The 72,089-nt window shown below is 35.1% G+C and overlaps 3 protein-coding genes and 4 pseudogenes across 3 annotated transcripts; 4 read left to right on the plus strand and 3 right to left on the minus strand.

Annotated features, from left to right (window-relative positions):
* Window positions 1–4,934: 4,934 nt before the first annotated feature.
* On the minus strand, window positions 4,935–5,602 carry LOC146906501 (uncharacterized). Its single transcript, XM_085728857.1, has 2 exons — window positions 5,054–5,602; window positions 4,935–4,958 (listed from the first exon to the last, which is right to left on the minus strand). The coding sequence occupies exons 1-2, from the start codon at window positions 5,600–5,602 to the stop codon at window positions 4,935–4,937; spliced, it is 573 nt and encodes a 190-aa protein (XP_085584983.1).
* Window positions 5,603–8,163: 2,561 nt separating this feature from the next.
* On the plus strand, window positions 8,164–9,787 carry LOC146906502 (uncharacterized; annotated as a pseudogene).
* Window positions 9,788–20,514: 10,727 nt separating this feature from the next.
* Window positions 20,515–22,140, plus strand: LOC146906503 (histone-lysine N-methyltransferase, H3 lysine-9 specific SUVH5 pseudogene; annotated as a pseudogene).
* Window positions 22,141–28,429: 6,289 nt separating this feature from the next.
* LOC146906504 (F-box/kelch-repeat protein At3g23880-like) lies at window positions 28,430–29,662 on the minus strand. Its single transcript, XM_085728859.1, has one exon. The coding sequence runs from the start codon at window positions 29,660–29,662 to the stop codon at window positions 28,430–28,432; it is 1,233 nt and encodes a 410-aa protein (XP_085584985.1).
* Window positions 29,663–31,054: 1,392 nt separating this feature from the next.
* On the plus strand, window positions 31,055–33,977 carry LOC146906505 (histone-lysine N-methyltransferase, H3 lysine-9 specific SUVH5 pseudogene; annotated as a pseudogene).
* A 752-nt stretch (window positions 33,978–34,729) lies between these two features.
* Window positions 34,730–35,589, plus strand: LOC146906506 (transcription factor MYB54-like; annotated as a pseudogene).
* A 17,769-nt stretch (window positions 35,590–53,358) lies between these two features.
* Window positions 53,359–56,264, minus strand: LOC146906507 (uncharacterized). Its single transcript, XM_085725880.1, has 7 exons — window positions 56,091–56,264; window positions 54,834–54,996; window positions 54,585–54,749; window positions 54,126–54,197; window positions 53,963–54,058; window positions 53,762–53,875; window positions 53,359–53,606 (listed from the first exon to the last, which is right to left on the minus strand). The coding sequence occupies exons 2-6, from the start codon at window positions 54,990–54,992 to the stop codon at window positions 53,777–53,779; spliced, it is 591 nt and encodes a 196-aa protein (XP_085582006.1). The 5' UTR covers window positions 54,993–54,996; window positions 56,091–56,264; the 3' UTR covers window positions 53,359–53,606; window positions 53,762–53,776.
* Window positions 56,265–72,089: the final 15,825 nt, after the last annotated feature.

Here is a 72,089-nt window from a genome sequence, read left to right on the forward strand (position 1 = left end):
TAAGTGTACTGGGATGGATGGACGCCTTAAGGAGGCGCTGAAGGAGAAAGCAATTGCGGAGGCCGCCTTAGAAGAGATGAAGCAGGCAAAGGAAGCTGCGGAGGGCGAACGGGACGAGGTCAAGTCCGCGTTGGAGAAGTCAGAGTCAGCAGTGGATGAGGGGAGGCGATCCTTAGCTGTGTATTTTGAGGATGGTTTCAGGCGAGCTAAGGAGCAAGTCCTTTTGTTTAACCCTGAGGCCAAAGTGGACGAGCTTGATCCTTTTAAGATTATTGTTGATGGCGAGCTGGTAGATGACGAGTAGTTTTTATGTATTTCTTTTTCCTTAGTAATTTCAGCGGCTTTCGGAAGCGCCCTTAAGACAATGTTTATTTTGTTCGAACTTCGTTCTATATGACTCTGGGGTCTTTTTGATAAAGTTTTGCTTATTTGGAATCTTGTTTGTTTCTCTAACTGATAACGTTTCGGATGCTAAGTTTGTGCAATAGTAACCTTGTTAGTTTGATGATCACAAATCTTTCTTCAGCGCTTTTACAACGGGCGATATCAATTCTTGAGTTTTACTCAGTTTTAGCGCACAAGTTTTTTTTTTCGGATGTTTTTAACTGTCGGCGAGTTATCAACCCTCGCCAGAGCCTTGAAAGGGTTGGCACTTTTTAGGGGCTCGCAGGTCCATGGGACCAGATCCTTGGGATCAATTTTCTGCTTTTGGCGAGTTATCGACCCTCGCCAGAGCCCTGGAAGGGTTGGCACTTTTTAGGGGCTCGCAGGTCCATGGGACCAGATCCTTGGGATCAATTTTCTGCTTTTGGCGAGTTATCGACCCTCGCCAGAGCCCTGAAAGGGTTGGCACTTTTTAGGGGCTCGCAGGTCCATGGGACCAGATCCTTGGGATCAATTTTCTGCTTTTGGCGAGTTATCGACCCTCGCCAGAGCCCTGAAAGGGTTGGCACTTTTTAGGGGCTCGCAGGTCCATGGGACCAGATCCTTGGGATCAATTTTCTGCTTTTGGCGAGTTATCGACCCTCGCCAGAGCCCTGAAAGGGTTGGCACTTTTTAGGGGCTCGCAGGTCCATGGGACCAGATCCTTGGGATCAATTTTCTTCTTCTGGTCATGTGTATAATCATCTGATTTCCGATTCTATCTGTTTTAAGATGATAATGCGAAGCTAAGCCAATAAAGAACACCATATAAAAAAGGAGAGGACGCCTCGTTAAAAACCCCTGCCCTTGCAGGGGAAAAGAGTGCTACCCTAACCTTAGTTTATTGATAAAGTAATGAGACAATACTACAACGAAAGTAATGAGACAATACTAAAGTAATGAAAAGAAAAACTAGGGAGTCAACTATAGTAGTGACGTAGATTAGCCACGTTCCAAGTGCGAGGCACAACTTCTCCATTCAGTTCTTCTAATTTGTATGCCCCATGCGAGCATTTTTCACGAACCCTGTATGGACCTTCCCAATTCGGAAAAAGCTTCCCTATCCTTGTTGGGGCGACCACTTGCTTCAGGACCAGATCACCTTCTTTCATTTCTCTGGGCACTACCTTAGAATTGTAACGGCGAGCGGCTCTCTGTTTAGCCACGAATTCCCTGATGTGGGCTTGCTCTCTGACCTCGTCAATGACATCCATGCTTACTGCTAAACCTACCTCGTTTGCTTCGTAAAGAAAATACTTCATGATTTCAAGCTCTTGTGAGTGATAATAAATAAATAAAAAGTTTTCCTGCATTCAAAAATTGTTAGATATATGAAGATAGATACCTTCTTCGGAGAAATTTTCACGTCGCCACGTGGGGGTATCTATTTCTACTGGGAGCATGGCGTCGGCGCCGTAAACCATTGTATATGGTGTTTCCTTTGTGGAAGAGTGGGGGGTGGTGTGATAGGACCATAACACCTGTACTTTCGTTTTACCAAAATGATGTTCATATGCAACGTAGTACTAATCATTGTAAAGTAGTTTGTTTGGAGTAATGAAATTAATTTCAAAAGCGTTTTCGTACCTCGTGAAGCTGTTCTGCCCAGAGACTTTTGGCGGCTTCCAGCTTTTTCTTAATCCCATTGAGGATGACTTTGTTGGCTGACTCTGCTTGTCCGTTGGCCTGCGGATGAATTACGGAGACAAATTGTGTGTGAATCCCCAAGTGTTTGCAGAAGTTTACCACTGTTGAACTTGCAAATTGCGTTCCGTTGTCCGACACTATGAATTTCGGAAGACCGAAACGGCAGATGATCCTTTTCCAGTAAAATTTCTTAACCCTTTCCGCAGTGATTTTGGCGACCGCCTCTGCTTCGATCCATTTGGTGAAATAGTCAACGCCTACTATGAGGAACTTCAGTTGTCCAGGGGCGAGGGGAAAAGGTCCAACGATGTCGACCGCCCATTTGTGGAAAGGCCAGGGGGAGAAGACTGAGGTCAGTTCATGAGCAGGAGCATGCTTTTTATCTGAAAACCTTTGACATTTGTCACATTTTCTCACGAAGTCTGAGCTATCTTGAAGCATGGTGGGCCAATAGTATCCCGCGCGGAGGAGCTTTGCTGCTAAGGCTCGCCCTCCGATGTGGCTTCCACATACTCCCTCGTGCACTTCTAAAAGGACCAATTGGGCTTCCTCTTTGCTTAGACAGCGCAATAGTGGGGTCGTTCGTCCTCGTTTGTATAATTTGCCAGAAACGATTACGAATTTTGAAGCCCGTTTACGTACGGTCTGTTCTTCCTCGCCGTTGGCGGCTGCGAACGATCCAGTCAGATATCTTAGTATTGGTTCCATCCAGTTCTCCTCGCTTTCAGTGACGTGATTAACCTCGTTGATGCTGGTACTGGGTGAGGTGATTACTTCTTGAATGACTGTTCTGTTATTGCCCGGGCGCTTGGTACTGGCGAGCTTTGCTAGTAAATCCGCCCTGGAATTTTGTTCTCGTGGGACGTAGATCACCTCGAAGAAAGTAAATCCTTTTGCCAAGTTTTGTACCTTTGCTAAATATCTGGCGAGCTGATCATCTTTTGTCTGGTATTCGCCCGTGATCTGGCTGGTTACGAGTTGGGAGTCACTTTTTGCCCTTAAATTTTCAGCCCCCATCTCTTGTGCTAAAGTCATACCGGCGATCAGCGCTTCGTATTCCACCTGATTGTTGCTCGCCTTAAACTCGAATCTAATAGACTGTTCTATGAGGATATCGTCTGGCCCTTCTAAGACTACGCCTGCACCGCTGCCTTTCAAATTTGAGGAACCGTCTACTGATAGAAGCCATACGAAGGGAGCTTGCTCCAGGATGGGTGAGGTGAGTTCCACGACGAAATCTGCTAGCACCTGGGATTTGATGCTTCCTCTTGGAACGAATTGAACGTCGTATTCGGAGAGTTCAACAGACCATGCTACCATTCGTCCTGCCAGATCGGGTTTGCCGAGGACTTGCCTGATGGGATAATCTGACTTTACAACGATCTTGTGGCTTTGAAAATACGGTCGCAGCTTTCTTGCCGTTGTTACTACTGCCAGAGCTAGTCGTTCTATCTTTTGGTATCTCAGTTCTGCGCCCTTGAATACTCTGCTAACGAAATAAATTGGTTTTTCACCTGCCGCCGAATCTTCGACTAGGACCGTGCTCATGGTGTTTTCGGAAATGGCCAAATACAAAAATAGAACGGCGTCTTTGCTTGGCCGTTGGAGAACGGGCGGGCTAGATAGAAACTTCTTTATCTGGTGAAAGGCGCTTTCGCATTCCGGCGTCCATTCGAATTTCTCCTTCTTCTTGATGGAGGCAAAGAAAGAAAAGGCTTTGTCGCCTGCACAGGATAGGAAACGAGATAGGGCCGCCAATCTCCCTGTTAACTGTTGCACTTCTTTGATGTTGGAAGGACTCCTCATATCTATGATCGCTCGACATTTATCTGGGTTTGCTTCGATTCCCCGCCTTGTTAGGAGGAAGCCAAGGAACTTGCCCGCCTGTACTCCAAAAGAACACTTCGTCGGATTCAATCGAATTCTGTACTTTCGAACTTGACCCAAAATTTCTTCCAAGTCGCCCGTATGACTATGCCCTTCTTTTGTTTTAGCCACCAAGTCATCTATGTATACTTCCAAATTTCGACCTATCTGTTGAGAGAAGGCTGCGTCCATAGATCTTTGAAAGGTTGCACCCGCGTTCTTGAGGCCAAAGGACATGACTTCGTAGTAGTAATTTTTGGTATTGGTCATGAAGGCTGTTTTCGGGGCGTCCAGGGGATCCATGCGTATCTGATTATACCCAGAGTAGGCATCCATAAAGCTTAAGGTTTGGTATCCCGAGGCACTATCGATCAGGTGATCAATGTTGGGAAGTGGATAAGGATCTTTTGGACAGGCCATGTTTAGATCAGTATAATCCACGCACATTCTCCACTTCCCGTTAGCTTTCTTTACGAGGACCGTGTTGGCCAGCCACGTAGGATATTTTATTTCGCTGATGAATCGGGCGTCTACCAATTTTCTTACTTCATCGTCAACGGCCTTCCTTCTTTCCTCGCCCATCTTTATTTTCCGCTGTACAACTGGCTTGATGCCCGTCTTGACGGATAGGTGGTGGCAGGCTATGTCGGGATCCATTCCTGGCATTTCAGATGGGTGCCAAGCGAAGAGATCTAAATTCTTTCGTAGGAGAGTGATCAGGGCGACTTCCTCTTCAGGGGGCAGGGACGTGCCAATCTTCGTTGTCTGATGGGCCTGTGGGCCGATGGAGATTTCCTTTAAATCTTCTGTGGGTTCGAGTCTTTCTTGCTGAAATTCTTCTCGGGGATCAAGGTCGATCATGTTGACTTCGTGTGTTCCTTTGCCACTGGACTTCTTGGTTTTTTGCAAACGCAGGCTGGCGTGATAGCATTCCCTGGCGACCTTTTGATCGCCTCGAATGGTCCCAATCTTCCCATTATCTAGAGGGTATTTCATAACTAGGAATTTGGTGGATAAGAAGCCTCCTAGGCGAATTTACTACCAGGTACCTTACGCGGACGGTTTTGGAGGAAACTCCGCTGCCAAAAGTCGTCTTGAGGGTGACGTAACCCCTTACGTGCACTTGTTCGCCCGTAAACCCTGCCAATGTTCCTCTGAAAGGCTGCAATTGTTCCGGATCCAAACCCATCCGGTCAAAAGTATCGTAGTAAAGTATATCAGCAGAGCTCCCTGGATCTATTAGGACCCTCTTCACGTCCCACTTGAAAATTTGCAAAGTGATAACCATGGGATCGTCGTCATGTGGTATCACGCCTTGATAGTCTTTGGTCGAGAAAGAAATGTCTGGCTCATGCTCCGAGGTTTTGTCTTCATACTCCTGGCACAACATCACCTGTCGTACATATCTTTTTCGAGACGAACTGGACTCTCCTCCTCCTGAGAAGCCGCCAGAGATAGTATTTAGCGTGTGTCTTTTTTCTTCAGTAACTCCCTCCTTTCGATCGTCGGTTTTTTGCCTGCTCTCGCCCCTTCTATCTTGGGCGTATCCCCTCAGCTTCCCGTTCTGTATTAACTTTTCGATCTCCTGGCGAAGGTGTATGCACGAATCAGTGTCATGGCCTCGTATCTTGTGGTATTTGCACCATTTATCTTTGTCTCCTCCCATAGTGTGATACCGCGTGGGAGGTGGGTCGGGGATTAACTTCGTCTAGTAGACCTCCTTCATGATACGTTCTGGCTTTGTGTTTAGAGGAGTAAAATCTTCAAGGCGCGGCCTCGAGTAACGGGAATCGTAAGGTCGCCTTTCCGGTCTTCTGTAAGGGATACGATCTCTGCCAGCTGTCGGCTGGTACGATCGCCGTTCTGCTCCGCTGGGTGCGCGTTCTTTGGCATCTCTTGCTTTCTTTTCGGCGTTACTCTCTTCACCCTTGATGTAGCATTCTGCTCTGGCAATGATTTCTTCCATGGAGTCAGCAGGTTTCTGGGCCAGGGATTCGTTAAACTGTCCCGCCCTCAAACCATTCTGGAAGGCGCCCACGAACACCTCTTGATTGGGATTGATCACCTTGATGGTTGTGTCGTTAAACCTCGCCAGATAGTCCCGGAGGGATTCGTTTTGTCCCTGGCGTACGTTGAAAAGGCTGGTCGCCTGGACTTTGCGATGGCGACTAGCGGAAAATTGCTGGACTAACTTTCTCGTCATGTCTTGGTAGCTGAGGACGGAGAACCGTGGGAGATTCATGTACCAACGTAAAGCAGCGTCAGAGAGGGTGCCCGCTAATAACTTGCACTTCAGAGAGTCAGGAGCTCCGACCACGGCCATGCGGGTGTTGAAGGCCGTGATGTGCTCCATGGGGTCGCTCTTCCCATCGAAAGTGGACAGGTGGGGAGGTTTGAAGTTTTTTGGAACTGGCGCGTCCCAGATTTCGGCCGACAACGGTTGCGGCTCGGGGTCGTCCATCTCGCCGTGATGCGATTCTTCTTTTTCTTCCAGTTGCTTCTGTTGCATGGTTTCCATTGAAGCCTGAAGGGCGTTGTTGTGATCCCTCAGTTGAGCGAGCTGGGATCGCATGGTTTCTAATTCTTCGGTTGTTGCCATGATGGAAAGCCTTTCTCTAAACCGTACGTGAGGTGCGATTTAGGTTGGTTAGGAAGGTAGGGTTTCCAAATCGCAAAGGGGTTTTTGCGATTTGAAGGTCTAGTTTCTCTGTTAGGGTTCCCGAACCACGGATTGCGATTCAGAAACGTGGTCAAGGTTAGTTTTACCTCTTCCCACAGACGGCGCCAACTGTACTAGCAGAAAAGTACGGTAAGGAATACTAGGATTCTAGGGTTTAGATTGATGATTAGATGCCTTGAGAATGCTCTCAAGAGTAGTATTTATAGCCTGCTATGGGCTTGGGCTCTGGTTGCTTGGTTCCCAAGCAACAGGGGTATTTACGTATTTTGGGCGGTTTCTAGAGGCTTCTAGAAGTTGGATGAGGCGGCGCCCTTTAGGGGGCGCGCAAGGGGTCAGGAACCCTTCCAGAGGGCGCCCAGGCCCTTCCAGAGGACGCCCAGACCTTTTTGGAGGTCTTAGAGCCCTCTTTGTAGGGCTCCCATGTCCTTAGGAATGTGATGACGGTCCAAATACAATCACTTTTTCTTATAGTGTTTGTGTTTATACTTCATTGAGTACATTGAACTGATGTTTTTTGGGTCTTTTTTTTTTTTGCAGAAAGGTTGTGCTTTCTTTTGATTCGGCAAATTGTGAATCCGAATCCGTTGTATTTGTTCCTCTTTTATTTTTGCAATGAATGTTTAATTGGTTATTTGAATTTCACAATATTATATCATTTATAACTATAAGTGACATAAAAATTTCTACCATATACCCTTAGAAGTAAATTACATTTAAAAAATATAAATTGAAATTTATAAAACCATGTTATTATATTTTTAATTTACAAAACTTACATAAAAAATTATCAACATAGTGTGACACAAATGATAGATATTTAAATCCCTTAACTATTATTTGATTTAGGATTCGATTTATGATTGTTGTATATGAAAAAATATTTGTTGAAAGAGGTGAACTATTTAAATGGATCTCATACCTGGAACGGATTTCAATATAAATCACATTAACTCATTATTTGAGGACACATTAATCGCAATATAAATCACATTAATTCTTTTTAAAATGTAATCACATTAAAATGCATTAATGTGAAAAAATTTATTCCGTTTATAATAGTCATCACATTAAAGAGTATCTCTATTTTTATCTTTATATAAGATCATCCACAATTATGGATGCTTCATCTAATTAGCACCATATTAAATAGGCACCCCATTGTTAATCTTATTTGATGCTTTTCATCATCCAATCAAAATGGATAATGGATTATGACTCATTTATTTTTTATCAACCAATCAAAAAATGGATCATAACTCATTTGTTTTTTTATGATCCAATCAAAATGGATCGTTACTCATTTGTTAATTATTATATGATGTTTTTCCTAAATATAGACAATTACTTTTTCATCAGTTTTATATTCCTCTTCCTCCGTGTTCAATGTATTCTTAATAGAATCTCTCATATATGCGATTTTGCGATTACTTGTGGAGGTTGCAATTTTGCGTTTCTTCAAGGCAATTGCGATTTGCGATTCTCCAAAAATTAATTGCACCGCTAAGTAAACTAAACACAAAAACCTTAGGAATAGAAACCCTAGTGCAATGAGCTCTGAGTTTGTCTTCTCCGCTCAAGATGATCCAACCCTGAACCACACCAAAAAGCCACCCGATCCTAAAGCTTTCACCGCCAAAGCCTTCCTTCCACGATAAACTCTTGGGATCCTCTCAAGAAGTCCCAACCCGTGAAAGAGAAAACATGATCGAAAAGAATTTGGTGCGAATTGAACTGGAAGATGGAAACAGACTACTCCCAAAGGTTTACCTGGAACCAACGGTGTTTCAGGAACTCTGCACACCATGGAAAGACGCCCTCGTCGTCAAGCTGTTGGGCAAAACCCTAGGTTACAACACCATGAGAGATCGGCTGCATAGAATTTGGAAACTCCAAGGAGGTTTCGAAATCATGGATAACGACAACGGTTTCTATATGGTGAAGTTTGATCAAGCAGCAGACAAAGAGAAAGTTGTTACTGGAGGCCCTTGGTTAATATATGACCATTGTCTGGTAGTCACACATTGGTCACCTGAATTTGCTTCTCCAAATGCCAAAGTGGAACGCACGATCGTGTGGGTTCGCTTTCCAGGTTTAAATTTAGTCTATTATGATGAGAGTTTTCTTCTAGCCATGGTTTCAGCAATTGGTCGGCCAATCAAAGTGGACACTAACACTCTGAAAGTTGAAAGAGGTAAATTTGCAAGAGTCTGTGTCGAAATTGATCTCACTCTGCCAGTTGTAGGAAAAATTTAGGTGAATGGACATTGGTACAAAATTCAGTACGAGGGCCTCCACCTAATATGCACCAACTGTGGGTGTTACGGCCATCTGGGTAGAAACTGCACCACGCCCCCCAGAATCGCCCCTCCCGAGACACCACAACAACAGACTGCCGGCAACCAACAAGAGGACAGCCAACCGCCGCAACACATCAACCAGACCATCGACCAGTCACAATTAATGCTGGAATCCAGTAACGGTAAGGCAGTTAATTTTGTTCCAAATGATTTATCAGCAATTAAGGGCAATATAATTAGCATTGATGAAGGGAATAAAGAGCTTCATGGAGATTGGCTGCTTGTTACAAGAAAAAAGAAGTCAACCAGTAACCCCACCTTAATTTCCTCAAAACCTGTTACCAACAAAACCAATAGGTTCACTCCGCTGACATCTGTGACCCAAAAAAACAGACCTGCCCCACTAAACCAGAAATTTCCCCCACGTCCCAATCCTAATGACATAACACGTGCAAACAAACCCACCAATGACCCTAAAAGACGTAGGCAAGAAGAAAACAATTCTGACCCCCTCATGGAATACTCTTTTGCTTCCCCAACCATTAATGCAAAACCTAAGCCAGTGAATGATAGTTCAAAAAAGCATGCAATACCAACTTATGTGGTAAAGAGCAACTACAGAACCAATAACAACCTTGAAACATCCATCCCGTCCCCACACAAACTCGACCAATCTGTTACTTTTGAACCAAATTTTGGTAACGTCACCATCCTTACCCCCACACATTTGAACCCCTCAGCCATCACTGACCCTCACACAAGCCCAAGCGCTAGACACAATCACGTTACCAGTGAGGACACAACTGATGATTGCATTGCTTCTATGAAGAATAATGATGACCTTGGTGTACGTGATGAAGACATGGTCACGTAATTATCTATCTCTGTGGACCTTTTTGTTTTCCAGCTTGTTATGGATGCTCTGATAGATATTTCAATCCTCTCTTGGAACATCAGAGGGGCATACAATAACAATGCCAGAAGACAATTGAAAGATATGATAAGAAAGCATAATCCAACTTTCATGGCTATTTATGAAACTCACATACCTTTTACTCGACTCTCCTCCTTCTGGACTAATATTGGCTACACTCCAGTTCACATTGTTGAAGCAAATGGTCATTCTGGAGGCATTTGGCTCCTCAAACATTCTGCACCAACATTTCCTCAACTATTCTTGATTCTAACCAGTACTCCATAACCTTCTCCATTGGCCGAGGTACTGCTAACACTACTTGCACTTGCATCTATGCTAGCCCGAACTACTCCATGCGACCCAACCTCTGGAATTACCTCATGAACATCAACAATACCATGGACGTACCGTGGATGCTCATAGGTGATTTTAATGAGACCCTCCTCCTCAGTGAACAAAGAGGCGGCATCTTCTATCACAATAGAGCTGCCACTTTCTCAAACTTCATGAACAATTGCAACCTCCTCGACCTTACAACAACAGGTGGTCGCTATACTTGGCATAAAAACAACAATGGCATCCGTATTCTCTCTAAAAAGCTTGACAGAGGTTTGGCTAATGTTGACTGGCGTCTTTCCTTCCCTGAAGCTTTTGTTGAAGTCCTCTGTAGATTGCATTCAGATCACAATCCTCTCCTCCTCCGTTTTGGAGGCCTCCCTCTTGCTAGAGGGCCCCGACCCTTTCGTTTTGAAGCAGCCTGGATAGACCACAGTGAGTATATTGATGTGGTCAAAAAATCTTAGACCACTTACAATCATAACACAACCGCATCTCTAATCAAAGTCATGGAGAACTCAATCACTTTCAACCATGATGTCTTTGGAAACATTTTTCAAAGGAAAAAACATGTGGAACGGAGGCTCAAGGGCGTTCAATCCTATTTAGAAAGAGTTGACTCATCTCGACACACACTTCTTGAAAAAGAGCTGCAACAAGAATACAATCATATCCTCTTCCAAGAAGAAATGTTGTGGTACCAAAAGTCAAGAGAAAAATGGGTGAAGTTTGGTGACAAAAACACTTCTTTTTTTCATGCTCAAACTATCATCAAAAGAAAGCGAAACAGAATTCACAGGCTGCAGCTCTCAAACGACATCACAACTTCTGACAGTGCTATTCTCCAAGAAGAAGCCCAAAAATATTTCAAAAATTTCTTTTGCGGCAACCAGCCCCCCCATAACCGAACCTTCAATGAAGGAAGCCACCCCGTCCTTGATGACACCGGTAAAAATTCTCTAACCTTTCCTGTTACCAAAAATGAAGTTTTTGCTGCCCTCAACTCCATGAAACCTTACAAAGCCCTTGGACCCGATGGTTTCCACTGCATTTTCTTCAAACAATACTGGCATATTGTTGGTGATGACATCCACCATCTAGTCGAAGCAGCCTTCCTAACAGGTCATTTTGATTCAGAGATCTCAAACACTCTCATTGCACTAATCTCAAAAATTGATCCTCCCAAAACTTACAAAGATTTCAGACCCATCAGTCTTTGCAATATAGTTTACAAAATCATCACAAAGGTTTTAGTTCATCGACTGCGGCCTCTTCTTAACAATATTATTGGCCCCTATCAAAGTAGTTTCCTACCTGGTAGGGGCACATCTGATAACTCAATTGTTTTGCAGGAAATTGTTCACTTCATGAAAAGATCCAAAAGAAAGAATGGATGTGTAGAATTCAAGCTTGACTTGGAAAAAGCGTTTGACAATGTTAATTGGGAGTTCCTCAACTCTTGTCTACATGATTTTGGTTTTCCAGATATTACCGTCAAGCTTATCATGCATTGTGTCTCCTCAGCCAACTACTCTATCTTATGGAACGGAAACAAGATGCCTCATTTCAAGCCCACTCATGGACTCAGGCAAGGTGACCCACTTTCTCCCTACCTCTTCATTCTGTGTATGGAAAAGCTTTCAGTTGCTATTCATGATGCTGTTCTTCAAGGGAGGTGGGAACCAATTCACATCACTAATGACGGGCCTCAGATATCCCATCTTCTCTTTGCTGATGACGTTCTTCTTTTTACTAAGGCTAAAAGCTCCCAACTTCACTTCATCACTAGTTTATTTGACAGGTTCAGTAGAGCATCAGGTTTGAAAATTAATATTTCCAAGTCTAGAGCATTATATTCTTCTGGCACCCCAAATTGCAAAATCAATAACCTCACTGCTATTTCTGGTATTCAAAGCACAACTTCTCTTGGCAAGTACTTGGGTTTTCCAATGCTTCAGGGTCGACCTAGAAGAAGTGATTTTAACTTTATTATTGAAAAAATGCAAACCAGACTTGCATCTTGGAAGAACAGAGTCCTAAACAGAACAGGTAGACTGACTCTAGCAACTTCTGTTTTATCCTCCATCCCTACTTACTATATGAAGATTAATTGGCTTCCTCAAAATATATGTGATAGTATAGACCAAACCACCCGTAATTTCATCTGGAAAGGCTCTAATAACAAAGGGATCCACCTAGTCAATTGGAAAACAGTTACTAGACCGAAGCATATTGGTGGCTTGGGTGTTCGCTCAGCAAGAGATGCTAATACTTGTCTGCTTGGGAAACTTGTTTGGGACATGGTACAATCCACCAATAAGTTATGGGTGAATCTCCTCTCTAATAAGTATTCAACCGGTCCTAACATGCTTGATGCCAGAGTGACTAGCAGCAGCTCCCCTTCATGGTCTTCTATAGTTCGAGCCAAAAACATTCTCAAAGCCAGTTATACTTGGCGTGCAGGAGCGGGCACCTCCTCTTTCTGGTTTAGCAATTGGAGCTCTCATGGCTTACTTGGTTCCCTGGTCCCTATCATCGACATTCATGATCTCCATCTCTCTGTCAAAGATGTCTTCACGTCCGATGGCCAACATACTGATGTTCTCTACACCAACCTTCCTCAACACATAGCGGACACCATCAACAATTCTCACATGAGATTCAATGCTCATATTGAAGATGCTCTCATTTGGAACCATAACAAGAATGGCGTTTACACTACCAAAAGCGGGTACTCCTGGCTTCTCTCCCTCTCAGAAACAACGAGTAATGATACTACTTGGTCTTGGATTTGGCGGCTGAAAGCTCCTGAAAAATACAAGTTCCTAATTTGGCTTGCCTGTCATAATGCAACCCCTACCTTATCCCTGCTTCATTGCAGAAATATGACAGCCTCAGCAACTTGTTCGCGTTGTGGAGAAAATGAAGAAACTTTCTTGCATTGTGTCCGTGACTGCAAATACTCCACATCGATCTGGCACAAAATTGGTTTCGATAACACTGCTTTCTTCACTGAGGGTTGTGCACAAGTCTGGCTTAAGACATTCTCTTCTGGGTCTCGCGCAAGCAGCTTCCTCGCCGGTCTTTGGTGGTCTTGGAGGCACCACAACATGATGTGTATCAGCAATGAAACTTGGCCATTATTTCGGATCAGTTTCCATATTCAGGATTCAGTAAATGTCATTGAGGCTAGTTTTCAAAAGATTAACGCCACCCCTCTCCAACTCGTGCTGGATTTGGTGGTATCATTCGAAACAACGCTAGTTTCTACCTCTCTGATTTCTCTGGCTTCATTCCGGATTCGAAAGACATCCTGTTAGCTGAACTCACTGCTCTTCACCGTGGCTTTCTATTGGCTGCAGCTATGGGAATAGAGGATTTAGCTTGCTACTCGGACTCCCTTCTCTCCATTAATCTCATTACAGGCCGAGCATCAAATTTCCATGCCTATGCTGTCCTAACTCAGGAGATAAAGGACCTCTTATCTGCTCACAATTTCTCCGTTCATCATTGTCTCCGTGAAGGAAACCAATGTGCGGACTTCATGGCCAAATTGGGAGCCTCATCGAATGAAGAATGCTTAGTCCATGCTTCTCCTCCTCATGAGCTTCTTGTTTTAATTAGAAATGATGCCATAGGAACCTCTTTTCCTAGAGCTTAGGCTTCTGACTTTGTTTTTCCTCTCTCTGTTTTTGTTTTTGTTTGATTTTAGCCTTGTAACCAAAAAAAAAAAAATATTCCTCTTCCTCCCATTAAAAAAAGTTATGTGTTTTGTCAAAATTTTTTTTTTTTGTGTGTTTTGAAAAGCATGGCAATTTAGTCCTTTGGTGGTAGATATCTAATTTTTTTTTTGAGGGATGGTGGTAGATATCTAATTGTTATGCTACTTTTATGAAAGGAAAATAATATTCCAAAAACAGAATGTCATTTATTGGGATGAAGCTTTCAGAATTAATTATCATTTATCTCCATTCAACCAAATTGCATCATTAGACAATTAAAAAAATGTTTTTCATATGAGGTCTTTGAGAATTAACATCGTCACCTTTTAATATTTAAATTGTTACAGTGTAACATGTTTCATATTTATATAGATAAATCAATTACTACTATATATTTTTTTCTTCAAATGTATATTTATTATACAAATAAATAAAAAATCAAATTTTATGACTTTGTCACCTTTTAATATGTAAACCAATGTCCACGTGAACATAGCTCTGTTGTTCACGACAATGCGTTATATGCAGGGGACGAGATTTGAACTCTAGACACCCCAATTATTCACTTTATCTATATTTGACCAAACAATAAGGTGTGTAAAGGTCTCTCTAAAAAAATGTAAATGTCAAATAAATAGAATCAATATCATAAAATCATGGGTTTGAATTTTCCTGATTTTATTTCTAAGTTGATAAGTACGAATTGATGAACAATAAAATATCATTTTGATTATGATGTATTTGGCTATAAAATAATTGTTTTTGCTCTCACTTTTTTCACAACACATTTTAGATTCACAATTCATATTATTGAAAATTTTGTCTAAAATTCTATTTTATGCCTTTGTTACATTGACATTTCTTTACCTAATTCTCTTATTTCATTTTGTTATTTTCTTTCTTTAATTTAAGTGGGAAATGCCCATGTTTTTCATTTCTCTATTATCTCCACTTCATTTACATGTTCACTTATAACCACTAATTTATTTTGACTTACATTTTTATTTAGCTTTATTATAGAATATATCATCTGAATCAACACTACAAGAAACTTGCCATTTAGCAATGGCAGAAACCGTTGGTAAAGGTCTCAAAAGCCGTTGCTATAGGTCATAAAACCTATACCAACGCCCACCTGCTACCGTCTAGGATACTATGCTTATAGCAACGGCAAGAATGCCGTCTCAATAGCTTATACCAACGGAAAATTAGCTTGATGCTATAGATTTCGGAGCTATAGCAACGACATTTTACACCTATTAAATAACTTTAGTCAACCTCCATATCCGTTGGTATAGGACCAAATTGTCCGTTGCTATAGGTTCTCTCTTTTTTTTTTTTTAATAAAATTCACCCTAAGATAAATATTTTTTAATAATAATAAAATTTTCACAATAATTCTTGACAAAAAAATAATATATTCGGCAATACTTGTTTATTCGGCAATATATATATATGATCATCTCATTTAAATTCTAATATATATATATATATATATATATATATATATATATATATATATATATATGAACATCTACTGTTTCATCCATTGTAGAAATTATACTCAAATTTGACACACTAACATCTCTCTTCAAGTGCACGACTCTCTGAGTCTGTAATTATGTGACATAGCCAAATAAGGTCAAACGAAGGCACAACATGGTCAAAATGGTGATTTGATTTTAATTTATTATAGGGGTTTATATTCTTTTCTTTCATGAGAAAAGAATGTAAAAACTAGGAAAAGAAAAATGATGAAAAAGAACCTTTAAATTGAGAGATTGGGTTTATTGAAGGAGTTTAAGATTTTTTTTATGATTAATTTACTAAAAAATTAGACACAATTAAAAAACACAACATTTAAAAATGTCTAATAAACACGTATTTTGTCAACTAAGCATAATACATAAGCATTTTTATTTGATCAAATTTTAACAAAGATCAAAGGTGAAGGAATTTAAAATAATAGAGATTGATTAAAAAAATGTTGCATGAAAACAATTCAAACCCCAAAAGATTAAATTTAACATAAAAATTAAACAAACATCTAAAAACTAACGAAATAATTCATCATAATGTTCAGAGTTCCGAGGGAGCCTATAATAAATTGTATCATCACATTAAACTAAGAGCAACCACACAAATATCATAATGTTGAGATTTTCGTGGGAGACTACATTGAGTTGCATAGTCATATTAGGCTAAGAGCAACCACAAAAGTGAGATTGAAATCACATCTTCCTCTACAATCATAGGACATTAAGTATATGAGTCAACTCATTTAGATGTTGTTCAACATCCACTCTTTCATACACTATAATTTTAACACACTTGATATATTAACATATCTCCATTAAGTGTCAGACTCTCTGTGATCGTGATCAACCACCAATAACCACTCCTGTTATCCCATAATGTTAAACCAGGACATCATACAACTTTTGGGCCTTATGAGGAGTCAACACTGGTGTGGGCTGACGCATTTAAGAAAGACCAACCACACAAGTGAAAGTGATACTATATCTTCATCCAAAATTTTAAGACTTAAGTATTGTATTTTTTAACTTATTTGTTGTTCGATGTGCACTCTTTCTTTTATCCAATGTTGAGATTTAAATGACATTTGATACATCACAATATCATCTTCTTTAAGTATGACGAAATTCTAGCCCGTGCTTGGCACGGGTGTCCATACTAGTTTCATACTTATTTATACTAATTAATTACATATCATTTATAAAATATTTAATTAATTACGAGAGTAATTTTCTCATTTAATTATTAAAATAAAATAATGATATCCTATTTGTTATCTTGTGTCTGTCAAACAAATGATAAAGTTGATTTTAATCATGTTCATATTATCATATCTTTATCTAACAGCTTCTTTTCTTTTGATTGAGTAATCCCAATGTGCTCACTTGTCTCTTGAGAAGCTTTGTTTGGTAAATGGGACACGTATCAAATAATTTTAGTGCATATCCTGTTTTATCAAATTTTAATTAGTTTTTTTTCCCCTTAGAAAAATATATGTTTTTTCTTTTAACTTTATCCATTAACTTTCAGTTTCGGTTTGTCCTCCATTTAAAAGAATTTGTTCCGTTTATATAAACTAGACCCTAACCCGTGCGATGCACGGGTCTGTTTCGATTTTCATATATAAGAATCAGGTTTACTATATTATTAGTTGTCAACATGTTTAAATATATTATGTATAACATTTCAATAAAGACTACAATGAATAAAATACACCGAAGTTGCAACTCGTCATACAAAATCTAAACAATGAGCAAAATTTAAACAATGAGCTAATTAAATAGTTCAAAATACACATCAAAGGAAAAAAGTTACTGTATAAAGTTAGTATGAGAAACATATCAAGTGATTCAACCATATAAGCCTATAAGGTCACCTACATTTTAATTTTTCAAGACATATGTCGTAGGAAAAATGAGGAAGAAATGGTTGAAAACCCGCAGACTTTTGGGTTTAGATTGCGAAGGAGAAAGGAGAAAAAAGGGTTCGAAACTGCTTGGAAAAAAAGAAAAGGAATTAATTGGTTTTTTGAAAAGGGAGTTTAATATTGGATATCATGTAGTGGAAGCCAAATGCTATCACAAAATCAGCAAGTGGCTTGGTGGTTAAAATGCTTTGAAGTATCCAACATGGCATGGGTTTGAATCTCTGGAGGGATTTTTTTCATAAATATTTTTCAGAACCCTAAAAAAAGGGCGGGATTAGGGTTAATCAGGGTTGCTTGCAACACTGTTTAACATTTATATATATTAAGATTAAGATTAAGATATTTTTTACTCTATAAAAGAAATCTATGTTCTGTTCATCATAAACTAAACCCTTACTTCTCTTAACACCCAAATATAAAACGCTTGCATCTCTCTGTGAATTCTTCTAATCGATCAATAATGTCATGGATTATAAAACATAGAGGAAGTTCATTCACGAAGCAATTTTCTGTTTAAGAATTCGTGACACTTCCATAGGAGCTGCGTCGCCGGTAAATTTCTTACAATGGAAGGTTCCGCAGAGAGCAAGGAAGTTACCTAATGATCTTATTTCTTTCTCTCATCTTGAGTTATCTGAAATCAAAGACTGCGTGTTTTCATCATTGATGCTTTCTTTCCTCTCAGTCTGTTTGTTATTTTTGTTACTTAAAGTTACATCTTCATAACACGTTGTTTTCACTTTTCTAAGTTTTTTTTTTTTATTTTTTTATTTTCAATGTTATTATTATTATTATTATTATTATTATTATTATTATTATTAGTATTATTATTATTTTATTATTATTTTTTTTTAATGAATGTTTTCATATTGTTGTTCTGTTTCTAATGCGTGGTCAAGGATTAACAATGTTATAAATATAGAATTAGGGTTTCTTTGTACAATTTTAAGAAAGTAGTCAATGCACTTGTATCATCTACAATTATATATTTCTATAGAATTAGGGTTTCGTTTTTTAAAGAGCTGTTTCTTTATAAAAATTGATAATTCAAGACGCGTACTTTGCTATTTAATCGAAACTTTGGTAACATTCATGTGTTTGAATTTGATTTTAGACTGGAATTTTGGAAACCAAGTTGTGACTTCTTTTTTATCTTTTTGGAGCAATAGGACTCTCCCTTATAGCATCCCTATACCTTTGGAACAATAATGTTATTGTTAGGTCGCTTTCCAATAAAAGGTGTTGGTAGTATCAATTCTTCACTAACTATTCTTGACGCTCTTATTATTTCCAGAACTAGCAAAAAAGAAGAATGTATCAATTGAAAGAGGAGAACAATCATTGATCATAACTCAAAAGTCATGAAAATGTTACAGAAAGGAAACTATTTCAAGATTTGAAGATGGAAAGGAAAACAAATGCAAACCAGTTACAACTCATGAAGGTTCATTCAGGTGCAGACTTCACCGCATTAGTGCAACAAAGAAATCGGCAGCTGAGAAATCAAGCAATGTGAGATGTTCCAAGTTTGCCAGAGTTGCTTCTGCTAAATTTGGATCACTATCTCAGCTGGAATCTTGTTAAGAAATTTGCAATTTGGGATTTTCAAGTTGTGGAGACTATTTTTGGATCTACAACAAATATGTAAAAAGTCAATGCTGGTAGCTTTTTAGAGTCTGCTTATAATTTTGTAACCAAAAAAAATTATATGGATGTAACAAAAAAAAAAAAGAGTCTGCTTATAATTTTACCTTTTTAATGTTTCTGTGTATAGGTGGTTTGAAACAAATCATGAAAACCACTAGCCACTGCATCAGAGAATGACAGAGAAGTCTACTAACACAAAACTTCACTGCAAAGCGGCGATTTAGTTTGGTGTGGCTTTGCCTTACAGTGGTGCCATGGTTATTTCAGTATACATGGGCATTAATCATATTCTAGATGTGTAAACGCGATCTTTCCCTTTTTCTTTTTCCGATTCTCTTTTCTTTGGACTTTTGTGCAGTGGGCGTTTATGCAACGTTCTGTCAACTATGTTAGCTTTCGAGGGACAGTGTATCATTAGTTAAAACAATTAATGGAGGTGAATGTTCATTTTAAAACTAGAGGGGTCTCGGTGTCATTGAAAGAGACTTTAGGAGAGGACAATGTAGTTTAGTTTCCCCTAAATAACAACGTCCAATTAGTAAGACTAGTCACACTTCGGTGTTGAAATTATAATTACGACAAACTTCATATAAAAGATCAGATTTTATTACAAAACCACAAATTTAGGTCAGTACAAAAATATACTAAGAATCAACAAAGAAAGTATGAAAAACACACATAATACATAATCTGAATAGAGATCGTCGAATTGAACAAAAATCATTTTCATATCATCTCAAGAATAACACACTTTAGAGTCAAAATGTAATCAAAACACGTAGATGTTGGAATAATTAACATATAGGCGCCAAATGAGATTTATATAGAAAGGTACGTAAGCTCAAAAATTGGAATAGCGCTAAATGTTGTATATCTAAGCTCAAAGTCTGTTGTAAAAACATATAGGAAGGCCAGCAATGTTGAAAATAAACCCTAAAGCAACATCAGTAGAAAAATACCCTCATATTCAGTATGTGAATGACTGCCAATGTCTAAATAACTCATTATGATAATTGGTTGGATTAAGGCCCTCTTATCCCATAAGATGATTTGACAACACAAATTCCAGTACCAATTCAAGCCTAAATCATATGATGCATAAGTATTATTAAATTGTGGCTGAGGCGGCGGTTTATCACCATTGCACAAATCATTGTTTTTCTATGCTAATTTATTTCCTACAAAATATTACGAAATAGCGGCTATAACGCTGCTATAGCACTGTTGCATAGCAGAGTTTTATTAAACCATGTTTATATAACTAGAGTTAGTTAAGGTAGTTACAGTCAGTTAGATTTTAGTTAGATAATTATAGTTAGTTACACAATTAGTTAGTATAACTGATGGCTATAAATAAAACCACCATATACACTTTGACTTGAACACTTCTAAACACTTCTAAACACTTTCTACTTGAACAGTTTCATTTCTTGTCTTCAAGAAGAAAAGTTAACTGTTAATTAATCACCCAGCCATATACACTTCACAATCAAGAAACCCACCATACCAATCACTAAATGACTAAGACGAAGCCCTCATCTTCCACTACGAACCATCACCACAAACCATTTCAAGTCTCCAACAGGAACTCTACAGATAGAGCATTGCTGTTCAAGAATGTCAGCACAAGGAGAGTATTGTCAAAGGTTCAAAGAAACACTGAAACCAAGGAAACACCAATCAAGAAACTGCATTTAAAACGTCGTTGTGAAGATGCAACTTCAGGTAACAAGTCGTCTTTGACTTCCGATGACTCGAGAAGAAAGAAAGTAAAAACAACATTAGGTAACTTCCGTGCTCTCTGTGGAAAACTCGGTAAGGAACTTACCGCCGACGCGCTTCCTATCGAAGTGTCACGGATTCTAAAAAACAGAGGAAAATTCACTCACGATGGGAAAAAAATTATTGGAAATGTCCCTGGAATTGAAGTAGGTGACAAGTTTCAGTATTGGCAAGAACTCAATGTTGTTGGTCTTCATCGTCAGAATCTAAGTCTCATTGATTACGTGATAAAGGATGATAATTTAATTGCAACAAGCATTGTTTCTTGTCATTTTGATGATATGGATGATACAAAAGTGTTCGTTTATACAGGGGAAGGAGGTAATGTCATTAATTCTGGAGAATGTGATAAAGGGAATCTTGCTCTGATGAATAGTTTTGCTGTTAAGAATCCTATTAGAGTTATTATAAAGTTTAATTCAAAGAACGGTGGTGGTGCACGTGGTGGAGGTGAGGTGTATTGTTACTATGGTCTTTATAAAGTTGAATCTATTTGGGAAAAAAAAGGGAAATTAGATTTTAAATTTTGTTTGGTTAGATTGCCTGATCAGAAATTTTTTGTTAAAGATATTTCCAATGGAAAAGAAGCTGTTCCTATATGTGTGGTTAATCGTATAGATTCTGGCAAGGTTCCATTTTTTCAATACATTACTCGTAACATTTATCCTGAATGGCTTTTCAATGATTCCTCTGTTGGGCGTAAATGTGTTGATCATTATTCTGATTCAATGAAATGTTCCTGTGCTCTTAAGAGTGGAGGGAAAATTACTAGAGTACAGAAAAATGAGATTAAATTTAATCTTCAAATTTTCAAGACTAAGGCGAAAGGATGGGGTGTGAGATCAGAGAATGCAATTCCTTCTGGACATTTTATTTGTGAGTATTTAGGTGAGATTATTGAAGATGAGGAAGCTTTGAAAATAGTTGATAATGATGAGTATTTATTTAATATTGGAAATTATATTCACAAGGTCTATAGTTCGTGGGAAGAGGATTCATATATGGTTGATAGTAAGGAGATGAGTTCATATCAACCCTTAGAAGCTTCAAGTGGTAAAGAGGCCATTGATGATCGATGTGATAGTGGTAGGTTTACGATTGATGCTGCTAAGTATGGTAACGTGGCAAGGTTTATCAACCATAGTTGTTCTCCCAATTTGTTTGCTCGAAATGTTCTTTACGATGATGATGATCTGAGGATTCCACACATCATGCTATATGCAGCTGAGAACATTCCGAGCATGAATGAGCTGACTTTGAATTACAATTACAAGATCGATCAAGTGATTGATTCAAATGGAAATTTAAAGACGAAAGCATGTTATTGTGGAGCTTCTGAATGCATCCGTCGACTGTATTGATGAGATTTTTTCAGTAAAGGTAATTCATTTTTACTTTGGCCCTCTCATTCTATTTTGCTCATAAATTCATATTCTTCTCTGCTTTATTAAATGCTACCTTGTCAAGAACGAATTTTGATATTGTTTTCTTAATTATAAATCTAATAGGTGATATTCAAGCCATGCCCCGTTTTAGTTGCTGTAGAGGAATGCAAAATACATGTGGAACCAATTAATCCACCATGTATGATCTTTTTCTTGCAGACAAATATTACTTTATATAGTTTTTAGTTCCCTTGCGACTGCAATGTTATTCAACAGAAACAATAGATTGGTACAACAGTGTAATTACTTGAGTAATACATTTTTTTGGATGAAGTTGAACATGTCTGGTTTAGATTTTTGCTAATATATGATTTTCAGTGTATATCCGTACTGATGAATTATTGTATTTCTCATTGCCCCATGCTTCATTTAGATCAATACTGATATCTGTTGATCTTAAAATAGGGCTAGGCGTGTTTCCTTTTTGTCAACAATCTAAATGTTATGTGTTGAGCATCTATAAATGTAGTTATGTTATGTATGCAATGTTACTATGAGATGAAAAGCTGAATGAGGGAGCACAAGAGAGGAAATTTACAAAGAATTTGCAGAAGAAAATACAGATTGTAAAAAAACTCTCAATTAATGAGGTCGAATAATGATAAATGGATGAATTATGCACTAGAATGAGAACATTGTATTAACTGATTGTTATATGAATATTATGCATGAGTTCATTCAGTATTTAAATCAATATTGGTCATGGGAATTAGTGTTCATGAACGGTTGTAAAATGGCCATTAGTACCACTTGTGATAGGTATCATACACTATGCAAATTTGAACATGAAAATGTAATGAAATGGGATATGGAGATTTCTGAATAATTAGGACCTTATTTGACTCATGGTTGACCAATATGATGTCTATGTCGGTAAGAGTAACTGACATTTGTTCCTTCATTTTTCTAAATCTTCTATTCCCGTTTCTGGCACTTTGAGGGTGTTGTTTGGTTTTGTCTTTAGGATTTGTTGGAGTTTTCGGTTTTCTGCAGGCGTTGGTTGTTTCTGTCTTTATCCTTCTTTTATTGCATTTTGCTATTTCATTTGGTCCTGTATCTGAGTACTTGTACGGCTATCTTGGGAATTTTGTTGTATCTTGGATATCTTTCACTTATACTCTTGTTGAATTACTACCCTGTCATAAATAAAGTAGTCACAGACCTAACTCATTTCACTTCCAAGCTGAATGGAAAATTATCTCACAACCTAAAGCAAAATGAGGCCATTTACTTGGTTCCTCTTGTATTTGGTAAACCATTTACCTGGTTCTGGTTTTATCTGAATACTTGTACTGCTATCTTTGGACTTTTGTTGTAGCTTATTCTTGTACAAACAAAAATCAAAATAACTACAATATACTCAAAGATGGTCATTGAGAAAGGTGGTCCATATATAAATAAATCCAATCCTGATTCAAAAACATAGATAAAAGTTCAAAAGAGCTAACACATGCCAATAACTTATAGTATCACAATTTTCTCCAAGACAATAAACAGATTATGTTCTTCCAGCTGATAAAAAATGTTATCGCAATGTGTTCATAGCAAGAAGCAGACAATCAGTTACTAACAATCAGTTCGCAGAAAAGTAAAACTTTGTTATGTAAATTATGCATTTTAACATTGAGTGCGTTGTATTGCTGTTAGATGAGCTTTTAGTTTCACTTAACTATGAAGAGTTACATATTATATTATTGTATAACATTAGAAACCGAGAAGAATCGTGGTTCTAGCAAACCTTTGATGGAGGACAAAGATTTAAGCTGTCCTTCTTCCAACAAGGATGGTAACGATGATGGATTTGCTTCATTGTATTGATTATAGTAAATTCCTTTTTAATGGTATAATTCGTTAACATTATGATGACAAAAATGGTTCATGATTCATTGTAGCTTGATAAATAGTATGTATATATATTTCAATTACATATTTTCAGTGGTTCACTTGAAACTGATTTTAAGTTTCTTGTTTGTCCTGTATTTTTAGTAGAATGGAAATTCTTGCACAACCTTACCCAAACAATAAATTTTGAAAATGAAAGGAATTCAATGGAAGCATTTGAATTCCTTAGAATTTCAAATTCCCTTGAATTTTCAAATCCTCTATCCAAACACACTCAAGGTTGTGTGTTTTAATGAATATTTCAGATTCTCTCAATTCAAACAGAACACCATTTGTTCTTTTTCATCCCAATAATTGTGTTTGGAGAAGTAGGTAGGTGGATCAACAACGATTGCAACCTGTAGAGGTACAAGAGCATGTGCCAGTTGTTTCAATTCAACTGGAACAGTACTCAATAGATCACCAGGATTAGCCGGTAAGACGGAAGACACGTGGTTCATATCGCTACATGGGCTTCCTGCAAATTGTAAAACGGTAAATAAAGTTTCAACTATTAAGTTGCTGGAGGCGGTGAAATTCTTGCAAAACCGTGCATATGGTGGCAGTGGTGGAGTTGATGCCATCTACATGCTAGTTGGCAAATTTTTCACTACTTTGGCATGTTCAGCCAGAGTAGAGCTTTTACCTATATCAGATGAAGAAGAGGAATCTGAATTGGAATGGGAGTCGTTGACGCTTCACAGATTCAGATTATGTTCAAGTAAATAACATATAGTATCAAAATTTTATCCAAGACAATAAACAGATTATGTTCTTCCAGCCGATAAAAAATGTTATCGCAATGTGTCCATAACAAGAAGCACATACAATCAGTTACTAAGAATCAAGACACTCGTCTGCAATCGCCAAGCGTCATATGGAAAATGATAATCTTGAAAGGAGAAAACATAATGTCGCCTCTCATGTAGCTCAGGTCCTGAAACACGCACAGATTACAAATTGTATCTGTACTTGCGCTTGAAGGAAGAAGTTTTGTAGGCGGAGTACAAAGTAATCAAGAACATTCACAGGTGCTAAAATGGCTCCAATCCTGAAAACAAACCCCAACAGTGCTTACAGGATACACACAAAACAAGAACCCATAGAGTACGATACCAAAGACGAATAACTGGTGATGCTAAGCATCAATAAAAATAGTACGCCTAAGTTTTGTTAAATAGCGGCTATAGTGGTTCTATAGCAAAACTATTGAATAGAGGAACATAAACAAATCACTACTGCGCCTGACAACAATCAATTGGAATCACTCGAATTTTTCTTTGTGCAATCAGCTTCCCAAGTGACTTATTCATTCTACTATACCTTTTGCAGCTCCTGAGTGTAACTGGAAATGGATTTGACAGGAACCGATATTTCCACCTTAGTTTGGGAAGCACTTCATTTCACATATGTGTGTTTCTTAATTAATAATGGATCATTCAGTTTGGTTAAAAAATTGTTTTGTACTTGTCATCCTCTCACGAACTTATAACTTATTTTTATGAGCTCGTATCGCTTTTTAATAAGCTAATTCAAGTAGTTTATATCTTAAAGTTTATATCTTATCACTTTTTTATCTCAATTTTACCTTTGCATTTTTTATTGAAAAAGTTAATATTAACTTTACCTTTGCTTTATTGAAATCTATTTTGGACCTTTCCAAATTGTACGCGCCATAGGAAAGGTTGCATATGAGCTCCGACTTAGAGCAGATGCTAAGATTCATCCTGTATTTCACATCTCAAAACTCAAGCGCTTTCATGCTAAGATTCATCCTGTATTGCACAGATCATTCCTTTGGCACCAGAAATTGCTGGCACCCGCCTGGACTTGAAACCTCTACGCGCGCTGGGCTCGAGAGTATTGCAGAAAGGAACTCAGCATCAAGTTTTGGTCCAATGGGAGGGGTTACCTGACACCGACAACACGTGGGAAAATGCAGGTTATTTTCGCGAGACGTGTCCTAGTTTTATTTAGGGTTCTTTCTTAGTTTACAAAAGTACAATGTGTTTTCTTAAATGAAAAACGTACAGAAGAAAAAACCAAAACTTTTTCACTTGCTTTCATCAATATTGAATCAAAACCAATTTTGTACGCTATAAAAAAAATACCATACCACTGAGTTTTTGTGTTACATCATTTCAGTGTTTAACAGATTCGAGCTGTTCTGTCACCTCTGATATGATTCATATCAGAGAAGAACCTGTTGTATCCTGGGAGGATATGTGCTTATGAGGTGGATAAATCCCTAAGGACAGTGACTTTGTCACGCCTCAGGTTATATATCTGTTTACTAGGTTTTCTCTGATTTAATTTGTGAAGATTTTGATGGACTTTTGTCGGCAACCAAATTCGATAAGTTTCTTGCTCTCTATTTTACTTTGTTATTATTAGTCATCTTTATTTGTTATTATATTTCTCTTTAATTTCTTTATTTTGGACAGTTTTATGCCTAATTTTACAACATACGTGACACAGACAACGTGCGAAAATGCAGGTGATTTTCGCGAGACTTATCCTAGTTTCAACTTTGAGGACAAAGTTGTCTCTGAAGAGGATGGCAATGATACAATGCTGGACCATGCTGACAAGTCCAATACAACAATTGGGTCAACTATACCAGTTTTGAGAAGGTCAACCCGAGAGAGAAAGGATCGATATCGGAGGGGTGACTATCACTTATTCTAGAAGCTGCATGCTGGCATAGGCACATTCAAATCTCTTTAATTCTGCATATCTTTCTGTTAGCATCTTTTTGTTATTTAATCACAGTACACCTGGTGTGTGATCCAGGATTGTAGGAAACTAACTCAGCTATATAATGTTAAGTCTTAATCATTGAATGATATTGAAAAATTAGTCCAATTCTCTCTTTGTTAAATTCTTCCCTTCTGTCTATATTTTCTTGTGTTCATTCCTACTCTAAAGGAGGAAATTATCCCAAATCGTAACACAAGAGCATAACAACAAAGAAAGACAGAAAAACACAGAATTGATAATCTGAATAGTGATTCTCAAATTGCACAAAAAACATTGTTTTATTAAATGTTATGGAACAAAAAGAAATTAAATAATCTTGAGGTTTTCGCTGTTATTAACTCTCACTGTCAACAACTGACACAAATCCCTACAAAAATACATTTTTCTTGGGGATTTTACCTAACACCTAATCGAGAGGAAGGTTTCTTGTACCACTACCCAAAAAATGTGAGAAATTTTTCTTTTTTTTTTCTCTACAAAAGCCGTTTATTCCCCTTCCCTCCAAACCCGCAAACATAGCCTTAAGAAATTAAGTAATTGAACAAGAGCCGTTATTATCTTTTGATGTTAGTTATGCTGATCGTTGTTTCAAACGACACTTATTCATATCAAATTTGTTCAAGAAATATTAATACGTAATTATATAATTGTAGCGGTAAAAGCCAAATCAACGGATAGAATTCAAACGACACTTATTCATATCAAATTTGTTCAAGACAACAATTAAAATCGAATTGTTACAGCCTAGCGGTTGGCTGTGATGACGTTTAATGTAGGTGCCTAGGGTGGTTCCCAGGTTTTCACCTGAAAATTGATTTCAATAATCAACTATAGTAAAGTAGGAAACAACCTATGAATGTACGAAGAAACATGCATGCCTTAAACATCATAATAATATGATATTATCTGTCAATCAAAATAAAAACGGAAAATAAGCAGCCTGCTTCAGTTCTTTGATCAAAACATGGTAGCATTAACGGTTGATGAGGACCTCTTTGTATGAGCATGATCAATGACTTTGCTTATGGTGATCCTGCTTGGTCCAAAAGTAACAAAGTTGATTAAATTGCTATAAAACCATGATCATTATTTACAGGTAGTATTTTTAAACAGGTATCACACATTATATGACATGGCTAAATATCCATTAGATCAAGCAGTAAACTAGGTTAATGTAGCATGTTTGGATTCCATGCAGTTGGGCTTTTCCATTCGTTTGGTTAAAATCAAACAATAATGTATTCAAACTTGATTTTCTGAATTATAAAACAAAAATTACTTGAATGTCTGATTTTGCAGTGTATACATACACTTAAAAGCTCAAAATTAAAACAGTAAATAAAATTGAAAGAATTCGTAAGCTAATAACCAAAGTTCACTGTTACCAATATTTAAACCCAAATACAAAGCGAATAAACTTGAGAGCCAAATGAGTATGAACAAAAACAGAGCAAGCATCTATATGTTCAAGAATCAAGATATATATCGGGGAAACTATAATATGATAATGATCACACAGTTTATTGTAAACCAAAATAGATAATCATCGAACAAAAACTTACTTTCAGGAAGTCGACACCAAGCTTTCAACATATCCCTTGGCATTGGACCAACGGATTTTTTTGTTACTTTTAATTCTCTTTACTCTATTATATCTCCAATTATAGACAATTACTTGGTCTCTACGATTGATTGCAAATATCACACTATCACCGTTCTCAGAAACACACAATGGACATACAATCAATTCACGATTAAAATGAGTCTCCAACCCACAAAGTTTATAGTGCATTTGAAGATTTGAATAACTAATTTTATGGAATTGAACCCAAGACTCTTCAACTCCAAACTCCTTCATTTTCCACATGACAAAATGGGTTCCCTTGAAATCATAAGAAAAACAAAGACAATCCATCAACACAGAAAGAGTTGGACAAGAAATTTGAGAACAATATAAGTCTTCATCACAACATCGAGGTAGCATCGATTGTCTATATGTTTCTGTCCCCAAATCAAGCGAGATTATCACAAATTGTTCAATTGTAAGATTCTTCAAATGACAATAATATCGTTGACGGGCAAACCAATTAATACTATTGTTCAAATAAACTCCATCCTTGGCAAAAAAACACAAGTGATGATCCACGCATACCACAGGAAAACAATCAATATCTCTCCAAACATTATCACCCAAAGTAAAAACTCTTACCACAGTTGTAATAAGGTCGCCATCCCTTTTCCAACATAACCACACCACCTTGTAAGTGTTGGTTGAATTATCATAACCAAATGCAAACTTACCAACATCATAGTCTTTGTGACAACAGCTTAAAGAGACTAATGTTTCAGATTTTGTCCTTGTGGCGGGGTTCCAGAAACAGAAGGAGTGGTTGGTATACCCAGCAGCGAAAGAACAACTTTGCAAGCAGACCAATCCATTGCATGAACCAACAATCCCACCGTCGTCCTTGAAATTGAGTCGGTGGTAAGGATCATCGTCGGGAAGGGTTATGGAATTCGAAGTAGTTTCCAGCAAACGAGAGGTCGGTACTGCCCTACAATCATCGGAACCTTCAGACTTGTATGTGAGAATTGCAAGGTGAGTCATTCGCGTAGATTGCTTCTTAAGGTGCATTTTCTGGAAGACACGATCAGAGAATAAGGTTTTCCAGGACCTGCAGACGCACTTCATCCGCATCAGATATTTCACTTCAAGGAACGATAGGACTTCCACAATAAGTTCATCAGGGAGGATTACTGGCAGAACCGCCACTTGGTGCAAAGAAGGGATATTCATCAGAACTATGCGTTTGTCGAAAGTGAAACCTTTCGAAACCCTATCTAGCTTTTATTTTTTTATTTTTTTTGAAAGAATCTAGCTTTTGTTGTTGTTGATATATATATATATATATATATATGTATATATATATATATATATATATATATATGTGTGTGTGTGTGTGTGTGTGTGTGTGTGTGTTCTAGCAAATCCCATATATATATATATATGCCGATTGTATCCTTGTGTTAAAGGAAAAACATTGTTCAAAATACCAAGATTTTTTTAACATAAAAAAAAATCTCGGTATTTTCAACACTATTTTTACTAACTAGTAGTACATGTTTTTTCTGAAGGTCATGTTAAACTGTTCTCAGAAACATAAAAATAATTTAAAAAAAATGAACTTTTACATCACAGAAAACTATTTTTAATGGTTATTTATTCATTTATTAGTATTATATATTGGATTATTGCTTGTTAGCTTTAAATCTTATATATTGCATTAATTAATATATAGTATTACTAAAATATATTAATTTTTTTAAAGGAAAAGATATTAATTCAATATTGAGTAACAAAATATTTCAAATCAAGTAGCAAAATATATTAGATTGCAAAGCAAAATATTTTCGATTGTGCAACAAAATATTTCATATTACGTTCCAAAATATTTTAGCAAAATGAAAACATTTTCTAATAATGAATAAATTAATTATTTAATATTGGAAAGGTTAAAATTAAAAATTGACAAATTAATTTAATTTAAGCTTTGCCAATTTTATATATATATATATATATATATATATAAATCACTAGTGTTTACTTCATTCACATAACTATGTACATAACAATTAAAAGCGCACCCTCCGCTATATAAACATTACTTATGTGTGTCCTCGTGAGCTTAGCTCAGTTGGTATGGACAATGCATAAAATATGCAAGGTCCGGGATTCAAACCTCGGCCACCACCAAAAAAAAAACACATTACTTATGTGTGTGATTTTTCAAATGTGGGACTTCCACTTTTTTCATTTCACACTACACTAGCTCTATCCTAGTTGGTCATTACCGTCTCCGAGTTCTGCTTCGTGTGATGAAATGAGATATTGTCCTTAAGTGCATTTAATTTATGACTTTCTGAATAATTAGGACCTAATTTGAGTCATGGTTGACTTTGTTAGATTTGTTCAAGAACAATAAGATGCTTATGTCTATAAGAGCAACTGATATTTGTTGCTTCATTTTTCTATATTTTCTATTCCCATTTCTGGCGCTTTGAGGGTGTCGGTTGGTTTTGATATTACATTTGGTCCTGAATCTGAGTACTTGTTCTTGTAGCTTTTTCTTGAAATGCTACAACAATAATATTTTGAAATGTCGGCTATAGCGGCCCTACAACACTAGGCATGGCATCATCGATTAGATTCACTCGAATTCATGTTTCTTCTCTGTGCAATCAGCTACATAGTGTAACTGGAAATGGATTTGGCAGAAACCAATGTTTTCAACCTTAGTTTGGGAAGCACTTCATTTCACATGTGTCATTCTTAACTAATAATGGATCATTCAGTTGGAATAGCGCTAAATGTTATATCTCTAGATTCAATTCAGAAACGCAAGTTACTCCAATAGCGGCAAATGTTATACACAAAATAAGAACAAATAAAATTGCAATGTTATTGATTGAAACCAGGCAAATATATTCTGAACTGAATACTAAGGTAATATTTAGTGCAAAATATTACGAAATAGCAGCTATAACATTGTTGCATTGCAGAGTTTTATTATTAAACTGTGTTTATATAACTAGAGTTATTATATAACTAGAGTTAGTTAAGGTAGTTACAATCTGTTAGATTTTTGTTAGAGAATTATAGTTAGTTACACAATTAGTTAGTATAACTGGTGTCGATAAATAAAACCACCCTTGGAAACACACTTCTAAACACTTTCTACTTCAACAGTTTCATTTCTTATCTTCAAGATGAAAATTTAACTGTTAATTAATCACCCACCCATATACACCTTGCAATCAAGAAACCCACCATACCAATCACTAAATCACTGTTAAAACGTTGTTATGCATATGAACCTTCAGCTAACAAAAAGATCTTAGAGAATCAGAGGAAAGAAAGAATCAATGACAAAAACGCGCTGTCTTTGACTTCTGATCACTCAAGACAAAAGAAAGTATACACAACATTAGGTAACTTCCGTGCTCTTTGTGGAAAACTCGGTAACGAATTTACTGGCGACGCGCTTCCTATCAAAGTGTCAGGGGTTCTAAAACAAAAAGGCAGGTTCATTCACGATGGAAAAAAAATTATTGGAAAAGTCCCTGGAATTGAAGTGGGTGACAAGTTTCATTATTGGCAAGAACTCAATGTTGTTGGTCTTCATCGTCAGAATTTAAGTCTCATTGATCACATGATAAAGGATGGGAATTTGGTTGCAACTAGCGTTGTTTCTTGTCATTTTGATGATATGGATGATACAAAAGTGTTCGTTTATATAGGGAAAGGAGGTAATGTCATTAATTCTGGAAAATGTGATAAAGGGAATCTTGCTCTGATGAATAGTTTTGCTGTTAAGAATCCTATTAGAGTTATTATAAAGTTTAATTCAAAGAACGTGGTGGTGCACGTGGTGGAGGTGAGGTGTATTGTTACTATGGTCCTTATAAAGTTGAATCTATTTGGAAAAAAAATTGGGAAATTAGATTTTAAATCTTGTTTGGTTAGATTGCCTGATCAGAAAGAGGTTGCTTGGCATGAGAAAAAATTTGAAACAAATAAATGTTAATATTTTGTTAAAGATATTTCCAATGGAAAAGAAGCTGATCCGATATGTGTGGTTAATCGAATAGATTCTGGCAAGCTTCAGTTTTTTCAATACATTACTCGTAACATTTATCCTGAATGGCTTTTCAAAGATTCCTCTGTTGGGCGTAAATGTGATGATCAATGTTCTGATTCAATGAAATTTGCCTGTGCTCTTAGGAGTGGAGGGAAAATTCCTAGAGTAAAGAAAAATGAGATTAAATTTAAGCTTCAAATTTTCAAGACTTAGGAGAAAGGATGGGGTGTGAGATCAGAGAATGCAATTCCTTCTGGACATTTTATTTGTGAGTATTTAGGTGAGATTATTGAAGATGAGGAAGATTTGAAAATAGTTGATAATGATGCGTATTTATTTAATATTGGCAATTATATTCACAAGGTCTATAGTTCGTGGGAAGAGGATTCATATATGGTTGATAGTAAGGAGATGAGTTCATATCACCCTTGGAAGCTTCATGTGGTAAAGAGGCCATTGATGATCGATGTGATAGTGGTAGGTGTTGTGAATTCGATGAAAAATCACACCAAGAACAAACTTGATGTGTGGAGCAAGGAATAATTAAGCAACCAAAATCAAAGTGTATGGAACAATTATAAACACAAACCAAAAGTAGAAAACAATGAGAGAGAAAAGAAGAGAGAACACAAAAGAATTTGTTGACCCAGTTCGGTCCAAATTGATCTAGTCCGGGGGAGAGAGCAGCCCTCCGTTTCACTATATGATGACTAACGTTACAAAAGAGATATCAATGGGTTACAAGAATAAGTCTCCCTCCTAATTCTACCCAAAGTCCCAGCCTCTTCCCGTAACCAAGAGACTCAATCCTAATAGTGTTTCCCAAGGTGAATCAACGCTCAAACCTTAGTGTTTGTTCCAAAGAGACAAACTCTATACAAACGCTAGATTTGTTGTTGCCTTTCTAAACCCTTGTTTCAGCCCCCTCTATCTCAAGGTTTACACTGATACAATGCCTATATTTATAGTAAAAGTAACTCCCATAAAATTGGAACAAATCTGGCCCATAAAAATACGTTTCTGAAAAATACTGCACACAAAATCGGGCCCCGATTTTACCAAATCGGGCGCCGATTTTTCCATAACAGGAAGCCTCCCAAAGGCAGCCAAAATCGAGCCCCGAACTCCACAAATCGGGCGCCGATTTTGGGTCTTCCAGCAAACATGTTTTTGCACTCCAAACTCCAATTTTGAGTCACTTCTACAACAATAGGTTTACCATTGATGTTGCTAAGTATGGTAACGTGGCTAGGATTATCAACCATAGTTGTTCTCCCCATTTGTTTGCTCGAAATGTTCTTTACGACGATGATGATCTGAGGATTCCACACATCATGCTATATGCAGCCGAGAACATTCCGAGCATGAATGAGCTGACTTTACAAGATCGATCAAGTGATTGATTCATATAGAAATGTAAAGACGAAAGCGTGTTATTGTGGAGCTTCTGAATGCATCCGTCGACTGTATTGATGAAATTTATTTCAGAAAAGGTGATTCATTTTTACTTCTGCCCTCTCATTCTATTTTGCTCAGAAAATTATATTCTTCTCTACTTTATTAAATGCTACCTTGTCATGAGTGAATTTTGATATTGTTTCCTTAATTATAGATCTAATAGGTGATATTCAATCCATGCCATTTCAGTTGCTGCAGAGGAAGGAAAAATACATGTGGAAGCAATTAAGCCTCCATGTATGATCTTTTTCTTGCAGACAAATATTACTTTATATAGCTTTTAGTTCCCTTGCAACTGCAATGTTATTCAACAAAAACAATAGATTGGTACAACATTGTAATTACTTGAGTAATACAATTTTTTTGGATGAAGTTGAACATCAATATTAAATTTATATCTAACTAAATTTATAATCTAAAAAAAAGGTAAGCATATTATTCTCAACAAATCAACTAACAGGGATAAAGGATTTTGTGTGTGTGCGTGTGGAAAGTAAAAAGGAGTGTGATAAAGAAATTAAGGGAGAATGACATAAGATAATGTATCCATTTAAGTACATAAATAGGGCACAGTTGTCTTGTGAAGACAACAAAAGTGACTTCCCATCCACAACTCTAAACCAACCCCTACCCCTTCACTTTCTGATATATCTTCTTCAAGACTTCTCTCTCCCGTGCTTGATGTTCAAGATTTTTGTTAACGTTGCACCATAATTCTATAAACAATATGTACTTTCATCACCTTCTGCAACTACCATAATCCATACATGGAGGATTCTTCTTCTGCAGCTGAAGATACCAAGAGTTGTCGACGTGGTCACTAGCGACCCGCTGAAGATGAAAAACTTCGTCAACTTGTTGAACAATATGGTGCTCAAAATTGGAATTCAATTGTTGTAAAACTTCAAGGAAGATCAGGTACGTATTATGTAATATTAATTAAAGCTCTATTATTAACTGACTGATTAACCTCCTTATTTAATTTTCAAATTCATAGTAAAATTCATATAGTTGATTATTATCATCTCTTAAATTCATATTGTACTCAACTAATAAAGTTTTTCATCAATTAATACTCTCATTCTCATATACTTCTGTATATAAAAGGAAAAATTAATCAATATATAATTTTTTTCCTTTTAACTTGAAGGGAAACGTTGTAGGTTGAGGTGGTTCAATCAGCTATCCAAGAATTAACAAGAGACCTTTCATAGAAGAGGAAGCTTTCACAGAAGAGGAAGAAGAGAGACTACTTGCGGCACATCGAATTCCCGGAAACAAATGGGCACTAATAGCATGACTTCCCTGGTAGAACTGATAATGCTGTCAAGAAACATTGGCATGTTATAATGGCCACAAAACAAAGGGAACAATCCAAGTTTTGTGGCAAGAGAAGTTTTCAAGATGTTTAGTAACTCATCTATACTTAATTTCCCTTACACGACGAGAATTGGATATGAGAATGGAAGATCCTATGATAATACACCTTCTAGTTCTCTTGCCTCGTGGAATTTTACTTCTGTGTCATCAAAACCAAACAAGAAATTTCAATGCACATTCCATCATAAAAAAGAAACAAAAATACAAGAAAAATGAGAAGTCAAAATCATATGGTTAAAAATAGATATAGAAGAAAACTCTTTACTATTTTTTTCCCATTTCAATTTCCCTCACGGCACAACCCCACCAATGACATAACTTTGTTCCTTTTTCTTTCAATTCTATACTAAGATACAAATATTAAAGCAAAATAACAACCAGACCCTGCATTGGATCATGATCCATCATGGTACAGTACAATAATCATAATTATGTGGGCTACATGGAAAAAGATAAAGCGGACTCTACAAGTATGATCATCACTAATATCACCACCTATCAGTCATATTAGGAAGAAAAATTACATAGTTGTCTTATAGAAAAAGTCAGCAAGAAAATATACTACTAAAAAAAGAAAGAAATAACATAGAAAGCAATAATGAAGTTATTTATCTACTCTTCTTTCAACATATGTGAAGGAACAACATCTTGAAGTAGCCCATTATCCCTAAGAAATGCAGTTGCTCCTGGATTACAAAGTTGTACTCTCTCTTGAGTAGTAAAAGGTGAATTCTTGAATGATGAGGAATTGTTATAAGGGTGACTCAAAGAGGACAATGTATTAACAAGTAGTTGTTGATGTTGATGAGGTTGTTGATGATATTGTGATAAGTAGTTCCCTTGCAAATCTAGAAAAAAATATTGTCCTCTTTGTTGATGACATTTTTTCTTTTTTTGAACTACTTATCACAATATCATCAACAACCTCATCAACATAAACAACTACTTGTTAATACATTGTCCTCTTTGAGTCAACCTTATAACAATTCTTCATCATTAAAGAATTCACCTTTTACTACTCAAGAGAGAGTACAGCTTTGTAATCCAGGAACAACTGCATTTCTTAGGGATAATGGGCTACTTCAAGATGTTGTTCCTTCACATAGGTTGAAAGAAGAGTAGATAAATAACTTCATTATTGCTTTCTATGTTATTTCTTTCTCTTTTTAGTAGTATATTTTCTTGCTGACTTTTTCTATAAGACTTAGGTAACAACTATGTAATTTTTTTTTCCTGATATGACTGATAGGTGGTGATATTAGTGATGATCATACCTGTAAAGTGCGCTTTATCTTTTTCCATGTAGCCCACATAATTATGATTATTGTACTGTACCATTATGGATCATGATCCAAAGCAGGGTATGGTTGTTGTTCTACTTTAATATTAGTATCTTAGTGTAGAATTGAAAGAAACAAAGTTATGTCATTGGTGGGGTTATGCCGTGAGGGAAATTGAAATGGTAAAAAAATAGTAACGAGTTTTCTTCTATATCTATTTTCAACCATATGATTTTGACTTCTCATTTGTTTCTTTTTGATGAAGGAATGTGCATTGATTTCACTGATGTACAGTTGTTAGGCTAAGGTTAGATATTGTTTATAGAATTATGATGCAACGTTAACAAAACTCTTATCAAGCACGGGAGAGAGAAGTGAAATTTTTTTAAACCACTCTATATGGTACGAAGACCGCTCAGAACCGAAGGGACAGAAGGAGTAGAAGAAAGGAAGAAGGACTTGTCACCACAAGTCGAAGGAGGAAGAAGAGAAGAAAAGCACAGGAAGCATCAACTGTGAATTTTTGGTGTGTTGAATGCACTGTGTGAGCTCTCTATTTATAAAGAAAATTTACAACCAATAAGTGAGAAACTTTGGGAACAAGTAATACATTACTTTGACGTTAAGCAATTCACATATTAGATCTAGCGCAAAAATATCTCAATTGAGTACCAAAATATATTATATTATGTAACAAAATATATTTGAGTACCAAAATATTCTAGATTGCGTTCAAAAATATTTAGCATAACTTGGGGACTAATATTCTAGATATGATTTTATTAATTATTTAATTTATCATTTCCAAATAATAAAATACATATACATATATATATACACACACACACACACACACACACACACATATATATATATATATATATATATATATTATTTAGTGCTTACTTTTTTCACTTAATTATCCACCTCCTTAGAGGTACACCCCCACTATATAAACACCACTAATGTGTGGGATCCATCCGATGTAGGACTTCCAGTTTTTTCAATTCACACTACACTAGTTCTACCCATTATGGGAATTTGTGTTTAGTAAATTACTCAATTTCCACACATGTTCCCTACATGAACTTAAAAAATGGTTTCGAGAAATATCGTCAAAGACGTCTCCGTATAATTTTCTAGTAAACAAAGGTGTCCCCTACAACTTTAACCATTGCATAGCAGATACTATTTCGATTTAACAAGAGTTTCTATTACCTCATCCTTCTTTCACTGCATGATCATGACTTCTTAATCGTTATCATAGCATGTTCTATCACTTTGTGTCTTGTTATTACCCATTGAATCTAGTGTATCTTGGATTTTCTCTCTATTTAGTCCTTTCGTCAAATGATCCGCTAAGTTTTCATTAGTATGTACAAAATTAACTTTAGCCGCTCCATTAGAGTTACTCTCTCTAATCGTGTTGCATTTCCGATTTATATGTTGTATATTTCCATTATAATAATGATTCTTAATCTTTGCAATAGTCGCGGTACTATCACAATGAACTAACACAGCTGCTGGTAACAGTTTCTCCCATAAAGGGATCTCAGCTAGCAAGCATCTTAGCCAACTTGCTTCTTCACTAGCAGTAGCTAGTTCTATCATCTCAGATTCCTTTGTGGACTGAGCATGAATGGTTTGCTTCTTAGACTTCCAAGAAACAGCTTCTCCAGATATGCTAAATATAAAAAGCAGCGGTCATTTTAGTCTCTAAAATTTATGAACAGACAAATATGTCCTCGAAAACATATCGATTTTAGTTTGTCCGTCGTATTTTTGCATTAGAGGTACATGATGTACATTTAATGCATATAGAACATCTATATGTAGATCTATCCAACGCTATCATACAACTTACGTCAACAATATCTAAGCTCTTGTCAAGAAAAAAAAATTAACAATATCTAAACTTAAATGCACTTTTCTAAATTTTGGATGCTAAAGTGCAACTTTGGCCCCCTATCTTTCAAAAAGTTGCGATTTTGGCCCCCTAAGTATGAAAACTACAATTTTGGTCCCCCATGTTTAGGGAAATTTGCTCTTTTAACCCCCTAACTTAAGGGAAATATGTCTATTGACCCCTTATCTTTTCAAAATGTTGCGATTATGGCCCCTTATCTTTTCAAAATGGCCCCTTTTTTGGACACGTGTCGCCTTCTCAGCAGTTTTCAAAGTTAGGGGGCCAAAATTGTAGTTTTCAAAGTTAGGGGGCCAAAATCGCAACTTTTTGAAAGATAAGAGGCCAAAGTTGCACTTTAGCCTTTTTTTTTTTGAACAAGTCTATATTTTGGATTTTAATGTCTTTGTTTCACAAATTTCTGGATTTTTTTGCTCACAACTTAGTTTGGGAGTTATTTTTCTCACATATCATATTTATTAATATGTGGAATTACATTTTTTGGCATGTCATTGCTTATTTTGAACATAGAACAAACGGGTCATTAAAAATAATCCCTAGACTTTATTGTAGGAAAAAATTTTAAAACGATTAAAATGGGGGGACTAACATCTCAACTTTAGAAATATTGGAACTAAATCATGGATAGGTTAAAATAGGGATCTTTATTGCACAATTTGTTTGGCATCAGCTGCAACCTGTCGAGAGATGTTTCCATATACGACAGTGGAAGAACTTGGAAATGCATGATGATAATTTCTGTCTTGACCAATTTTTACCCCAGAGACTGGAGTCATTTTATGTTTTGTACTATCTTTGTTCTTTTTCAATTCTCATTTCTTATGTTTTTATTTTTTGAGATGAGTTGTCATTTTAAAGTTGTTTCACATACTAAGGATACTATCTTTGTTTCACTTTTTTTATTCAAAAAGGGGTGTAGTGTAGTTAAGGCAACACAACCCTCAAGTAATATACTTATGAGGGATTTCAGGGAAGGAACAAAATCCATCACTAATTACAGAATTAGAGACATAATTTCGTGTTCACCTTAAAATTTGAATTGACAAATATTAGTGACGAAATAGTTTAAACATCAGCTACAAAATTTCAGTCATTAAATTCATCACAAAACTAATTAGTTTAAACGTTTGTACACCCATCACGTATCCCTCTCTAAATTTTCACTAATGTCAATTACATAGTTTGTGAGGAATCATCCAGTCACGAACAATTTTATTTTCTTTTTTTTTTAAGAAATTGTATATATTTTAATCATAAAAGCTATAATTTCATAAAAAAAAAATACCATATGAATATCTGGTGAGAGTCTAACTATAATTGAGAATGACTACTCTCATTATTTTCAAACCCTTAATCTATTAATCTCAATCTCTTCTCTCTCTCTCTCTCTCTCTCTCTCTCTCTCGCTCTCTCTCTTCTCATTCTTTTAAAATCAACACAAAATTATACTTTGTTCCAACAATTTATTGATTAATGGACGTATTTTTTCTTTTGAGGGAGATGCTTTTGTTGGTGTGTGTTTAGAGTGGGATTCACAAAAAAAAAGGTGTTTTGTCATTAATATCTATTTCAAATGTGATATAATGGCAAATAGGAGGTTGTGGGAGAAACTCTTGTTGTTTAGAAACTCTTTTGAAGATGGATCTTGGTGTTTAGTTGGTGATTTTAATGCGGTGTGTATTTCGTAAGAAAGAAGGGGGATAAATTCGGAACCATCTTTGGGGCAGTTGTTGGAAATGAATATTTTCAACAATTTCTCAAGAGATGTTGATTTGGAGGATTTGTCCCCGTTTGGACACATGTTTACTTGGTATAACTCTAGAGGATGTGCGATGAGTTGTATTCGTAGAGCTCTTATTTCGGATGAGTGGTCTAGTTGTATTCGTAGAGCTCTTTCGATAGGATTTTTTATGGTTGTATTTCGGAAATAAATAAAATATATGATATGTCAATAAGGAAACTAACATATGGAGAATCATCATTCTAAATATTTATTCACTTCTGTCTATATATAAAGTTGAATTGTAATAAACATATATTTTAAAATTATATATTTCAAATTCTAAAAATATTAGTACATAAATAGGGCACAATTGTCTTGTGAAGACAAAAAAAGTGACTTCCAACCTAATCCAACCCCTCACCCTTCACTTTCTTATATATCTTCTTCAAGACTTCTCTCTCCCGTGCTTGATGTTCAAGACTTTTGTTAACGTTGCACCATAAATTTACAGAGGGATACGTGATGGGTCAACTGCCATAACAAAGTGCAAACGTTTAAACTAATTAGTTTTGTGAGGAATTTAATGCTTTAATTAGTGATGGATTTTGTTCCTTCCCTGAAATCCCTCATAAGTATATTACTTGAGGCTTTTGTTTCCTTAACTACACCACACCCATTTTTGAATAAAAAAGTGAAACAAAGATAGTATCCTTAGTATGTGAAACAACTTTAAAATGACAAATCATCTCAGAAAATAAAAACTTAAGAAATGAGAATTGAAAAAGAACAAAGATAGTACAAAACATAAAATGACTCCAGTCTCCAAGGTAAAAATTGGTCAAGACAGAAATTATCATCATGCACTTCCAAGTTCCTCCACTGCCGTATATGGAAACATCTCTCGACAGGTAGCAGCTGATGCCAAACAAATTGAGCAATAAAGATCCATATTTTAACCTAAGTATGATTTAGTTCCACTATTTCTAAACTTGACATGTTAGTCCCCCCATTTTAATCGTTTTAGAAATTTTTCCTACAATAAAGTCTCGGGTTTATTTTTAGTGATTGTTCTATGTTCAAAATAAGCAATGCCATGCCAACAAATGTAATTCCAGATATTAATAAATATGATATATGAGAAAAGTAACTCCCAAACTATGTTGTGAGCAAAAAATTCAGAAATTTGTGAAACAAAGAGATTAAAATCGAAAATATAGACTTGTTAAAAAAAAAATTCCAAAATTTAGAAAAGTGCATTTAAGCTTAGATATTGTTAATTTTTTTCTTGAGAAAATGTTAGATATTGTTGATGTAAGTTGTATGATAGTGTTGTTAGAGTTAATTTTGTACATACTAATGAAAACTTAGCGGATCCTTTGACGAAAGGACTAAATAGTGAGAAAGTCCAAGATACATCCAGTAGGCTGGGACTAGTGCATATAGCTCACTGAGTGATGGTAACCCGACCTACATGACTGGAGGTAATAGAAACTCTTAATGAGATCTGTACTATGGATGAGTGGGGTACATAGTTACAGGAGTACCTTTGATAGACTCACCTATACGAATGTGGAACTAAGGCCGGTCCTTTGGAATTTTGAAGCAGAATTCCTAGAGCGTTCGTTAAATTTGTGATAGACGTTCAGGGCCTTAAACGTACGAGCTTATAGAAAACACCTTAAGGAAAAGGTTTGTGTGCGGGTTCTATGTCTGACATAGAGTTCAATATTGTAAGCAACTCTTGTTAAATCAAAATATTATTCGCTATGCAATGGTTAAAGTTGTAGGCGACACCTTTGTTTACTAGAAAATCTTACGGAGACATCTTTGACGTTATTTCTCGAAACCATTTTTTCAGTTCAAGTAGGGGATTGTTGGAAATTGAGTAATTGACTAAACACAAATTCCCATAATGGGTAGAACCAATATAGTGTGAATTGAAAAAACTGAAAGTCCCACATCGGATGAATCCCACACATTAGTGGTGTTTATATTCTGGGGGTGTACCTCTAAGGAGGTGCATAATTAAGTGAACAAAGTAAGCACTAAATAATATATATATATATATATATATATATATATATATATATATATATATTATTTGGAAATGATAAATTAAATAATAAAATCATTACTAGAAAGTTATGCTAAAATATTTTTAAACGCAATCTAGAATATTTTGGAACACAATCTGAAATATTTTAGTATGCAATCTAATATATTTAGTGCTTGATCTGAAATATATTTTGGTACATAATATAATATATTTTGGTACTCAAATATATTTTGGTACATAATATAATATATTTTGGTACTCAATTGAGATATTTTTGTACTAGATCTAATATTTGAATTACTTAACGTCAAAGAAGTAATGTATTACTTGTTCCCAAAGTTTTTCACTTATTAGTTGTGAATTTTCTCTATAAATAGAGAGCTCACACAGTGCATTCTACACACCAAAAATTCACAGTTGATGCTTCCTGTGCTTTTCTTCTCTTCTTCCTCCTTCGACTTGTGTTGACGAGTCGTTCTTCCTTTCTTCTAGTCCTTTTGTCCCTTCGGTTTTGAGCGGTCTTCGTACCATATAGAGTGGTTAAAAGATTTGCACCGTGAGTGTAAAACACTTCTACACTTCAGTCAAAACTCACTATTTTATGACATCACTTGACTCTTATATGAGTAGTTAAAAGTTAGTAATATGACTTGATAGGATTTTTTGTGGTTGTATTTCAGAAATAAATAAAATATATGATATGTCAATAAGGAAACTAACATATGGAGAATCATCATTCTAAATATTTATTCACGTCTTTCTATATATAGAGTTAAATTGTAATAAACATATATTTGAAAATTATATATTTCAAATTCTAAAAATATCAGTATCATTAAATTTCAAATATAAATCATAATGATATCTTATCTTAAATATTAAATTTATACCTAACTAAATTTATAATCTTAAAAAAAAAAAAAAAAGTAAGCATATTATTTTCAACAAATCAACTAACAGAGTAAATGTTTTTTATCCCTTAAAAATAAAAAAGAGAAAAAAGGATTTTCTGTGTGCGTGTGGAAAGTAAAAAGGAATGTGATAAAGAAATTAAGGGAGAATATATCTATTTAAGTGCATAAATAGGGCACAATTGTCGTGTGAAGACAACAAACCCTAAACCAACCCATCTCCCATCACTTTCTTATATATCTTCTTCAAGACTTCTCTCTCCCGTGCTTGATGTTCAAGAGTTTTGTTAACGTTACATCACAATTCTATAAACAATATCTATAATACTAATATCAGCCTCTGCAACTACCATAATCCATACATGGAGGATTCTTCTTCTGCAGCTGAAGATACCAAAAGTTGTCCAAACTTCGTCAACTTGTTGAACAATATGGTGCTCAAAATTGGAATTCAACTGCTGAAAAACTCCAAGGAATATCAGGTATGCATTATGTAATATTAATTGAAGCTTTATTATTAATTGATTGATTAGCCTCCTTATTTAATTTTTTAAGTTCATGGTAAAATTCATGTAGTTGATTAGAAGTGTTACTTTAATATTGCTATGGAATTTCTTTCATCCCATTCTCAATAACATTGCTTTCATTCTTAAATCTGTTTATTACTATTCCCAAAATATAACACATGTAAACATATTTTTTATGTAATAGAACTACTACCAAGGAACAAAATAAACATAGTAAATATCATAATTATTTTTTTATAAACTACTCCTCTATGGTAATTAGAAACCCCCTAAAGATGAAACAGGGATCAAAATCAAGGAAAATTGAAAACAGAACTAAAAAACTCATGTTTCGTTGGGTATAATATATTGCATAAAGTTTGAGAGGGTAGGTACTATAGTTAAACAATCACCATCACCATGACCATTGTTGGTTTTGATGAATCACATCACATAATATCGCAGCTGGAAGTGTTCCCATCACTGAAAGCATGTGAGTAAGGATCTGGAGGAGGATAAGGGTAAGGAGGATACATGTAATTCACCTCATGAGGCGGCCTCGCATACATCATTGGCTGCTGAAATCTTTGATCATTTTCCAGGCCCGCTGAGTATGCCAATGGGTGGTGGAGGTAATAATGTGGGACCAATGAGCATGCCAATGAACCAAATGGGTGGTAACATTCCCGCTGTTCAAGGTCTACCGGAAGGCAGACGAGGATACTTTCAAAGCGGTGGTGGTCCAGGCCCGGAAATGATGCAGGGGAATCCTTACCAAAAACAACATCAACATCAGCAGCATTAATTGTTGCTGCTGTTGTTGTTGCTGCTGATGTTTCCCTTGTTGTTGATAAGGATTCCCCTGCATCATTTCTGGGCCTGGACCACCACCGCCTTGAAAGTATCCTCATCCACCTGCCGGTAGACCTTGAACGGCAGGAATGTTACCACCCATTTGGTTCATTGGCATACTCATTGGTCCCACATTATTACCTCCACCACCCATTGGCATACTCAGCGGGCTCGAAAATGATTAAAGATTTCAGCAGCCAATGATGTATACAAGGCCGCCTCATGAGGTGAATTACATGCATCCTCCTTACCCTGATCCTCCTCCAGATCCTTACTCACATGCTTTCAGTGATGAGAACACTTCCAGCTGCAATATTATGTGATGTGATTCATCAAAACCAACAATGGTCATGGTGATGGTGATTGTTCAACTATAGTACCTACCCTCTCAAATTTTATCTAATATATTATACCCAATGAAACATGAGTTTTTAAGTTCTGTTTTCAATTTTCTTTGATTTTGATCCCCGTTTCATCTTTAGGGGGTTTCTAATTACCATAGAGGAGTATTTTATAGAAATATAATTATGATAATTACTGTGTTTATTTTGTTCTTTGGTAGTAGTTCTATTACATAAAAATATGTTTATATGTGTTTATATTTTGGGAATAGTAATAAACAGATTTAAGAATGAAAGCAATGTTATTGAGAATGAAATGAAAGAAATTCCATAGCAATATTAAAGTTTCAATATTAAAGTTTCAACATTTTTTAATATATCTATTTATTACTTTACAAATCGAGAGAGAGAGAGAGAGAGAGAGAGAGAGAGAGAGAGAGAGAATACCCAACACTTCTAAATTCATAGAGTTTGCCACGGCTAGAGAAAATGATAAGGGCAACTTTAGCATCACAGAGAAGAGACAGTTCATAAGCTTTCTTGAGCAAACCATTTCTTCTTTTTGAGAAAGTTACCTGCCGGTTGATTTTGTTCTCTATTCTCTTCAATTCAACTCTTCCTATTCCCATTTTTTTCACTTTCTCTCTTTTTTATGTCTCGTAGAAATAAACTCTAACTTTATTATATATATTAGTGCAAGTTCTTAATTAAGAGTGATTAAGACGATGCGGCGGTGTTTACGGTGGAGGTGGAGACTCTGTTGGTTTCTCAGGCGAGTTTGGTAGGTGAAGGTAACTGGTTGAAGGATTGTGTTGATAGTCTTTCTAAAGTGATGTCGTTTCGAGGTTCCGGAAGATTATTTATTGAAAGTAGTAGATGAAACCACGTACTAATTTGTGTTGGAGATTTTGACATTGAAGCTAGTACTAATGTATTTGAGGAAGAGATTAGTAAATGTTTAGGTGGAATACCATTATTCTTTGCAAAATCTACATGGGACTTTTTGAGATTGTATATTAGCTCTCTCACTTTATCTCTGGAGACCTACATCAAAGTCACAAAACAAGAGAATATGGTAATGATACTCAAATTGAAAGAGTGCTAAACTACAATAGCATTGAATTCAAGATTTAATAAAGCAAGAATTCGATCATAAAAATCAGTATTTCAACTTTCGATTTTTGTTTTTCAAAGGTAAATTTGAAAAACCAACCTGTTAAGCTTTTGGGTTCTTTATGAGGTTGGATTTTTAAGCAGCCAGCCCAAGCCATGAGAGGGTATTCAGAGATGGAGAAAGGAAGGTGGCAAATAGATTAAAGAATGCACATGTAATGTATAAAAACAATACCAATGTAATGCACCACAAATCCATTACAATTCACAAGCAACATAATAGTGATTTTTAGTACAGAAAATTCTCATAAATCAGCTACAAGTCAAGAACTAGTTGGTGTCAAGAATCCTAAGATTTTGAGCAATTAAGATCAATCCAGCTCAACAAAGAAGCAAGCATATATATATGATTTTCAGTGTATATCAGTATTTCTCATAGCCCAAATGCTTCATTTAGATCAATGCTGATTTCTGTTGATCTTAAAATAGCGGCTATAGCAATGCTATAGCACTCTTGCATAGCAGAATTTTATCTAACCACTTTTGACAACACTGCACGTTCGCACCTGACAACAAAATTCACAGTAGGGGGAAAACGGTCATGCCACAGTTTGATGGCAGCAGTGATGCCTATTGGTGGTTGATTTTTGTGGAGAAACATTTTGATGCCGTGGGAACACCAAAGATTGAGAAGTTGCTGGAGGTGGTGAAAGTCTTGCGAAACCGTGCATATGGTGGCAGTGTTGGAGTTGATGCCATCTACATGCTAGTTAGCAAATTCTTCACTACTTTGGCATTTTAAGCCATAGGATAGTGAGACTTTACCTATATCTGATGAAGAAGAGGAATCTGAATTGGAATGGAAGTCGTTGACGCTCCACGCATTCAGCCTTCAACTTGGAGAAACTAACATAGGAAATTTTGTTCTCATTCAGACAGTAGAAGTGAAAAATGAGGAAAAGGTAGAGAATGCATTAGAAAGGGATGTAGAAAATTCCTGTGAATGTGTCATCTAGAATTTGAACACTGTCGTCGGATCTTTCCCTTCCAAACAATTCTTGTAGAGTGTCAAGACATGTTGGTAGTAATTTAGTCCATCCCAGATGTGTAACCCAAATGAGAACATACTTCCTATTCTAAGGAACTGAAAATACCTGAAGCACTTCATTTCTGTTTTGTACATTTTGTAGAAATATGTGTAAACAACCATGGCTTATTTACCTTTTCTCTACATGTTAAAAGGTAGAGCATAGGTATGCAAACAACAACTACGACACCTATTCTAAAAAAGAACTTCACTTGCTGTAGAATGAAAGATCATTCATCCCATAACTGTAAAAAACGACATCCCAAACCAAATGGATGATATACAAACAAAAATCAAAATAACTACAACATACTCCAATCCTGATTCAAAGACATATACAAAGTTCAAAAGAGCTGACACAAGTAACAGATTATGCTCTTCCAGCCGATAAAAAATGTTATCACAATGTGTCCATAACAAGAAGCAGAAAATTTGAAACGAAAGGGGTCAAAAAGTGCAGTTTGGCCTTAAAAAAATTGGTTACTAATTTGCACTTCTGCGAATAGGTGGATATAACAACAAATTTCCACGATATTTGTTTTTTAAATATTATTAATTTTTTTAATCTACTAACAAAATATATATATAAAAATCGAAATCCAACAAAATTTCAAAATTGTCCTTTTTAAAAGCCAATATCATGATAATTACGGATGACTATCTTTCCAATTCCACACAACAAATTTAGATATCTAACTTAGTAAAAAAAAAAAAATTAAGGGTATAATTGAGATAATGAAAATGTCCACCCAAAATCTTATATTTTCTTTATAGATAGTGCATATATATTCGACCTAGTTTGATACACTTTTTAAAGGATAAAAGGATAAAAAAAATGTACATGTACTCATACTATGTTTATTACACTTTATTGATATAAAATAAAATTGTATTCACTTCCACTTATTATCTTTTTTAAAAGGACAAAGGATAAGGAAAACTAACTGATATGTCATGGATAGTATGGATTGAGTTTGTTAAACTTTTTTTAATATTTGAATTTACTCTTGTCTATTTGTTTTGTGTAATTTGTATTGAAAATTGAGGGTGATTTAGGAAGAAGAAAAAGTCAGCCCAAAAGGGAATATATTCTTTATATATAGTATAGAATATATTATTATTATTATTATTATTATTATTATTATTATTAATATCCTTTACTAACCCCATTGAGCCCAATGTATAAATCTCTTTTGCTCCTACTAACTGACGAGTCATCTTACATTATTTTTTTTGCATATATTTCAGTCATTTAAGTTATTATTTCATCCAAATTAGAGAAGTTTTTAAACAATTGACTATGATTTATGGGACATTATGTAATATTTTCATCTTGTTAGCATATTAGTTTTGTAATTAATTATATTAATTGTATAATCTGCTATCTATTATATCCTATATATATATATATATATATATATATATATATATATATATATATATAATCCAGGTACCTATCTTCTTCCTAACTCTAATTGAATGACAATTAGAGGCTAAACTGTGGTTATGACTTAGTTTTTAACTTAGTAGTAATAAGTATTTATACGTTGTCATGATCATAATAACTTTTATTTTAAACATAAAAGAATTTAGGGACGGATCTGGTGATTCTTGTTTCAGACAAAAATCTCGTTTTTTCCCGGGGAGGGAGTTAGAGATATTTGATGTCTGTTGTTAACTTGAATTTTTGTCAGATTACTTCGTTCGATGTCTCGTTGAGAGCGTTGCTCTTCTATCCCTACGGGTTGATAGGTTTAGAGACTTTTATAAAAGTTTTTTAAGTCAAAATTTTTTGTTACTATGATCATGAGAAAGTTTTAATACTTTGTTCTACTTTGTTATTTAACTATGTCATAACACTGTTCGCCCTTTGTTTTCTTCATGGAAGAACCAGATCAAAATGATCTTACTACCAATCAAGAATTGGTTGAATTCCCAAATAATTTGGAAAAATTAAACAAATGGGTAATACCATCTGTCCCTAAAAAAGAAATTTATAATTTTGGGATGTTTGACTTTAAGTCTAGATTGGCAGTTAAGACCATTGAACAAAATGTTCGTATATCTAAAGACTCTCAGAATATTTTCTTGTTATTTAAAAAGGATTTAGAATCCTTCAAAGAGTATAAATATATACATGTTGGGTTAATACAAATTGCTATTAGACCTTTAACTCTGCTTGGTTTAAACACCAGTATAATGGCCTATGTTAGAGATGGCAGATGTAATGATTTTAAACAATCTTTAGCTGCTGTTATTGAGACCAGTTTATGTCATGGTCCAGTCTATTTTGATATAGCACCTGATTTAAGTTTATCTTTGTCTGATAAACATTTATTTGAAGCTTTACAAATGAATATTCATACTAATGGTTATGATTTTAAAGCTGGAAGTCAAATTATGACTGTTTGTTATAGGATATATTTTAAGGTTTTAAATACCCTTAATCCTAAGGCTAGACAAATAAGTCATCCTGGAACCACTACGTTGGTTAATACTAATTTGTTGACCTCTAAGGTTGCTACCAATAGGCTAATAAGGTGGGACGAATTAGAATTCCCTGACAATTGGAATCTTCCTCGTATCGTGAACCCTGAACCTATCATGAATAGAGATGTTGAACAAATTGTTCAAACTACTAATGGAGATGTTGAAATTAGATTCACTCCTCAGAGAATTTGTAAAATACCTAGAAGTATATCTTCTAGATATTCTTCCAACAATTTTTATTCTGTACCTAGTAATATTTCTAGGAAATCTTTTTCAGAAGCTTCATCATCTAGAATAAAAGATGATTCTCAAACTGTTGATCACATAAATTTAAGTGAACAAAAAATTCCTTATGGAGTTTACGAGGCTAATAGTAGTCATAATGAACGTAAAACATCTCCTACGGAATCAGATTTTTAATTTGTTTTATGGATCTTACACCAAATAATATTTGGAGAAAATTCATCAATGATGAATTTATGATGGATAAATATTCTGATTTCAGAAATTGGTTTTTTAAAAAATTTCCTGATTGGGAACGTGAAAAAATTAAGGACGATTATTATGATCACCTTAATCAAACGCAAAATTATATTAGATTCGTTGAATGGTTTATAACCTATTTTGTTAATAAAACTGATAATCAGATTTTAACTTTAAAATCTAGACCTTGGCATATTGTTGGGCAAAAAGATCCGATTAATACTCCTTTTCCTCCTGAGAAGAAAATCATGTTAGGAGAAAATGTTGAAGCCATTGCTTATTCGCACACTGTTGTTGAAAAAACTATGGGTAATACCCATGTTACTTTGCAAGAGTTAAACTCGATAATAAAAGCTCAAAATTTTTCAAATGCTTATTTGACTCGTATTGGAGATCAATTAATATCTTTAGAACAAGATATTGAATTTTTAAAATTTTTGGTTGGAAAAAATATTGACAATTAAAAAATTATTATTGACAATCTAAAGGAAAAGGATGAACCAACACCTTCAAAAGGATTTTGTGACCAAATTAATGAGTCTCCTATTATTCAACCTCCTGCTAATATTGAAGGATTCAAAATTGATGACAATTCTAATGAATTTTTGAATACTTTACAAGAAAAACTTAAGAAATTGAATCTTAATGTTATTTCTAAAGATAATGATTCTGAAGATGAGTCTAAAGAGTCTTTTGATAATAATGAGGAATTTGATAATATTGATCAACTCACCGCCATGTTTGCTAATCACAGTCTTGATGATAAGACCGATGTTAACATTAATACGGTTTATACTAAAAGAGGGGTAGATAAAATTTACTACGATAGGCCCTCACCTCAAGATTTACTTTTTGAAGAAAATGAGGATTTTGTTCAAAACTCGTATTCGGGTAGATCCATTTATGAATGGAATATTGACGGTCTAAATGATAGACAAATTGTCACTCTGACTCAAAAAATGTTGATGTACGCAACTATTTGTAAACAACAGGGAAACCCTGATAAAAATATTGCTATTTTTATAACTGTTGGTTTTGTGGGCCAACTCAGAGGTTGGTGGGATTATTACCTCAACGATGCCCAAAGAGAAGAAATTCTTTCTCATAAAAAAATTGTTAAAAATGAAGCAACTGGCACGAATACGGCCACTAATGAAGAAGACGCTGTTTACACTTTGTGTCTTTCTATAATAAACAATTTTGTTGGTACTAGAATACCTGTTGGAGAACGTATTTGTACTCTTTTACAAAACTTGAGGTGTCCTTCGCTGACACACTTTAGATGGTATAAAGATACCTTTTTATCCAGACTCTTTATGATTGAAAATCCTAATAGTAGTCATTGGAAAGCAAAATTTGTCGATGGATTACCCCATCTTTTCGCCGAAAGAATTAGGCAAACTTTGAGAAATAAAAATGATGGTGTTAATATTAATTACCCAGATCTGACGTATGGTCAAATTACGAATACCTGTATTCAAGAAGGTTTAGCTTTGTGTAATGACATAAAACTTAAGAATCAATTGAAAAAACAAAAATTAACTGAAAAACACCAATTGGGTGAATTTTGCGAACAATTTGCGTTCGATCTTGGTAAACCGTCTGTTGAGAGACAGAAAAAGAAGAAAATTAGTTCTTCTAATGATGATACTCATATTAAGAGAAGAAAACATCATAAATCTTCTAATAAGAAGAAACATAGAGAAAATTTCTCTAAAAGAAAATCTAGGGAAAATTTTCCTAGTTCTAAAAACAAAAGGAAAGCTGATCAATTTTCCAAAAACATTAATTGCCATAAGTGTGGTAAAGCTGGTCATTATGCCAACCAATGCCGGACCAAGAAACAGCTTAATGATATTGAAGATGATAATCTTCGTTCTCAACTTGAGAAAGTTTTATTTAAATATTCTGATAATGAATCAGAAGAGAATATAGAATTAATTGAAGATTCTACGTCTAATGACGATTCTAATTCTTCTGATGACAATAAAGATTGTCAATGTGGTGATGAAATAGACTATTGGAAACAAATAGTCGAAATGAATGGTCTCAATGTTCTAACTGGAGAACATGATGAAGCTTTAAAAGCTATTGATAGTATTTTAGACATTAATCTGAAAAGAAAAATGTTAGAATTTCTTATTAAAGATGGCTCTAACAAGGATAAGGGTCCTCAAATTATCGAAACACCGTACAGAATAAGTGAGGTTTTGGCCAGGTTTAGTGAAACCAACGTTAAAGAAACTCCTGTTTCTACTAACGACCTTAAAAGAGAAATTAATCTCTTAAAAAGCGAGATAGCTCAGATAAAAAGAGATAATAATATATTATCTCAAAGAGTTTTAAAATTAGAAAATTTGGATATTGAAGAAATTAAAAATAATATTTCTAAGATAGAGGAAAATAAGCCTTCTACTTCTGATAATTCTTTTCTTGCTACTATACAAAGAGTTGCTTCTCAAAAATGGTTTGTAAAAATAACTCTTGTTATTAACAAAGAATATATTCTTAAAAATGAAATAGCTTTGGTAGATAGTGGTGCAGATCTTAACTGCATACAGGAAGGAATTATTCCTACGAAATATTTTTCTAAAACCACTCAATCTCTTACCCAAGCTGGAGGAGATAAACTTCAAGTAAATTATAAACTTTCAAATACTTATATTTGTAATTAAAATATTTGTTTACCCACAAATTTTATTTTGGTTAAAAACCTTACTCATAGGATAATATTAGGAACTCCTTTTTTGCATAATATTATGCCTATTATTAATATTGATCAAAAGGGTATTACTACCAAAATCAATAATCAAGCACTACTACAAAAATGGGTTTATATTGCGCTTTTTTTTTGCTTTAGATAGCGCTTTTGAAGCGCTACTATAAATGGCGCTGGTAAAAGTAATATAGCGCTTTTTTTTCTGTATAAAGCGCTAGCTAAAGCAGGGTTTATATAGCGCTTTAGGTCAAAAAGCGCTAGCAAAGGTTCTCCTTAGATAGCCCTTTTTAAAAAAAAACGCTATCTAAGACAGGTTTAAAGACGACGTTTTTGTTTTAAAGTGCTATGTAACAATATGTTTAGATAACACTTTATAAAGGAAAAAAAGCGCTAGGAGAAGCATTTTTTTTTTTTTGTCAATTTTTTCTTCCTTTGCAGATAGCGTTTTTTATTAATTTAAAGTAAAATATGTATAAAGTCAAAAATTTAAAGGGAAATATATATAATTTTAGCACATTATAATTGGGACTATTATTTATCAAATAAAACTTAACCATATCATAAAAAATGTATGTATATATAGCATAAAAGTCAGAAATGTATAGCCTCTACGTAACATAGATATTTCTAGGAGTTACAACTAATTAGTTAACATAAAGATCAAAATCTTTTATGGTATCATGCAGTCTTCATCTATCTTCTTGGTCTTCTCAACATTTTTATCCAAAACAAGCAGGCAAATCATCATTCATTACCAAATTTCGTTCACTCTCCTTCACCTGAATATATACCAAAAAACACCATTAAGCAATAACACTATATTATATTAAAGATAAATTCAAAGTACTACTGATCATGAGTACAAATTAAAGCAAGATTATAAATTAAAACAACTACCACTTCTAGCAACTATATTTAGAAACATGAAACCCACCTTATCATAAAAATATCATATAACTTTTAGGCTGAGAATGAACTGACACCATTCTTCTTGGATTTCTCTTAGTTTATCTTTTGAGTATGTCACACACTTGAAATCATCAATGTACTGCATATATTATAACAAAAAAAAACCATGTTACTTAATAAACTTAATTATAAACAAATATTATACTTTAATATAAAAATAACATACCAGCTTTGGAATCTCGTTTAGTTTTGAAATGAGAATCTCTTTCATAAACCTCATCACAAAGTACCCGCAATCTATACCATTTTCTTGGCGAGGACACTACAAAAAATAAGATAAGTTTGTATACACTAATTTTTTAAGGTTGTTATATGTTATATTATTAAACCTGTACTCGGACCCATGATATGTTGTTAAATTTATTCTTTGATACTTGAGCGTCCCTTGCAGAGCGAAATTCCTGTACAAACAAGTAGCATTATCAAAACATGGTATTCAATTATATAAATTATATAATATCATAAAAAACATTTGTCAATAAAATTATTCTAACTTTGAATTCAGGAGTATTCCGTTTAGCTACAAAAGTCTCCCATTCCTTCGGAGATATCAGGCTTTCGTAAAGTGTTAGACGATCAGCTTCTATAAAATTTTCATCATCATCTCTAACATACTTTGTTGTTAAATAAGATCGAAAACATCTATGTAATTTTCCAGCTAGTTGAAGTACATATTTCTTCTGTGATTCATCAACATTAAGGAATAACTCTACAAAATAAAAAAATAAAAGACAAATGTATAAGTAAAAGCATTTATATGCAGTCAAACATCAACTACTATTTGATACCTGTATATCCTTGAAAACAAACTCTTTATGGGGATCCATTGATTTGTCTTTGGGGTTCCAATGATCACAAGTGATTGGAATGTGTCTACGAACATTGGCACCAACGAAACCTGCAAACGGTGCGGAGTAATTCCCACTTGGTTGATTACGTTCATTCCATAACACCTAATAATTTCATAAAACAATTGTAGGCATGTCTAGAAGAAAGAAACCACATATAATTTAATTTCAAACAAATTGTTGAACAACCTCAAATTTGACTCCTTTATCTCTTTCGCGGATGACGTTTTGCATAAGAGTTATCCCACGCGTGATCTCACGCTCAATAGAGTTGTTGCCCTCATTAATAAGGGAGTCACTTTCCTCATTGTCAGGATCATAGTCCATGTCTTCATCAGAATACTTCATTGATCTACAATAATAAATTAGAAAAAAATTACATAATACGTTCATGGTTTAATGAACATTCATAATAGAAATCCATTCATAATAGTTTTTACAATCATATAGGATTTGACAAAACTTTGTGAATTTTTTGTAGTCTTGACAATGGTATGGGCTGCACATGGTTTTATCACAACACATGAATTTTTACCAGACTGGACTTTCGTGTGAATATTTGCAGAGGGTTTAATCATATATGTTGAGTTTTTAGCAGCCTTAACAGTTGTATGTACATGTGCAGAGGGTTTGGCTAGTGTCGTTGATATTGCAAATTGGTTTATAATCTTAAAATTTACATCTTTAACAGGCAACCACAACAATCTATATCCCTTTGTAATTTTGAGATCCAATTCCACAATACCAATTATTTCAAAATAGCTCTACGTATCATTTTCTAACCCTTCAAACAATTTTTCCTCCCTTTTTTTAATAAGTGATCAACCAATCCCTAACAAATTTATGTCCATAATGAAATGCAATAGAAATACCCATAATTGATTTAAAAAATGGGAAAAAAACATAATCGATTATATAGCAGCTTCATAATTTTTTAAAAAATTGCAGAACAAGTTTAGTAAAGGAATTTTTTAAAAAATTACACAATGGTCTTCAGATCACACCACAAGTTTAGTAAAGGAATTTTTAAAAAAAATTGCAGAACAAAAACATAATTGAACTTCCCCTATCACGGGTTCGTAATCGATTATATAGCAGCTTCATAATTGAACAAAAACATAATTGATACCTTCATTCTTCAATTGGCTCTGCCAAATTCATATATCAGCTTTTCCCTTTTTCAATTGCACCGTTAAATTGCAAAAATTAAGTACAATTGCTTATCAATTTTCCAATTATTCATTGTTTTGTTCTTATGATTGTCTCAAAACATAACAACATCCTTTAAAAAAAAAATTGTGCCAATTGACACGTCTAGTGTTCACTATTGTATGCTTAAAAATTAGGAACATAATCTTGTTGGCTTTAGCTGCTACTAAACGGCATTAAAATGCAACTAACAGCAACATCACAAACACAAATTGAAAACTAGAAAAAGAGAGATACCTGAAGAAGAAATTACAGGAAAAAGAGAGAGAAAGCTAACTCCGGTGGCCGATAACGAACTCTGACGAAGTTTTCCGGCGAGTTGAGTTCAACGCTATTCGTACGTTCCGACCGGCAAGGTAGAGAGAGCGGTGAGGGAGAGAGTGACTGAAAGGGATTAAGGCTAGCGATTTTTGGAAACGTAGGAACGTGAAAAAGCTTGTGAGAACTTGAAGCCAATTTTTTTTTTTTTTTTTTTTACGATATGATTTATGGAAAAGTAGGATTCAGTGGGACCAGAAAATTTGATTTATTTTTTTAGTTTGGATTTGTTTTTTGGGAAAAAGTTTGGATTTGTTTTTTTTGAAAAGTTTGGATTTAGTTTGTTATATATATTTTTGGTTACATTTATATTTTTTTTAGTTACAGTTTGTTATATATATAATAAAAGAATTAAAAAAAGGTTTGTACCAAAAAAAAAATTAAAAAAAGGTGTGCTTTGTTACTGCAATCCATTTTTCATAAAAATTCAAAAAATATTTGAATGAAATATGCTATGCTGGGGATCGAACAGGGGACCTGTTAGTTAATGTACATTAAATCACTTTATAAAATGGCGCTTTTTTTAACCTATAATCGCTATCTTTCTCAAGCATACAGTAGCGCTTTTTTAACCTATAAGCGCTATTTAAGGTTGATTTATATATAGCGCTTTTTCATAAAAAGCGCCATATACGATTAATCATATTTTTTATTTAAATAACTATTATTTTTATTTAACCTATACTGACGCTTTCAATACAAAGCGCTATATATACATAAAATGATAGATAGCGCTTTTTCAAAAAAACGCTAGCTAAGACCTCTGTGTTTTAATTTATAGCGCTTTAGTGTTAAAAGCGCTATTTATGAGGCGCTATATTTTCCCAATTTTGTAGTAGTGAAGAAATTATTTTTGATTTTATTACTGATCCTCATACTAGGATGATTAATGAAGTTAAGGATATTCTTAATAAAAAAGAAAAACAAATATGTTTTCTGAAAGAAGAAATTAATCTTCTTAATATTGATGATCAACTTAAGAAAGTTGAGATACAAAGACAGATTAAGTCTTTAGAACTTCAATTTAAAAATGAAGTTTGTAACGATCTTCCTAATGCTTTTTGGGATAGAAAGAAACATATTGTTTCTTTACCTTATGTTGATGACTTTAATGAAAGTCAAATTCCTACCAAGGCTAGACCCGCACAAATGAATGATGATTATCAAGATTTGTGTAGAAAAGAAATTCAATCCCTCTTGGACAAGGGTTTAATTAGAAAATCTAAATCTCCTTGGAGTTGTACTGCTTTTTATGTTAATAACGCAGCAGAAAAAGAACGTGGTGTTCCTAGATTGGTTATCAATTACAAACCTCTTAATAAGGTTTTAAAATGGATTAGGTATCCTATTCCTAACAAAAAGGATTTGTTAGATAGATTAGCCAATGCGACTATCTTTTCTAAATTTGATATGAAATCTGGTTACTGGCAGATCCAAATCAAGGAGTCTGATAGATATAAAACCGCCTTTACTGTTCCGTTTGGACAGTTTGAATGGCTGGTGATGGCTTTTGGTTTAAAAAATGCGCCATCAGAATTTCAAAAAATTATGAATGACATTTTTGAGAAATACTCAGATTTTATTATTGTTTACATTGATGATGTTTTAGTCTTTTCTAAAACCATTGATCAACATGTTAAATATTTAAAAATCTTTAAAGAAGTGGTCAAAAGAATTGGGCTTGTTGTCTCTGCGCCCAAAATGAAATTATTCCAGACTAAAATTAGATTTCTGGGTCACACCATTGATAAAGGAACTATTATTCCTATTGATAGAAGAATTGAATTTGCTTCTAAGTTTCCTGATATTATTCTGGATAAAACTCAATTACAAAGATTTTTAGGTAGTCTTAATTATGTCTCAGACTACTATGAATATTTATCCAAAGATACAGCTATTCTGTATAATAGGTTAAAATCTAAACCTAAACCCTGGACAGAGGAACATACTCAAGCTGTTCAAAGGATTAAGAGTAAAGTCAAGTGTTTACCCTGTCTTTCTCTAGCTAATCCTAATTATTTCAAAATTGTTGAAACTGATGCTTCCAATTTAGGTTATGGGGGAATTCTTAAACAAGTTAACCCTACTTCTAATAAAGAGGTGCTAGTTAGATTTACTTCTGGAAAGTGGAATCCCACTCAAACCAAGTATTCTACGGTTAAGAAAGAAATGCTTTCTATTATTAAATGCATCTCTAAATTTCAGAGTGATTTACTTAATCAAAAGTTTTTGCTTAGAATTGATTGTAGTTCTGCAAAACCTATTATTGAAAAAGATGTTAAGAATCTGGTAGCAAAGCAAATCTTTGCTAATTGGCAAGCTCAATTATCTGCCTTTGATTTTGATATTCAATATATTAAAGGAGAAAATAATTCTCTTGCTGATTTTTTAACTCGTGAATTTTTGCAGGGCTATGGCGACCCCTTATATGGGGAGAGGTGGCCGTGGCCAATATGGCCGTGGTTATCAAGGGAGCAATAATATGTTGCCCCAAGTTCCAGCCGCTAGCAATGTTCCTATAATTGGGGACTGGTCAGTTGTTCATTATAACAAAGGAAGACCAAATTTTTCTAATATTAAAAAAGAGAGAGAAGAAGCATCTTCTTCTTCATCTGCAAAAGGTAAGATAATATCTTACAAACAAGCAACTCAGGAAGAATCTTCCCAAGAGTATTTTGAAAATCCTATTACAGAAACCATCATGAATACTGATGATGAAGATCTTTCTCTAAATAATAGTGATGGCTGGTCTGTTAAAGATAAATACTTGGACACCAGAGGTTACCCTGGTATGGCTGGAAAGTCCAGACCACGTCTTGAAATGCTTCTGATCGGATCTGGATCAGTTACCATTACTCATAATCATCATAATGGTAATACTAAAGATTTTATAAGTTTTTCAAAATGTCATATTAACAAAATTTTGTTACCTAAAGATTGGGGTATTAGCCCAAACCATGAAAAGGCTATTATAGATAGCCAAAACAATTCTATCAATTTTAATTATTGGGATTATATTAATGCTTTTACTCAAGCATTTTATTATCAAAATCCTAAGAACAAGCATTCTTGGTTCTTTTAAGTAAATCCCGAGATTTTTGAAAAACATATTCCAAATTGGTTTTTCTCATGGTGGCAAAAATTTGGCCCATCTTTAGAAATTCTACCTTCTGAAATACAAAATTTGTATACATCTTGGTGCAATACTAGCCCTTTAATTGAAAATGTTGCATCCAGTAAACTTATCACAGGACAATGTCCTTGTTTGTTCTTTTGTAAATTTCAAATTCCTTGGATTTGGAGATGGAATATTACCATTTCTAAGGATAGGTTTAATGCTCCTATCTTACAAAGAAATTTCTTTTATAAATTTTGGACTAATATGAGTTCAGATGATATAAAAATTATATCTGAAAAAATTACGGCTTCTATTGTATCTGATAAAGCCAAGAGTGTCAAAACTACCAACACTCAGAACTTTTCTATGAATGAAGTTAAAACTTATTTTCAGAGGAAATATCCTCAAGAAACTAATGATCAAATTAAGGTCAGAGTTCTTGATTTCATGAAGGATCAGTTTTTCTGTTCTTTCCCAGAGGATAGTATGTCTGTATCCTCTAAAGAATCTAAAGAACAAGATGAAGACGAAGAGGTTCTTCCTGGTGAATCACAACCAGACCCAATGGTGGAAGATATTTGGGACTCAATGATCGAAATAATTGCTAACAAAGGAAAGTGATTAGTTATCTTTGCAAATTAGCAATTAGCGATAATTTTGAAGAATCTTTTGGTGGACAAATGGTCCTTTTCAGCTTTTGCTTTAGTCGTAATCAACTTTAGCTTTATCTTTTTCTTTTTCTTTTTCTTTTGACAACTTTGTTAAAGTTGTTTGTATTGTTGTGATTATTGTGAAGTGACGATGGGGCCCAATGAGCACCCGGCTTCTGCAATAATGTTGTTTTGTCATTTGTAACCGGCCACCGATTGTTTAGGTCGCCTTTTACCGGTTCAAATAGTGAACCCTTTTTTCCTTTATAAGGAACTCTGGTTGTTTGGTTGAGACACGCTTTGCTTCCGCCTTGTAAGTTATTTTCCAGTTTATATAAACAAAACATTGTGAAATTCCCTGTGAATCCTTACATCTCTGCACTAAAACAACTTTTTGGTATCAGAGCCTGTTTATATATATATATATATATATATATATATATATATATATATATATATATATATATATATATATATATATATATATATATATATATATATGAGTTAGGATCCGTTGACACCAGGTGTCAACGGATTCGTTGACACCAAATCTTAACCATTCATTTAAGTTTGATCAAAGGCTCATAATTCTCATTAAAAGGTTTCCATAAATTTCCAATTTTCTTGGTGTAGAGAATCACGCTCTTTATTTTCATTTTAGGTAAACAATCTGCTCTTTATTAATTTAGTGCTTGAAAGACCAGCAATGTAATCAACCTTCAAGAATGTTTCTTCTCACCGATCTCAAATTATACAACCACCAATTATTCACACCAGTAAAGTAATTGGATTTAAAGTATATAAGAATCGTTCCTTCAACCAATTTTTTTCACGTGAAAACTCAATTGGCCGATCCCATTTGACTTAGGTTTCTTTAACCAAATTTTTACACCTAATAATGATTCTAAGGCGGAAAAAAGGATATCAAGAAAAGGTACTATGATCGTCTCTCCCCTTGAATTAATTAATTTAATTTTTTTATTGATGGTGATTGGAATTAAGTTATGAAAAAAGGGGGATTAAAAGTGTGCAGGTTTTTGTGAATGATAATTCATACTTGTCCACCATTGTAATTGATTTGTAGTAAATTTGCTTGATTCTAAACATTAAGATAAGAAGGGGAAAACTAATCTTATAAAATTGAAAGGGGGAAGCCGGATAGAGAAAATTGATAATAACAAAGTGAAGTTTGAAATTATCAGAAACATAATCAAAAGTTATTCCCTTTTTCTGGACAAATCGGAAATAAGAGAGCAATCTTATGATGGAGTTTTTTCTGTAAAAATAAAAGCATCATAGCCGTGAGTGTGAGCTCAGGAAAAGGAAGAAGAAGAGGTGTGATTTCTTTTATCCACTAAGGAGTCTTGACGTGAACAACTAAAGTGAATAAATCTATGCCGTTAAGATGAAAAAAAGGACGGATAGAATTTGGTGTCAACGAATCCGTTGACACCTGGTGTCAACGGATCCTGACTTTATATATATATATATATATATATATATATATATATATATATATATAAGAGGAATGCTAGGGTCACACCCTCTAACACTCTCTTTGGACACACTCTCATCTATTGGAGCCAACTCATCACTTATTTCTTACTTTTTTACTGGTAACCGATTCTTCAAGTGGAAAGAGAAATCACTAAACAATTCACAACAACCACCACATCACCACTTCCTCCACTCTTTCTGCTCCCTCTCCTTTCCTCCTCCGACAACAAACAAATCCTACTCCACCACCTCATCATGTTGTTCATCTCTCCTTCTTCCTCCAACATAGCCTTCGTTTTCAAAAAACTATCGTTTCAAGCATCGTCAATCTCTCTCCCTTCACGACAACGCTCCAAACTTCCGATCCGTAAAATCACCGGCGGCGATTACAGTTATATTCATCAGTACATACATAGAGCATCTGAACTATTTCTACAACCAAGGTTTTACTGGGAGAAAATAAGCTACCTCCCTTCACTAATTCACGCTTTCAAACCCATATCCCTGCTTTAACATGTTCCATTTTTATTAAAATTAAAATAAATCAAATTAAACTATATATTCCATTTGATACAAACTCTTTCCATACCAGCAAAATTATCAATTCACTTTTAAAGATTCGCCCAATTTGTTCGATTTTCCCTTTCATTCCTGGAAAAAAAAAGTCCTTTTCTATATGATGTTATACCAATTGGAAATTGAAACTACAATTGTTAGGATTTATAAATGATGGGTGAAGAAATTACATAAAAGCATTGAAGGGAGGGGCGAGAGAGGCGAACATGGAGAAGAAGAGGAAAGAAAAAGAGAAGAAAAAGGAATGGAATTCCAGAATGAAACACATGTATGAGTGAATTTCTCTCTCCAATTTTTGTCTTGAACTGGTTTCTCTCTCCTCACTTGGAGAACCGGTTACAAGTGAAAAAAGAAAAAATAAGTGATGAGGTGGCTCCAATAGATGAGAGTGTGTCCAAAGAGAGTGTTAGAGGGTGTGACCCTAGCATTCCTCATATATATAAACTCAGTTTTGCTCTTTTGAGCTGACTTCTTCTTTTTCTCAAATTACCCTCAATTTTAAATACAAATAACACATATAACAAATAGATAAAAGTAAATTCAAATATTAAAAAAAAGTGTACAAATTCAATCTTTATTGTCTACGATATATCAATTTTTTTCCTTATATTTTTTCTTTAAAAATAACTAGTAACAGATCCGTGCTAAGCACGGGGCCCGTGCTCTGCACGGGCTGTGTGTCGAAGTGCGGACTATGCGTCAAATCGCATTTTCAATGTTATATGCATTAAGAAATAAGAAAAATTAATGATAAAACCGACGGTAATGGTAAAAACATTGAAATAATTGTTATTAAATATTAGGGTTAAGTATGTTTTTAATCCCTATAAAATCACAAATTTTCAAGTTCAATCCCTATAAAATTTTAATGGTAATTCTACTCCTCCGTAATATTGTTATTTGTAAGAAGAGCTTCTATTTTGAAAACTTTTTACAAAAAATAGACATTTTTTATTCCTCCAAAATAGTCCCTATAAAATGCAAATAAGAACTAACAGTGAATAAATTTTTTGTAGGGACTAAACTTGAAAGCTTGTAATTTTGTCGAGACGAAAAACATATTTTACCCTAAATAGTATAAACTGGTAGAATTGTTTTGGAGGTATGGTGAGGATTGTGGGACTATCAGTGATGCCGGGAGAAGGGCTGCATTGTGGTGGAAAAACTTGCTTAGCATTCAGGGTGGCGTAGGAGATGGGGTTGGCAATTGGTTTAACAATCACTTACGGCATGAGGTGGGGAATGGAATAAGAACTTTATTTTGGTGGGATCCATGGTTGGAGGGAGGTACCTTGAAGAATAGATTCAGTCGCCTTTTTGACCTTTCTAATAATAAATTGATGACCGTGTCGGATATGTTTTTGTTAGGTTGGGGGAGGGTGGAGAGACATGGAAATGGCTGAGAAGGTTATTGGCGTAGGAGGAAGAACTGGTGAGTGATTGGTGTGTGCCCATTTGTTACAGATCAAAATAAAAGTGATTAGATTATTTTTTAGATATCTATTCTCTAATCTATTCTCTAATTATGAAACTTAATGTCTACCAAAAATACAATCTTACCTCTTCTTAATTTTTTGACACGTCATCAAAATTATATCCTTTTGTGTCTTTTGTTTCAACCTCCCTCTATTTTTTCTCTCTTAAAAACAAATTAAAACAAACTGTAACACCCATACCAGACGTATCTAGAAAGTCTGGCACGTGCGTTAATATTAGTACTAGATACATTAAAATATACAACATAAAAACTTCGAATGAATTTATATACAACAAAACACGTTCGTACAATAACAATACATCACATATTATCTTATCTAAAATAAATAAGGATTGGGATGAGACATAATGCCATGCCTTACTAACATGCTTAATACTTGCCTCATATCATAAAAATCATGCTTTCATTGATCATCATTTAGGACCTTGGTTTGAGGGGTTTACATTCGTTAAAAGACACCACAGAGAAAACCGCGTCGCGAATCCCCACGCCTGCCTGAAGCGAGCAAAACAATGGGATTTCTCCCTGTCTTACTCGCCCAGGCGAGTAGATTTGTTGGGGAGGCGAGCAGCAGCTCACAGCTGCGAGTTGGGGGCGAGCAAAACCCCCCCATTCGCAGTTCTAGCTCACCATGGCGAGTAATTGCTCGCCGTGGCGAGTTAGGACAGTCCAGAACACTTAAAATTGGTATTTTTGACCCAAAAACCTCAAACCAAGTGCCTCTAAGCATATTGGATTATAATTGATCATATAAAACTTGTAAAACATGTATATGGCAAGAATTATCATGTATAGCATTCATGGCATAAAAAGGGGCAACTAGACTAATACTTGAACCCTAGAATTTCATATTATTCATAATAGACATACATGGCATAATCATAATCCCAAAGGGTGGGAAGTCTATCTATGGAACTCACCTAATCATAATCTTGAAGCAACTCCAAGCTCCAAGCTCAAACATACCCAAAACCTTAGCTTTGAACACTTACTTCCTTGACTTAGACCAATCCATTTTATTGCTCTTTCTTGCAACCTTAGCACCATGATTTCTTGATCTTGAAGAAAACCTAACTTGAAACCTCTTTCATCATACCATGAGCCAAAACATAACTCTTGACTTCAATACAAAATCAACTTCAAGGTTGTTTTCATGCTTCACTCTCCAACTCCATGAAATAGGATCCTTATAAGCCCTAAATCAACAAAACAAAAGCCTTAGCTTCTTGATCAAACCAAACCCTAAGTTTTCTTAAACTTCCCTTGAGGAGGAAAAATAGTGAAATCATCTCACTACAACTTCATATTACTTCCTTGAACAAGGGAAAACCATAACATAAGCAAGCTCTAGCTTCCTCTTTCCCAAACAACAAAACCCTAACCTTGAATTTCTTATAAAGAGTAGAAGAAGTGGAAAGAAGCTTACCCCAAGGTACCAATCTCTTGTAGGATGATAGAGGGACCAAACTTGAACATGATTCTTGATGAAGAAGACTTGATGAATTGGTGAGGTAAGGAGAGAAGAAGGAGAGATCGATGGAGTAGAGAGAAGGAGGAGAAAAAGTTTGCCAACATTTGAAGAGAGAGAAAGAGAATAGGAAATGAGATATTTTTGGGTTAAAACCAATTAAATATCCTTTCCACGTGAAATTACCATTATGCCCTTGCCTTTAAACGGGTTAAATCCGACACAGATACTTTTCCCGTAAATAGCTGACATGTCATACAATATTTCCAATAACTTACTTTCCATGAATTAAATTCATCTGACACGGTCAACGGGTAATATACCGATACTGTCAGGCGGGATATTACATTCTACCCCCCTTAAAGAAATTTCGTCCTCGAAATTTAGAGACTGACTACCAATCATCATGACAAAAACTTACCATCTATGGTCTGGGCCATACATTTCTTATTCATACATATCCAAGAAGTTCATCATTGTTTGTTTTTCGTCCTGTTTCTCGATTCACATACATAAGCATATAACTTTCTTGTTATTAATACCACTCTTACATAGGGTTATCTTAGTACATCATGATTCAGAACTTACCTTGCTACACATAGACGTATTATTATCTCGGACTCGTATCTTATCCGATTAGCATGAACCATTCATAAAGATATCTTATCATAAACATGAACACTCATGATTTGCCTTTTAACTGGAATCCTACCGAAACCAGGTTTGCCCTGCAGTGCTTACTTGTAACTTTAAAACATCTTTTCATGCATACATAATCTTTCTTACCGCATTTTGCGACTTATGCCTCTTACATTCTTTACTCGTATAGACGATTCCACGAATCTCTTATCTTTTTCCAGAGCCTTGAGAAATCTTCCAATTTCATTGCAATCTCATATAGCTTTACACAAGAAGTGAAATCAAATTGTCACTTTATCTGACAATCTAACATCCAACATTGCGGTTCACATGCTATTGAAACTTTCTAACATATCCACTTGCACATACATCGTATACTCTTAATACACTTCCGTGTATCCTACATGATATTGACTTCATACGAACATTGTCGTTCCAATAGCATGTGCATACTTCCAAGTGACGTCTCTTGTTAAATGATAACGATACATGTTCTAAAATCTTTCTTAAGGAAACTTTTTCTTAAACTTTGGTATTCGGGTTCTTGGAACGAATATACACATGACTAAAAAGATTTTATCATTTCCAAAAATAATTGTGTAATGGTACTACAGAACCACTAGACGAGTTTCAATATTTTTGAGAAAAGATTTTACAACTCGGCCAAAGCTTGTCCATGACAAGTTGGTCCTGAAGTTTGTACGTCTTAAGTATGTTTACTTACGACGTATCTTATCAGTTTTGAAAATGTAAAATTTCATGAGTTAAAAATAAGTATCGTTCCCAAGTTCCTAAATACCAATCTTAGCTTTAAAAGTTATAAAATCATGACTTGAAATGTCTTAACAAGTATCGTTTTCACTCGACAAGTACTTCATACAAGAGTATGAATCTCATTGCACATCACTTAAAAGTTGCTTCTCTCTCATGATAACTTGCTTACGTATCCGTAGGAAATCCTTGAACCTCTTGACATTAACATTGTTCCTCTTCTTCGGAACGCTAAACTTGATTCTTTACTTGAGTCGCAAGTTAAACCTTCTGAATCTTACAAGTTTTCCATATTTCATGATTACCGATTAACTTTCATGGCGCTACTCTGATTTTCTCCGGTTAGCTTAAACAAATACTATAATCCATTAAAGCAATTGAGACTTCAATTCATGCTTATCACTTGATTACTTACTTCTTGAGAACTTCCATGTTGCAACCAACATACCACCTTACACTTGCCTTGTAAATTCAAAACTTGTGATAACTTATCTTATGCTCATAATTCTTGACTTGGGGGTAAACCTTACGTTCTTGCTGGTTGCAGTTACCATACATATCATAATTGAACCTGTTTTCAAGCAACTCGAATTCCTTTGACAAACTCATATAACACTTGAACATATCCTTCTTGAACATCTAATCCTTGTAACATCGTATCCTCGCATACTATATTTTTGCTTAATCATAACAATGCTTGCTAGTTGATTTTTCTTTTAAAAGAAACTTCGCAAGATAGCGCACAGGTCATTGACGTTCATGATTTTCTACTGTATACAAACACTGAGTTTAGGCCCCGGTCGTTACTCTAAAATCATAGAACGAGTTGATAACACATACGTGCCACCAATCCTAGACTCTAATAAGTCTAGCCCTCTCTACGAATGTCGTAGCAAACCGGTTCCTAGAAATCTCTTGTGAATTTCCAAAATGTCAACTTCAATCACCCATACGCGTAATTCTTTTTAAAATCCTTCAAACCTGATAGTTCAATTTCATAATGAGCCTCAGCAAGTTAATTAAGCAAAACATAGGTTTGAGCGATACGTCATAATTCCACATAATCCGTGAACCTTGTGATTTCTCATAACTTTGCACCGCTTTAACTTCTTACTTCATACCTCATGCATAAACTTCTGCGACTTTCCTTTTAAATGCCGGAACTTTTATACACTTGATCTTGGCTCGTTCTTGACTCTTAAAACATTAACTTCCAAAGTTACCTTAAACTGTATCGATTTCGTTGATTGTTGCCCATGCCTTTTCCCTTGAAATTCTTAGGATATGATATGCATTCATCACTTGATGTCACAAAAGATTTTTCATCACATAAAATACTATTGTGAAGGCATCTCCCCAATAGTCATTGCAAACATTTGGAACGAACGGTTAAATTTCATAAAAACAGAAAATTTCCTTCCAAGTTCGCTATGGATGAGTTTCTCCAACTATATTATTTTTTTTTTCCTCAAGTAACCAATGCACATCATTCATTCCTAGCATCGTAAAACATTCTATAACATTTGCATGGCAACATCAACCTTTTCGATACAATTCTTGGCACGTCGAAAATCAATGCCTTAATCCTGATAACATAAAACTTTCTCTTGAATCCTTAATTTCCTCCACTACGAATAGCTTACTTCTTTACGTTGCCACTTACGCAACTTGACAAACCTTCATGTCCTTAACTTCATTTACATATTGCTATTCCTGAGAGCCTGCTGACTCCGTCAACATATGTCAACCTCTTACTACCTTGTAGCCTTGTACTGACATTCCAAAATATCATAAATCCGTTCCAACAACAACTCTTACCGAAACTTCCGGTCATGGTTAAATACATATATCCAACTTCTTCTCTTTCAGGTACATGGATTATTACTATCATCTTACCCGACATTGTCGGAACATCCCTTCTTAACATGCCTTACATTCCCGGAGGATTCACACTTCCACTTGATTAGTTCACCGGCCACCTTTTGGCACGATCAACTACTTCATCCCATACTTCGTTCCTCTTGGGTCCTATTCAGCTCTCAGGCATCCATTCTAATCGTTGAATGCTAATTTGAGTTGATCAGGCTCTACTAACAACAACAACTAGAACATTTACCCGGAACCCAATGGTCCCACTACCTTAGTTGTAATTTAATGACCCAAGGCACGGTCTGAATCAACCTGCTCTGATACCAATTGTAACACCCATACCAGACGTATCTAGAAAGTCTGGCACGTGCGTTAATATTAGTACTGGATACATTAAAATATACAACATAAAAACTTCGAATGAATTTATATACAACAAAACACGTTCGTACAATAACAATACATCACATATTATCTTATCTAAAATAAATAAGGATTGGGATGAGACATAATGTCTCAGTGAGTTCCCCTAAATCCTAGGCTATAGGCAACCTCAAGGGGAAACCTACGGTCACCACGTGTCTACATCACAACCTGACGGTTGATTATACGTGTGTGTGGACTTGCATACTAGACGGTCGTGCATACTAGAGCCGTCCTAGTCTTATCTTAACCTGTTATAGGTGTCACTTCCTATACGTGTCATGGCGGTTGAGGGGAACCTAGAACCGCGTTGCCAAGAATACACTCTATGTATCGATGCCTAAACATAACATAATCATGACACGGCTCTAAACCGGACGATTAGGGGAAACCTAAGATCGTCGTCGGTATCATGCTCTTTACTTGCTCTATTCCACGCCTTGTACTTGTCATGTAGCATCTAATGCTCTTATTCTTAAACATAAACTTGCATGGATTCACTCTTGCATACTCATGAACATAACATAATCATAATCATATCATACATAAACGTATCTAAGTTCATTCATTGGGTTAGCGTTGAACAAACAATTATTATCTTGGTTCATTTTACGGATAGTCCCGGGTGGAGTAACCCCGAGATCAATCCCATACATGACCGATGTACGTACATCGGACTCCCTCGGTGTCGTGCGGGTCCCTTGCGGCTTAAACCGTTCCCCTTAGGTCGAGAACCTCCCGTATCCCCCTGGCGTGGATAACAAGAGACACGAACACCTACGTCTTGTTAATTTCAGTGACATGCGGGTCCCTTACGGCTTGAATCGTTCCCCCTTAGATCGAGAACCTCTTGTATCCTCCTGATGTGGATAGCAAGAGACATGCCACCTACTTATTAAGTCATAGTCTTGTCGTACGTATACATAAACATATTCATACTTGCTTGCTTATTACCTCGGACCCTTAAGTCGATCCGATTATCGGTAAATACATACTTGTTCATGCTTGAAAGTTCTTAATCATGGTGGAGTGATTAACTAATCAAACCACGACTTAACATGCTTACTATCTTAATCTTAATCATGTGCGAAGATAGCATATTTCGCGTCTTAACATTCTAGGGATCTTGCTAACTAGCTAGTTCTCAACAACTATGTCGAGGCTCTAGTTTTTCCCTTGCTTAATGGATAATTTACTACCTGATTCACAACACGTTTCTCTCGTATGCCATGCCTTACTAACATGCTTAATACTTGCCTCATATCATAAAAATCATGCTATCAGAGAAAACCGCGTCGCGAATCCCCACGCCTGCCTGAAGCGAGCAAAACAATGGGATTTCTCCCTGTCTTACTCGCCTAGGCGAGTAGATTTGCTGGGGAGGCGAGCAGCAGCTCGCAGCTGCGAGTTGGGGGCGAGCAAAACCCCCCATTCGCAGTTCTAGCTCGCCATGGCGAGTAATTGCTCGCCGTGGCGAGTTAGGACAGTCCAGAACACTTAAAATTGGTATTTTTGACCCTAAAACCTCAAACCAAGTGCCTCTAAGCATATTGGAACATAATTGATAATATAAAACTTGTAAAACATGTATATGGCAAGAATTATCATGTATAGCATTCATGGCATAAAAAGGGGCAACTAGACTAATACTTGAACCCTAGAATTTCATATTATTCATAATAGACATACATGGCATAATCATAATCCCAAAGGGTGGGAAGTCTATCTATGGAACTCACCTAATCATAATCTTGAAGCAACTCCAAGCTCCAAGCTCAAACATACCCAAAACCTTAGCTTTGAACACCTACTTCCTTGACTTAGACTAATCCATTTTATTGCTCTTTCTTGCAACCTTAGCACCATGATTTCTTGATCTTGAAGAAAACCTAACTTGAAACCTCTTTCATCATACCATGAGCCAAAACATAACTCTTGACTTCAATACAAAATCAACTTCAAGGTTGTTTTCATGCTTCACTCTCCAACTCCATGAAATAGGATCCTTATAAACCCGAAATCAACAAAACAAAAGTCTTAGCTTTTTGATCAAACCAAACCCTAAGTTTTCTTAAACTTCCCTTGAGAAGGAAAAATAGTGAAATCATCTCACTACAACTTCATATTACTTCCCTGAACAAGGGAAAACCATAACATAAGCAAGCTCTAGCTTCCTCTTTCCCAAACAACAAAACCCTAACCTTGAATTTCTTATAAAGAGGAGAAGAAGTGGAAAGAAGCTTACCCCAAGGTACCAATCTCTTATAGGATGATAGAGTGACCAAACTTGAACATGATTCTTGATGAAGAAGACTTGATGAATTGGTGAGGTAAGGAGAGAAGAAGGAGAGATCGATGGAGTAGAGAGAAGGAGGAGAAAAAGTTTGCCAACATTTGAAGAGAGAGAAAGAGAATAGGAAATGAGATATTTTTGGGTTAAAACCAATTAAATATCCTTTCCACGTGAAATTACCATTATGCCCTTGCCTTTAAACGGGTTAAATCCGACACAGATACTTTTCCCGTAAATAGCTGACATGTCATACAATATTTCCAATAACTTACTTTCCATGAATTAAATTCATCTGACACGGTCAACGGGTAATATACCGAAACTGTCAGGCGGGATATTACACAAACTCACTCGATAAAACAAACTAACTTAATCTTTTTTATATAACAAACAAACTTAATCTTTTATTTCCTAATATCTATTCTCAAATTATGAAACTTAATGTATACCAAAAATACAATCTTACCCCTTCTTAATTTTTTGAGTCATCATTAAAATTATATCCTTCTGTGTCTTTTGCTTCAACCACCCCCTATATTTTCTCTCTTAAAAACAAATTAAAACAAACTCACTTGATAACACTCTAACTTAATCTTTTTTTAAAGAACAAACAAATTTAATCTTAATCCCAATCAAAATAATTTTTTCTATAATTCAAATTCTAAATATCAAAAGAGTTAAAAACAATTTACAATCTATTATCTTTCTCCAATTATTAAAGTTAATATTTCTCTAATTATTAAAGTTGATATAATTTTGTAACAAAAAAAAAATCAATTTTTTTATAGTTAATTTTGTAACAAAAACATGTGATTTTAGTTACAATAACCAAACAAAATAAATCATGATTTATTTTTATAAATTCTTTTAATTAATAGGTCTCAAAATCACTTTTATTTTAATTTGTAACAAAATGGATCCTAATTTTTTTAAAGAGGTGGTTTTTATCTATACTATATATAAAGAAAACTACCCCTTTCAGCACACTTTTGGGTTGGAATTTTGTTTCCAAATTATACCCTTAATTTTAAATACAAATAGCCAATTATAAGATAACACGTGGATTAATAATCAATGTCACTAATCGTCACTGTTAACTTTCTTTTACCACCGTTA

Source organism: Medicago sativa, chromosome 7, assembly GCF_051527215.1.
Source record: "Medicago sativa cultivar Bolivia chromosome 7, Bolivia_mono, whole genome shotgun sequence".
NCBI classification, from domain to species: Eukaryota; Viridiplantae; Streptophyta; class Magnoliopsida; order Fabales; family Fabaceae; genus Medicago; species Medicago sativa.

Excerpts from the sequence above, each read along its gene's own strand:
- LOC146906501 (XM_085728857.1), bottom strand. The coding sequence starts at position 5,602 with ATGGGAGGAGACAAAGATAAATGGTGCAAATACCACAAGATACGAGGC. Across the intron at positions 4,959-5,053 it reads TTACGGGCGAACAAGTGCAC|GCTTCTTATCCACCAAATTC; the intron begins GTAAGGGGTTAC and ends TTCGCCTAGGAG.
- LOC146906504 (XM_085728859.1), bottom strand. The coding sequence starts at position 29,662 with ATGAATATCCCTTCTTTGCACCAAGTGGCGGTTCTGCCAGTAATCCTC.
- LOC146906507 (XM_085725880.1), bottom strand. The coding sequence starts at position 54,992 with ATGAAGTATTCTGATGAAGACATGGACTATGATCCTGACAATGAGGAA. Across the intron at positions 54,198-54,584 it reads TTGTTTTCAAGGATATACAG|GAATTTCGCTCTGCAAGGGA; the intron begins GTATCAAATAGT and ends TTGTTTGTACAG. Across the intron at positions 53,876-53,962 it reads TAAACGAGATTCCAAAGCTG|TACATTGATGATTTCAAGTG; the intron begins GTATGTTATTTT and ends TAATATATGCAG.